Source organism: Ipomoea nil, unplaced genomic scaffold (assembly GCF_001879475.1).
Source record: "Ipomoea nil cultivar Tokyo-kokei standard unplaced genomic scaffold, Asagao_1.1 scaffold2662, whole genome shotgun sequence".
NCBI classification, from domain to species: Eukaryota; Viridiplantae; Streptophyta; class Magnoliopsida; order Solanales; family Convolvulaceae; genus Ipomoea; species Ipomoea nil.
Genome location: NW_017619090.1, coordinates 423,314 through 484,261, shown reverse-complemented (window position 1 = coordinate 484,261; position 60,948 = coordinate 423,314). Strand labels below are relative to the sequence as shown.

Genomic DNA, 60,948 nt, shown 5'->3' with positions numbered 1-60,948 from the left:
TAATAAATAGCCGACGTTGTATGTTTTTTTAATATACAGTTTATTTGTCCATTTATACCCAAAAACCTGCTCAAATTACTCACAACCACAACCACAACCAAAACCTACTCAATTTCTCACAACCACAACCAAAACCTGCTCAATTATTGCACCACAACCACATCAAAATATGTAGAATCTAATATTTATAATGAAACAAGTAATAAATCTCACAATTTGATACTAATTAATAATACAAGTTAACATTATCAAAACCTAATATCAATTTGTTCAATTTACATACTTAACCATACATCAACAAAGAAGTCGGCCCATACGTCTCTTACTTGATCAATTTCATGTTGAATGTAGCTCGATCCACGAACTCTCTCAACAATCTACAAAGTTGATAATTATTAAATAATTAGTAAGCTAGCATTTTTAAAATTAGAAAAAGAAAGGTATTATATTAAATTACATGTCTTATCCATTCCTGCACATGCTTCTTTGGAAAGAATTTCAAGCATGTATTTCATCACATAATATCCACATGCCGTACTTCCAACTTGTAGAGCACACTACATTTGAATTAAATTACATTTAAAATCTTATTTAATAAAAAACAATAAAAAAACATGTAGTTTTACAAATGTATAAAATACTTACCAAAACTTTTATCCATTTTGGTGAACGAGTTGATCCATTGCTTCTCAACAACTTTGCTGAATTGACACACCTAAAATTATAAGATATTAGTATACACAAATACTTTATGACATCATGCATACTTTATTAATTATTAATATTAATACTTATAAGTTCACATACTTTTCAACAATATCTTTGATGTCATCACGTGGCTGGCCTCCAATTGAATCAAACCAATAGATTTCATTAAGTTGAGGACAAATTGCCATCAACATCCAATGGTCACTACAAATCAATAATGTATTAGTTGTAAGTAAATATAATATATAATAAAAATGTATTATATATAAGTTATTTTATTTGAAACAATTAAAACTTACTTTAAAATATATGGCGCTAGATAGCATTGTTTTTGGCCATATTGCATGGTGACGTTGATATACCCTGTCCGCTCATCTATAGTATTCGAAACTGGTTGAATGAAATGTGGATCTAAGAAGCCATATGTGGTTTTTGATGCCAAATCAAATTTGTCATAAAGACCCCTATTCAAAAATACAATCAATCATATATATTAGTAATATAATAGATGAAATGAAAAATTAAAAATATTATATAAACCAATATAAGTAAAGAACTTAATTATTACCTTATAAAGAACTGCAATATGAAAACATCTAACATCTCCATCCTTAAGAAACGCATAATCTCCGACGGGTCAAGTTGTAAGGGATAGTCAACATCTCCCACAATACCACGCTCCATCTTTATCACAACATTATCATCAAGTTTGCGAACAATTTTATATACCTTTAGACATCGAGGACTCAAAGAAGTCGGACCAGCTATAGTGAGATCAACAGAAGGTCGTTGCACGCCGGAATCATAAGTCATTTGTACCTGTTCAATATAAGTAACAATTACTATTTTAAAAAAAAGTAAATTAAACACTATTTTAAAATACAAAAATTTTGAAAATACATACCTCATCAGCTTCGGTATACAACTCAACCAACTTCTTTGGCAAAATAATAAAGTTGTGCAGTGCATCTCTTAACAGTTGAACCTCATCGGTAGGGAAGGGTACCTTTGCACTTGACACGAGAATTTCAGTCACGGTGACCTTCACTTGATCCACATGTATTTGTATCCCGTGAACCCTTTCGGCCTAGTAAACTGTCCCACGTGCAACTTTACGTCTAATGGGATCTTCCAAATACAATTCACATCTTGCTCCTAACTGCATGAATTCATATTAAGAAATAGCTAAAATGTTTTTAATAAATAATAATAAGATTAGTTATAAATGATTACTTACGGCCGGTAAATCAACAAAAGGGTCTGGAGAACTTGCTTTTTCACTATGACCATGTGGTTGGACAACTACACGCATGTCTTCCTCATGCCTTGATGGTACATGTTGAGCCGCTGGAGTCTTCATACTACTAATTTCATCCCTCATCTCTTAAATGGCTGCTTGTAAGGATGTTTCATATTGCTCTCTTTGAATTGCTAACGCCCCAGCAACTACTATCTTAATCATATCTTTTACTTCTGGTGTAGACTGGCTTTGACGACGTTTTGCAGGACCAAAGTAGCTTTTTAAGCCATGTGCTCTACCCACGGCTCTAACACGTCCGCAATGCTCATTTGTACCTATGGCATTAGACAATATATCTTGTCTACCGGACTCAACAAACTCTCCTTGAGAAGCTTGCAATGATAGCAAATCCTAACATATAAAAACAATATTTAATAATGATTACTAGCTATCTTAATAATGTAGAAAATTTTAACATATTACTTACAATATTTTCCACGACCATTCTAGTCGCTTCGTTGTTGATATTTCCTGATTTGTTCATTCTTGCCCTCTTCCACTTTTCATGTCTAGCTGGCGGAGATGGAGGAGAAACTATTGACGATGGATCTGAACTTGCAGCTTCTTCTTGTTCATTCATCTTCTCATCCATCATAATCTTCTCCAATCTCTTATAGCCTCCTCGGGCTAAATGATGTGGATGAACATTCTTACTTTGTATCTCTTGATGTTTCTTTCTTGATTCCTACACAAAAAGAAAACATTAAGTAATAATATATCTTTAATATATTTGAGTTAATAAATAATTGATAGAAAAATAATAATATATACCTTAAACTCTGCAGGTTTACGAAGCTCCAAGTACTTTTTCCATGTATTTGGATCAACGAATGTGTATTTTTTACATGGAGTATTGTTTATTGGGTCTTCATTATTTAATATGAAGTCTCTGTTCAATCTACTTTTAAAATCTCTCCACCGTTCACCCGCATATTTCATCAAAGAATCCTTCAGATCCGCATCAGTGGGAATATCATAAACGCTCTGCAAGACAAGATTATTTATTAGAAACAAATTAAATACAATTAATTCAAAAGTTTTATAAATAAGTTGCATACCACGATATCATCCCACACCAACGCTTTACTCTCTTCTGGGACCACTTTCCAATTTTTATATGTGATAGGAACTTTGCTCCATGCAATCAGCGCAAAATAACTTTTGAATTGGGCGCTCCCTGCTCCAACAGCTTCGTGTTTACTATCAAATTAAACCATCAATTTCTTGTTTGTGTCACCACGCCTAGAAATTAATTTTGTCATAACGGAGGCACCCCTCTTCTTAGCTTTGGTATCAGTACCTTTAGCTTGAGTGGTACTATCAATAGGGGGTCATTTGATGAATCCATATGCCTGTTTAGCCAAGAAATTATTAGTGAATTGACAAAAGAATAATATATACATAAATATAACTGTAAATATTTAGATATAGTAAACACAAGAAGAAGTTAAAGCATTACAAATAATAATCAATTCTCCCATAGCCCTTCATGATGATCATCCTGTGATGCATGCACTTCATCTATCTCATTATCTATAATAACTGGTAATAAACTTGAAGAAAAAGGTGGTATTTCCTCAATCTCATAACTAACATCTTCATTCCCTTCACCAGTAATTTGTCTCTTTCCATGAAGAACAACAGACCATTTTTTATCACTAGGATCAGTAACATAAAATACTTGTTTTGTTTGATATGCCATTATGACTTGCTCATTTTTGTGACCTTCCCTTTTCAAATCGACAAGTGTAAACCATAACTCATCTGCTTTAACATCGTGTTTACTATCTACCCATTTACATCGGAACATCGGCACTCTGAACTGAACATAATCAACCTTCCATATTTCTTCAATCACACCATAATATGAAAATTCTGCAATGATCGGATTTTTATCTTTCGAACTACTGAAGTGCACTGAATTTGCAACCAAAGAAACTCCACTTTTTTGCATAGTGCTCTTTTCATCTTGTTTTTTTGTATAAAAAGAAAATCCATTTATATCATATCCAGTATAACATATAACTTGCATACAAGGACCATGAGCTAACCATCTTACTGTTTCAGAATAGTTAGTAGCACGCAGAACTTTATTTTTGAACCAACTAATAAAAGTACGATTATGTTTGCTCACAATCCACATGTCTGTCTTTCTTGGATTTTGCTCTTTAATCAATGCCTTGTGCTCATCTAAATATGGATCGACTTCACTTGTACTATGCAAGATGTACAAATGTGCTTGCTCAATATCTTCACGAGGCATACTAGCTACTTTGCATCCTCGAGTACCTTTCCCAGCACTTCTTCCTTCATGTCGATACTTAGAAAGACCAATAGCTTCTACCCCCGCCAAATATTCAGTACAAAATTCAGTTACCTCCTCAGCAATATAGCTTTCAACAATAGATGCTTCTGGTCGATACCGGTTCCTCACATAACCTTTTAAGACTTTCATGTACTGTTCAAATGGGTACATCAACCTCAAATAAGCAGGACCGCACTGTCTGATCTCTCGCACCAGATGTACAACCAAATGAACCATGACATCAAAAAATGACGGTGGAAAATACATCTCCAACTGACACAATGTAACAATAATGCCATTTTGCAATTCATCTAGTTTGTCTGGATCAATCACTTTTCCACAGATAGCATTGAAAAAGAAACAAAACCTTATAATAGTATTATGCAATTCATCTAGTTTGTCTTGATCTGCATGCCATGTTAAGTTTGCAATAGAACAAGAAAGACTAACCCGAAACCCCCCTTACCCTTAAGAACCCTCGGCAAGGATTAGGAGTCAAGACCTAGGGGTTTGACCCACTAAACCGACTAGGTCCAGACTTCTGGACATCCGAGGGGAACGTGCACGGAAACCATCACGAGAATTCCCCTGGAAGCCATAGAGGCGAAGGGGACTTCGACACGGGAAGAGAAGATCAAACGAAAATCTTAGAATCAAACAAAGCCAAGGAAAAGGGATCACCAGTTCGACTGCACGCCACAACCAAGCCCCAAACAGGCATAATCACTCGAAGCCAAGAGTCCTTAGCCCCTTTCCCTCCCCTTGCCAATCAAGTACCATTTCGTTAAAGAATCCGTCTTATCACTCCAAACCTCGCTCTTGATCCCTCATTACAGACAAACCCGTACAAGGTGGCAACCTTCCTTCCTGTATTACGACCTTGAGACATCGACCCTATCTGCCCCTCGACTTTGAAACCTAGCCCTTGCACTTCTTACACCCCTTTAAACCCAGACCAAGAAAACATAGATATATATATATGTATGTATATCTACCTCTAGAACTCGTGCTTAAGGATCAATGAACATTGTACGATGGGTCATCCTATGTATCCAAGTCCCTTTTATTGTGCACAAGGGCATGGGACTTGTCAGGACATGAATCTGTGCATTTTTGGGGTCTTTCCCAAAGGAATTGACTATTCCTAGTCACTTTCCCGCGGGTCCCCAACGGGTCCTTGACGGGACCTTGGCGGGTCCTTGGCAGGAGCTTGGCAGGCGGACGACCGCCCACCTCGCGCCCACTGGTACAATGTGCTGATTTCTTAACCCCTCATTTTATTGATTTGTGGCGCACTTGTGTGCCTTGATTGAGGAATGTGAGTCTTGGGTAAGGAACCATGGACCACCCAAACATAGTGTCCTACGTAAAAGACCTTGACGCACGAGACACCATCGGGAAATCACAATCAATTACATTGCACGAGTAATTGAAATCGGATCCTACGATACAACCGACTAGGGATGTTTGGCGTAAAGGATTGCGCAAACCAAGGAAGCGAGTTGGGAACTCGTACTAAGAACCCACGAAAACCTTAAAAGTCAAAATGCTAAGGAGGGACCGGGACTCCTCCAAACCATGGACATCGTTCGAGCAAATCAGAGGACTCCTTACAAGTTGTATGGAATCAAGAACTACGTAGCCCATGGTGCTAAGCAAAAGGGTGAAGAACACATTCGCGCCAAGACTTCAAGGGTCATTAAGGACCCACAAGGAAATGAGGTGACTCGTAAAGTCGCCGAGTCATCCCACAACGAGATTTGGTAACCGACTGCGCTTTAAAAGAAAAAGGGCACGCAAGGACACCTTCATCATTAAAAATAACACAAACAGGGCACAACAATGCCGAACCTCGGGTAAGACATGAAGTCTTGCTAAGAATTTCATCTACTAAAGAGGAGATGAAATTCAATAAGAAGAGAAATTCAACCCAAAGTCCATCGACTCCCAAGAGACTTTGGGAAGAATTTGGGAAGTGCGCCCTAAGAGATTGGCTTGGTTGACCCAACTCGGTCAAGACCTTGGGCGCATTAAAGAAGTAAGTGTTGAATCACCACGGGAAATTCCCTCAAGAAAGAAGAGAAGGATGAAACCTTAGCCTGGGAAGCAAGGTCTAACAAGGATCTTAAAGTCAAGCAAGCACCAACACCAAGGAAGGAGGATCATCAGCTCGTCGGCGCATCGTGTTCAAAGCATCTAACCAGATTATTCACTTGGGATCGAGAAACCTTAACCCATCCTAGCCGAATTCCTTTCCCTCCCTCGGAAAATCGGCCCCTTCCTTATTTCAAAACCCTTTCTACCCTTCAGACCTCATTCTCAATCCCATGTTTTAACGATTCCATACAAGTGGCAACCTCACAACCTAAGTTGCAACCTCGAAAACTTGATTCTAATTCCTGATTTCACCGTGTCCTCAAGTTTGAAACCCACTCTCTTAGCCCTGTAAACCTAATCGTTCCCAAAAACCCAACACACATAGGCGTGCAAGTATACAATTTCCCTGTGGAATACATTCTCTATAGGACCACGGTTCTTCTCTTGACTCGTTAACCCTGTAATGATTTCCAAGCTTCGGGGACAAAGCTTCTCGTAAGGGGGGGAGAGTGTAACACCCCGTGTTACGGCCTTCAATCCCGGATTAATTATTTAATTAATCCCGTTAATAATAATTAAATATGATTTAATTATGTTAGGTTTACCTTTAATTAATTAGTAAGGTCCACCATGAACCGTGGACCCTTGCCCGAATAAGAATCTTAAGCCTGTTAGGAATAAATGAAGTAGGCCTTTTACTATTCAGATTATGATTAGGATCCTCTTTAATTAATATGGTCCACTATGGACCATGGACCCTTATCCCTAAAACAAGCCCTAGCCCTATAAGGAATAGAATTAGTAAACCCATACCATTCAGGCCCTAACTAGGAGTCTTAAATATATAAATAGGGAACTTAGGAGGCACCTAGAATCCCCACCACAATAAATCTCTCACCACCCAAAGAGTTCCAAGAATCCCCTTAGGAGAAATCAAGAAATCAAGAAAGCTTAAAGAAAGATCCTTCATAGCCAAGGAATTAATTAAGGCTAAGAGGTAACCCATGTCTCAACAAAACCTATTTTCATAGTTATGATTCCCCCTTAGGGTTTCCCCATATTATTGTATATTGCGGATTCGTGATGATATTATTGATGATTGATGTGATGATCCCATGGGGGATCTTGGTAATCTTGATATTGGGAGATTCTCGATAGTTGTGGTGTTCTTGATGATTATATGGAGCTCTTGATGATTATATGATGTTCTTGATAGTTGTGTGTTGTTCTTGATGCTTACGTGTTATTCTTACCGAATCTTGCAATTAGAAGACGAACCGTATTCTTGTTGATATAAAAGTGACTAGAACCCTAGGTTGTATCGTATGATATTATTCTTGGTTTATCGGGTGGGGAAATTGCATGTTTGGGTGTTGATTATGTTTAGAAAAGCATGATAGGTTATGTGCCGTTCGTTTCTCGTATTTGATCCGTTAATTGTCTACGTGTTGTCGTTAATTGCGTTGTAAAGTGTCTAAGCATGGTTTCGGGTCCCACAATGGTTCCCGGGGCGAAATTGTGTGATAAGAGTCAGTGGGGGGTAGGTGGGGGGGTAGGGGACCCGCCACCTACCCACGGCCGGAAAACACATCTCCGGCAGCGGGCGGGCAGCTGCCCGCCAGCGACCCGCTGCCCGGAACAGTAATGCCCGGCGGGCAGCCGGCGGGTGGCCCCCCACCCACCGGCTACCCGCTGGAAAATTATCCCCCTCGGGATCTCGGCTTCCCCGTTTGATGTTTCCCCGTCCCCCGTGGTGTCCCAACGGACTCCGTTAATCGTGCCTTTGTCTAGTTTGATATTTCGGGTACCGTTCGTAGGTTTATGAGTCTATTATATTGCATGCTAGTTGAATTGGTATCCCGTTGAATTGACCTAGGTGGAAGAAGTATGAACCCCTTAGGACTATTCCTAGTATGTGATGGATCACGCATAGGTTTTGTTATACGTTTTCTCCCCCTTCCCAATGTGTTAATGTGGGTTGCATGTACTTGCTATGTGTTATGTGTGCATGTAACCCCGAGTTGGTTAAGATCAATCGGGCTATACGGGCAGTTGGGTGGGTGAGAACCATATCGGCTGTTAACCAGGCTGGTAGAGACCGGTCAGGTATATAAATATTATATAGGACTAAGTTCCACTATACGGGCAGTCGGATGGGCTGAGAACCATACCGGCTGTTAACCAGGCTGGTAGAGACCGGTCAGGTATATAAATATTATATAGGACAAAGGTCCACTATACGGGCAGTTGAATGGGCTGAGAACCATCCCAACTATTAACCAGGCTGGTAAAGACCGGTCAGGCATATAAATATTATGTAGGACAAAGGTCCATCAGTCGGTTGCGATCGGCTCCTCCGTAATGTGAGACGGGGCAGGGTGCTGCGGGGCCGTGTCAGAGCTCTATGCGCTGACCCTCATGTATGGAGGAGTTGTGTTTATGAGTATATTGGGGGATGTGACTAAGGGGTTTATGCTGGGGATTGTTTATGTTGGGTGGTGATTATTAATTGTGCTTATCTTTATCTGTCTTGCCTGTTGTGGATCATATATGCTGGTTATAACTGTTGCTTGTGTCTAGCCTTATCTGTCGAGTCATTCCCGGTTTTAAAAGCTAGAGTCTCGTAGGATATATCTTCATGCTTCGAAAGGACTTTTCGTATATCTATATATATATCTCTATATGTAATGTATTTCAACGCGTTGGAGTGGGTTACCAGCATCTCTCGCTGAACAGATATATTTGGCTTTCAGGCACAGAAGATTAAGTCACTGGAGTGCGCTAGAACTTAGAAGTAGATAGTTTCCCTTTTGGCCTGCGTGCCACGTTTACGTGTTTATGCTTTGAGGATATTAGTTAGTTAGCCTGTGCACTTGGGTTCTCTAGCCCAGGTGTGGCATAGCACCCCGAACGCTTGTATTTATATCTTGGGATTTAATAAGATTCTACCTTTATTATAAGTTTTAAATATCTTGAAAATCTGGGGTGTTACACAAAGTGTTGGAGTTTGGTACCTGAAAGAAGGAACTTTCGATCTCGTTAGATATTCGGATGCCGACTTTGCTGGATGCCGAATTGATTGTAAAAGCACCTCAGGAACCTGCCAGTTCCTAGGAGGAAGACTTGTGTCTTGGTTTAGTAAAAAGCAACATTCCATTGCTACCAGCACGGCTGAGGCCGAATATATAGCAGCTGGAAGTTGGTGTGCTCAAATTCTTTGGATGACTCATCAGTTAAAGGATTATGGCATAAATGCACGGGAAGTGAGCATCAAGTGTGACAACACTAGTGCAATTGCCATCATGCACAATCCTGTTCTACACTGACGAACTAAACACATTGATATTAAGTACCATTTTATTCGTGATCATGTTGAGAGAAAAGATATATCTCTTGATTATGTCAATACTGATGATCAACTTGCAGATATTTTCACAAAACCCTTGAGTGAAGCTTGATTCTCTTCTCCAAGACATGAAATCGGGATGATTGAAATGGCATAAGACTTGCGAATCAAATCTGCAAAGATTCTCACAATATTCTTACAAAATCTCCTCGATACTCTCATCATAAAGATTTGATCCATTCTCACACGCAAGATCTCTATAAAAAGAGAGAACATATTGTCACCAAATCCACACCAACTCATCTTTTGTAAGAAATCTAGTCTTTATCTTTGATTGTGCAGGTATGAGTACAGGGAGTGAATCGAAAACGACAATCACAGAAAAGAGGAATGATGAGACTGAAATCTTCCAAGATCCTCTAGTTGATGATGAGGCATTAAACAAATTTCTAGCATGTTCACAACATATCCAAAATCTCCTGTGTGACCAAACGGAGCAAGAATCACGTGAATCATTTCACTCTATTGGCAACTCCATAGGATATGCAAAGGAGGACAGCGTGCTGGAAAGAAGCGATAGCTTTGATTACTCACCATCAAGCTCTCCTCCAAAACTGCCCTCACCACTTAAGTCTACAGCAAGCAGCAAGAAGAAAATGACCTAAGAATTACTCTGGGTCACTATGATAAGCTGTGGATCTATCTATAATGAATAAAATATGATCAAGGCTGTCACGAAATTTGTTGATCACTTTCCACGAAACCTAGTGACGTCATCTATAATATTTTAAACAGATTTGCACGCAATCTCTACTTCTATAAATTGAAACCTCCTTCCATGAATTTTTACTCACACAATCAGTCCATTAGTAAGTAAAACTTTGCAGGTATGGATAAGGGCAAAGGAAGGATGGACAAGGCAGAGAGACAATCCATTCGGCGTGATCATCATCTTCAAGAAGCAAGCAAACTGACAAGTGCCACAATAACAAAATTAGTGGAAGATGGTGATAGGGTCCATGTAACGTTCACCATGCCAAACTCGGCCACCCTGAAAGAAAGAAAAAATCAGGACAAAGTTGTCAACGAATCTCTGGCCACGAAAGACAAATGTCTGGCACAGGCAACACAGCTGGCAAACGAAAGGAAGATGGTTATGAACAATGATAACATGCACTCATCTCACACACCCACCTTTCGTTGGAATCCAATTTCTGAGGCTTCACAAAAGAGTGAAAAGTCTTATGAAGATTACACTCTAGTTCACTCTCAGTCACCAACCAACTCAACTACGCCCACTCTCTCTGTAACACCCCGTGTTATGAACCCTAAGATCAATTAAATCATTTGACCAATTACCCAAAAGAAAGAATTAGATCACAATAATTAATTAGGAAGGCCCACTATAGTCCACGGGCCCTTATCCCTAAACCCAATCCTTAGTCCCAAAAGAAATAGAACTAGCAAGCCCATAATATTAGTTCCTAACTAGGACACCTAAATATATAAATAGGGGACTTAAGAGGCACCTAGAACCCTCCCCACAAGATTAACGCCCCACCACCCCAAAAAGAGCTCCAAGAATCCCCTTTGGAGAAATCAAGAAAGCAAGAAAGCTTAAAGAAAGACCCTTCATAGCCAAGGAATTAATTAAGGCTAAGAGGTAACCCATGTCTCAACAAAACCTATTTTCATAGTTATGATTTCCCCAGTAGGATTTCCCCGTATTATTGTGTATTGATGATTTGTGATGTTATTATTGATGATTGATGGGATAATTCCCTGGGTGATCTTGATATCGGGAGATTCTTGATAATTATGGTGTTCTTAACGATTATGTGGAGTTCTTCATGATTATATGTTGCTCTTGATAATTGTATGGCGTTCTTGATGCTTATGTGTTATTTGTATCGAATCTGGTAATTAGAAGACGAACCGTATTCTTGTTGATGTAAAAGTGATTAGAACCCTAGGTTGTATCGTATGATATTATTCTTGGTGTATCGGGTGGGGAAATCGCATGTTTGGGTGTCAATTATGTTTAGAAAAGCATGATAGGTTATGTGTCGTACGTTTCTCGTATTTGATCCGTTGATTGTCTACGTGTTGATCGTTAATTGCGTTGTAAAGTGTCTAAGCATGGTTTCGGGTTCCACAACGGTTCCCGGGGCGTTTTGTGTATAAAGAGTCAGTGGGGGTAGGTGGGGGGGTAGGGGACCCGCCACCTACCCGCGGTCAAAAGAGGGCAGTCCCGGCAGCGGGCAGCCGGCGGGCGGGCAGCTGCCCGTCGGCGACCCGCTGCCCGGAACAGTGTTACCGGCGGGTGGCCCCCCCACCCACCGGCTACCCGCTGGAAATTCCCATTCGGGACCCCGGCCTCCCCGTTTGATGTTTCCCCGATCCCCGTGGTGTCCCAACGGACTCCGTCTATCGTGCCTATGTCTAGTTGGATATTTCGGGTACCGTACGTAGGTTGTATGAGTCTTATATATTGCATGCTAGTTGAATTGGTATCCCGTTAACCTAGGTGGAAGAAGCATGAACCCCTTAGGATTATTCTTAGTATGTGAAGGATCACGCATAGGTTTTGTTATACGTTTTCTCCCCCTACCCAATGTGTTAATGTGGGTTGCATGTGCTTGCTATGTGTTATGTGTGCATGGTACCCCAATTCGGTTGCGATCGGATTGGTTATTCCTGAGCTGCGGTTCAGAAGCTGGCTGCGGTCAGATTTACACTCTTGGGCTGCGGTCTACCGTTTGGTTGCGATCAAATGTTTCCACATGAGCTGCGGTTCATACTTTCCTGGCTGCGGTCAGATGACATTCTCTTGGGTTGCGGTCCACTGTTTGGTTGCGATCAAACGTTATGATGAGCTGCGGTTCATCGGTCGGTTGCGATCGACCCCTCCGTGTTGCGATACGGGGCAGGGTGCTGCGGGGCCGTGTCAGAGCTATATGCGCTGACCCTCATGTATGGGCATGCGATTGGTACTGTGGCGCCAACAAAGTGTGTTATGTGTTGAGATATGGATGAGTTGTGATTATGAGTATCTTGGGGGTTGTGACTATGGGATTTATGTTGGGGATTGTTTACGTTGGGTTATGATTATTAATGGTGCTCAGCTTTATCTATCTTGCCTATTGTGGATTGTATAAGCTTGTTATAACTGTTGCTTGTGTCTAGCCTTATCTGTCGAGTCATCCCCGGATTTAAAAGCTAGAGTTCGTAGGATATATCTTCATGCTCAAAATGGTTTTCGTATATCTATATATATCTCTATATGTAATGTATTTCAACGCGTTGGAGTGGGTTACCAGCATCTCTCGCTGAACAGATATATTTGGCTTTCAGGCACAGAAGAATAAGTCACTGGAGCGCGCTAGAACTTGGAACGTAGAAGTAGATAGCTTCCCTCTCGGCCTGCGTGCCATGCTTATGCATTTACATTATTGAGGATATTAGTTAGTTAGCCTGTGCACCTGAGTTCTCTAGCTCAGGTGTGGCATAGCACCCCGTACTCTTGTATTATGTTTTGGGATTTAATGAGATTTCACCCTTATTTTATAAGTCTTAAATGTCTTGAAAATCTGGGGTGTTACACTCTCCCTAGAGGAACTGGACGAATATGCGAACAAGGCAAATTTGCCTGACGTGACTGATGAGTTGACTCGTATGGAGCTTCACGTGCCTTATCATTTTCTTTAAACAATGTTTGTTTTATCTGTATGGCTTGGAGTACCTCTGCACGATTCCTTTCAATGAAACTATCTATCTTTGTTGGCTTTACTAATTGCTCTTTTGACCTTGAATCTTTAATGTCAGACTATCTCTTTTGGGTCAAAAAGGGAATTATGTCATAAAGCATTATCTCTTAATCGTCTCAAAAATGACAATGAATAACCTTTGGATAAAACATTAATCCTCATCTAAAATTGATATAAAAGGAGGACATTGGTTTTGCTCAAATGCATCCCTCTCTTCACCAATGGCTCCTAAAGTTTCAATCACCAAGAAAGTATCAAGAAAAACCCGAGCTCATCCAGAAGAGGGTGAATAAGGAAATCATGATCCCGGCAATAATCCTATTAATCCTCTGAATATTTCATCCGACTCAGAAAGTTAGGATTTTAATGAACTCATCAAAAGAGATGCTGATGAAGATGCCAAATCTTTTGATCCCAATGAGGAACCCCCTCTAATTGTCAGAAAGGGCTTCTTGACACTGGAATCCTGGAACGATCTCACTATGGACAGAGATCTTAGGGACTTCTATCGAAGATATGATTGCAAAACTGAACTTGTGGGTTACATTGAAGGAGAATCTGATGAGGAAATTCATCCTGACGATGGACCATCTCGTCCAAAAATCCCTACATCAAAGAAAGTTCCTACGGTCACCAAGGGCGAAACCAGTAAAACGAAGAAAGGAAAGGGAAAGAAATGAAAGTTTCATTGTTTTGTGTTCAATAATCGTCCTTAAATTATGTATTTCTTTTCATCTATGTCTCGTGCTTTTAATTAATGAAGATTTTCTGGCATAGATCTCTGACTGTCTGATATTTGCATACCTTGGAATCATCTCACTGACCCTGAAATTATGATATTCTTGAAAATTTCCATTCAAAGTCTTCTACGACATTAATGGTCAGTTGAAGAAATACATGGTCATTAATTACAGCATTGAATGCTGTGGGTAGTTTCACATCGATATCTCTTCTCGATCTACCTATAAAAATTTTGATTCTCCATAAGCTTATCCTCATTAGGCTCTTTGTCTAGCAACACATTTTTTTTTTCAACTACTAATGGTGGATCTTGAAGTTGTTTATCACTTCTAGTAGTGATAACATTGATTTGTTCCCTAGGATTTTCAGAATATGCTGGAAGCTAGCCAATAGCTTTGTTGCTAGATGGTGAAGCTTGGGTTACAATTTGATTTTCAAGCATCTTGTTATGAGCAGCCACTTGATCAACTTTGGCATTCAAATTTTGATTATATAGCTTGAAACAAATCCTCCAAACTTCGCCCCTTAAGTGCATCAAATGTGGGTCTTGGTGGATGAGATTGATTTCCATGAAACCCAAATTGGCTAGGCCCTCCTTGATGGCCTTGATAACTTGCTTGACCATGATATCTTTGATTTGGTCTCCACTGTTGCTGAGTCCCTTGATACTTTCCCTTGTAACCCTGTTGACTTTGAAAACCGGGAGGTGACCCTCTAGCAACACTCGTAGTGTGACACCCCAAAAATCCACATTCAATCCATGGATTAATTGAGTAATTAATCCTATTTTATTTGAGGAATTAATTCCTAAAATCCTGATTTTTAATACTCAAGGACTAGAATTTGACTAGTCAACCTTAAAGTTGTGCTTGTACCTTGAGCTTTGAGGGGAGTTCCCTTGTTACTTACACTTTCTAAGGGTTAGTAAGGGTATTCTTGCCTTTTCACCAAGAGTTAGTATTGTAACCTAACCTAGAAGACTTCTTCATTTCATTCCCTACAATTCTTAGAAATTAGCTCTACCTTCTCTCTAGAAAAGAAGTGTAGCTTATTCTCCAAGCCAAGTTGAGACCCTTTTCAAGATTCCAAGGTTCAACCTTTCACCTATTTGGGCATCTACGAGGGTAAGATCTAAGTTCATCTTGTGTTTTTGGTTCCATCTTAGTTGTCTTTTTCTTAAAGGTAGGATCTTTATGATCTTTTGGTTGATCTTGAAGTGGGTTTGGAAAGTAAGCCTTGTGGAGAGCTTGTTGTGGTGTAAAGTGAAGTCTTTTGGTCTACAAGAGGTAACCCATGCGCTACAAAACCTATTTTTCTTACCTATATGTGATTTCTTGGACTCCACATGTGTTTTGCTATGAAATGTGAGGGTTTATGCATTTGTCTTGTGATATTGCATATCTAGAGCTTGTGTTTAGGGTTCCTTTGTGCCATTGCTTGGCATTTTCCATGATTCAAGTCATTTTGTTGTGTTGGGTGAGATTTGCCATGTTTTGGACTTGAATTTCTGTTTGGAGAAGAAAATCCCCGAAGGGATCTTTTTGCACAGGAGAATGTACCCGCGGGCGGAACGGCGGGGAGAGCCCTACCCGCCGCCCACCCGTCGGTACAAAGGCTTGTGGGTAGTGTACCCGCGGGCGGAACCACAGGTAGGGGCCTACCCGTGGGTCCACTCGCGGGGAACACTGTGGTGTTCGTTCGGGATTTGTTCCCCGTTATTTGTTTGACTCGGTATTTAGTATTTTGGCTTCCTGTTGTTCTTTTGTGGAACTATTTGAGTGTCTTCTTGATGTTTCGTATGTCTAGAACTATATGGTAGGTATCCATGTAGGACTTTGGTGCCTTGAATCGTGCTAAGTGTTCAACATTGGGTTTCGTTGGACCAAGAGGTGTCTTGTGTGTTCCTCGGAACTATCTTGAGTTTCCCCGTTGATAAGCATGCTAGTTTGTTGTCTTAATGCTAGCGTGTGTGTGGTTTGTACCTTCCGTTTGGTTGATGATAACTTGTGTTATTCATCGTTGTTGTTGTTGGGTTGTGACCCGTTCCTTGATTGAGTATGTTTCATACCTTCGTTGTGATCCGTCGTTTGACTCTCGTTGAGTTGTGGTGCGTGTGTGGCTTTACCTGGATTGCACGATTAGTGGTATGGGACACTAGTCACCAAGGTATTGCAGCGGTCCTCGTGGCGGCCGTGACGTGATTATGGAGTTGTGGCCTGAGTGATGGGTCCACGTTTTTGGGGGATAACATGTGTTATCCGGGCATGTGTTGCCGTGAACTAGTGGTCTTGTTGGTGGTCGTTGGTGGGGGACGATGGTCCCAGGGGAATAAGGTTGGACTAAGAAGTACAGGGGTCCTGGAGGTAATGGTTGGAAAGAAGATACAAGGTTGGGGGTAGCCAAAAGGTTGGAACAAGGCATAAGGAAGGCATACCAACTCGTGATGGGTGATGTTGCGAGGGCTTGTAAAGCCGGCGTTGTGTGTTCTTCTCTCGTGACGTGTGTAGTCACGGAGGCATGTGTTGCATTGGCATGTGTTGCCGTTAGGTGAGTCTTTATTCTTTGTGTGTGGTTAACCTTTGTGGTTTGGGATGTGTTCCCGTGTTATCTTTGAGAGTGATGAGTCCTGTGTTGACTGTTGATCTTGGTTTTGACTTATATATATGTATTCCGTTTCGAAAATGGTTTTTATGACTTATATCTATCTATATATGATACTTAACGGTATTGGTGGGTTATCAGCATTATTCGCTGATCGGGCGTCGTCCCATGTTTATCTTTGTATCTTTCAGGTGATGTTTAGACGAGCGCGATGTCTAGTGCCTGGTAGCTTAGTACCTTTATTCCTGTTTTGTGGCCTGTGTGCCCATGTAGTTGTAGACTGATGTTTTGGGATAGAGGTATACACTTGCAGATTGTTTGCCGTAGCGTTTACCGTGTTTGGTAGACGTGGCGTGACACCCCGTTCGGATTTCTTTTATCCAGTTTCGTTTTATCTTCCGTTGTGCTAGTTTTGTTGTTTAATCTGCATGTGTTAAGGCTTTTATATAGGTCTTGTTTGGGGGGGGGGGTGTTACACGTAGGATTAACAACCCCTAATGGGTTGCTCCAAGAAAAGCCAAGATGAGTATTGCCATGATTTTGATTTTGGAACCCTCCTTAATATTGCCTTGAAGATCTCCCAGAACCAATATGATCAACATGTTCCATAATCGTACCATGTGAACCCTGTGAGCTTTGTGAACCGGTCTCAAGAATATAGCAATCAACTAAAGCATGACCACCATCACATATCTCACAACAAATAGAAGAAGCATGAATGGGATAAGGTGGTACCAGTGATGGTGTAGAGGTAGAAACTGGCATGTGAGTAGGAATCGGATGGGTAGTGATTACCGGTGGTTGAGTCTGATTTTGAGTAAGCTTATGAACCATATGCACCACAGAATCCAACTTAGCAGCCAAAGCAGAACTTTGATCAATCTCATATAGAGCTGTCAAAACGGGCCAGCCCGGCCCATATGGGCTGGCCCGTCTCGGGTTCAACTGGAAACGGAAAACGGGCCAGCCCGACCCATATGGGCTGGCCCGTCTCGGGTTCAACTGGAAACGGGACGGGACGGTGTACCACCTTATCCCATTCATGCTTCTTCTATTTGTTGTGAGATATGTGGTGGTGGTCATGCTTTAGTTGATTGCTATATTCTTGAGACCGGTTCACAAAGCTCACAGGGCCAGTGATGGTGTAGAGGTAGAAACTGGCACATGAGTAGGAATCGGATGGGTAGTGATTACCGGTGGTTGAGTCTGATTTTGAGTAAGCTTATGAACCATGTGCACCACAGAATCTAACTTAGCAGCCAAAGCAGAACTTTGATCAATCTCATATAGAGTTGTCAAAACGGGCCAGCCCGGCCCGCCCGGCCCATATGGGCTGGCCCGTCTCGGGTTCAACTGGAAACGGAAAACGGGCCAGCCCGACCCATATGGGCTGGCCCGTCTCGGGTTCAACTGGAAACGGGACGGGACGGGCCGACCCGTTTTTCCACGGGTTGGGATTTTCCTAACCCAACCCATGTAGGACGGGCCAGCCCGTCAACCCGTTTTTTTTTTTTGTATTTACATTATTAAAATATTAAAATATTTATTATTGTATAGGTTAAGAATTGAACCCATAACCTCTAAGTTAGTAGTCAAGACTATTTCCAATCAACTACATTAACCACGATAAACAAATATGTATATTTATATATATAAAAATATGTATATACACATATAACATATACACATATAAAATTAGATTTTAGTTTTTAATATGTAATTATAATTTATTTAATTTATATTTAATACTAATATATTTTACATATTATATTTTTTATTTTGTAATTATAATACTATTAAATTATAAAGTTTATAAAATATATAATTTATTACTTTATGTAATTTATATAATAAATAAACTTTAAAATTAAAATTTATATAAAGATACAATTAATTGTATTAATTAATACTTGTAATAAATGTAATATAAATTAATTATCAATTATATATTTAATAATGCTTGTGAATGATGTAAATAGATATATAATTATATTAAAATGTTTAACATGTGTTCTTAGCATAGTTAGTTTCAATATTAATAATAGCTTGATAACTTAAGTAAAAGGTCAAGGGTTCAAGTCTTGTTAGCAACAATGTTTTTAAATATTAATAAAATACCCAATTATACAACACATTTGGGGGTGGGATGGGTGGTTATACGGGCCGGCCCGTGTAACCCACGGGCCAACTCGTATAACCCGTATCTCCCACGGGTTACACGGGCCGGGTTGGAAACGGGACGGGCTGGAAATCCTCCAACCCAGCCCGTGTAAAATACGGGTTAAACAGGCCCAACCCGACGGGTTGAGCCCGTTTTGACAGCTCTAATCTCATATATCCCAGCTCCTAGCTTATGATTAGACCTCTCATTGTACCAATAAGCACTATTGGAGCAAATCTTGTCAAGCAAATTTTTAGCATCCTCGGGCTCTAGTTCCATGAAAGCACCATTTGAAGAAGAATCCACAATGACCTTGGAGTTATCAGAAAGACCCTCATAAAAAGAAACAATCAAACCCCTAATAGACATATTATGATGAGGGCATTGTCTTTGTAGATCTTTGAATATCTTCCATGCTTCATACAAAGACTCAGAAGGCATTTGTCTAAACTGTTGGATTTGTTTCTTCAACCATGAAGCTTTTGATGGTGGATAGAACTCTCTCATGAACTCATGATGCATTTGATCCCAAGTTTGGAAATGATCGGGAGGATGAGAATCAAGCCACACTTGTGCATCATCCCTAAGTGAGAATGGGAACAACCTCAAACGGATGGCATCAACTGAAACTCCATTAGCCTTCAAAGTCTTGCAAACCCTTAGAAACCGCCTCATGTGACTCGTAGGATCTTCACTCTTTGAGCCTCCAAATTGATTATTAGAAATCAAGGAAATCATTGCCGACTTTATTTCAAAGTTGTTCGCCTCCACTCCTGGGCAGTAAACACTACTACACAGCAGGCTATTAACGTCGGCTAAATAGGACCTTTAAGGTCAGTTAAATACCGACGTTGTTCTGGGCGACGTTGTATATATTATATATAACATCGGCTATTTAAATAGCCGACATTTATACATATATTTTTAATTTAATTATTAAATATCTACAACGTCGGCTAATAGCAATTAGTCGACGTTGTAATGTTTTTAATTTTTATTTAAATAGTATACAACGTTGGCTAATACCAATTAGCCGACGTTGTAGGTATTTTATTTTTTTTCAAAAAATTATATACAACATTGGCTAATACTAATTGGCCGACGTTGTAAGGTTTTAATTTTTTTTGTAAACATATTACAACGTCGGTTAATACTAATTACCCGACGTTGTAAAGTGTTTATTTTATTTTTAATATATATAAAACGTCGGCTAATAATAAATAGCCGACGTTGTATGTTTTTTTTAATATACAGTTTAAATTATTTTTTCATTTATACCCAAAAAAAAAACCTGCTCAAATTACTCACAACCACAACCACAACCAAAACCTGCTCAATTTCTCACAACCACAACCAAAACCTGCTCAATTATTGCACCACAACCACAGCAAAATATGTAGAATCTAATATTTATAATGAAACAAGTAATAAAAGTAATAAATCTCACAATTTGATACTAATTAATAATACAAGTTAACAATATCAAAACCTAATATCAATTTGTTCAATTTACGTACTTAACCATACATCAACAAAGAAGTTGGTCCATACGTCTCTTACTTGATCAATTTCTTGTTGAGTGTAGCTTGATCCACGAACTCACACAACAATCTACAAAGTTGATAATTATTAAATAATTAGTAAGCTAGCATTTTTAAAATTAGAAAGAGAAAGGTATTATATTAAATTACATGTCTTATCCATTCCCTCGCATGCTTCTTTGGAAAGAATTTCAAGCATGTATTTCATCACGTAATATCCACATACCGTACTTCCAACTTGTAGAGCACACTACATTTGAATTAAATTACATTTAAAATTTTATTTAATAAAAAAAATAAAATACATGTAGTTTTACAAATGTATAAAATGCTTACCAAAACTTTAATCCATTTTGGTGAACGAGTTGATCCATTGCTTCTCAACAACTTTGCTGAATTGACACACCTAAAATTATAAGAGATTAGTATACATAAATACTTTATGACATCATGCATACTTTACTAATTATTAATATGAGAAAATTACACTTTTGGTCCTATGACTATAGTGAGGGTGATAATTTCAGTTCGTGACTTTTAAAACTAACAAATTTAGTCCTTTAAACATGCTTTTTTTCACACATTTAGTCCTTCCGGCCAATTTGCCGGTAGATTTTGGCCGGAAAAAAACATTCATTTGTTTATTAATTTTTTAGGAGGTAAAATGGTCACTTCTGTCTGAGATTTTGGCCAACCAAATTCAAAGCCGCCGCCGCCACTGTCCAGGGGCGCCCAACACCCACCAAAGCCGCAATGCAAATCAGCTTTCCAGAGTCCCATCCTAAGCTTCTCCATAGCCATATATCTTCCCCACACTACCCAAATCTTGAGACTAAAAGCTAACACTGTGAACTAAACAAAATATACGACAAAGAAATGATCTTTAATGGCTAAATCTTTAAATTAATCCCTCCCCAGACACAAATCTGTGTCGAAATATATATTTTTCTTCACTAAAGAAATGTAGGTAGTGTGGGGGTGTATTACAGATCTATGGAAGCTCTTCTCGGGGAGTGAATAGTGGAAAGAGAGTGTTTTTGCCGGGTAATTTAAAGAATTCTAATGCATTTGTTTATTTCTGGGAATTTATGCATGTACATATATTGCAAGCTAAGTATCAGCGCCGCTTCAATTTTGTCGATGTAATTAAGGTTTTTTTTATTTTATTTGCAGGTGGTTGCCGGCGGCCTCATCGTGACGGTGATGATAATTAAGGTGGGAAAAATAAGCCACCGTTTATCCCCCAACAGAAGTGACCATTTTACCCCCCAAAAAAATTAATAAACAAATAAATGTATTTTTTCGGCCAAAATCTACCGGCAAATTGGCCGGAAGGACTAAATGTGTGAAAAAAAGCATGCTTAAAGGACTAAATTTGTTAGTTTTAAAAGTCACGAACTGAAATTACCACCATCACTATAGTCATAGGACTAAAAGTGTAATTTTCTCTTATTAATATTATTATTTATAAGTTCACATACTTTTCAACAATATCTTTGATGTCATCACGTGGCTGGCCTCCAATTGAATCAAACCAATAGATTTCATTAAGTTGAGGACAAATTGCCATCAACATCCAATGGTCACTACAAATCAATAATGTATTAGTTGTAAGTAAATATAATATATAATAGAAGTGTATTATATATAAGTTATTTTATTTGAAACAATTAAAACTTACTTTAAAATATATGGCGCTAGATAGCATTGTTTCTGTCCATATTGCATGGTGACGTTGATATACCGTTAGGAATATATTGTAAATTTTGATGAGCCGAATGTATTTTTGAAAAATCAAGTAGTCCCCAATTTTATTCTATTTGAGTCAGTTTGAGTCTACAGAGTATGGTGCACCCATATCATGCAACCCATGTACAAGTCTGGAAGATCATAATTTATTTGAAGAAGTTAAGCGGGATTATAGCTTAACACAATTATGATGCGGATAAGTCCCCAAGAACCATGCTAGAGGAGTTTGATGATACGCGTGTAAGTTATGCTAAATGATCCTAAGTTCAAATCTCAAGTGAAGCATTTTTATCTTGCTTGGGAGACTAGCTCCACCGTATGGGAGACTAGCCAAACCGTATTGGAGACAATCTAACCTTATGGAGACTAGCTAAAGTGTATTGGAGACCAACCAACATAGGAGACTAGCCTGGAGACTAACTTGGATACTAGATAGCAAGGAGACTAGCTAAAATGGTGACTAACTAGAATAGAGACTAGCTAAAATGGAGACTAGCTGGGAGAGTAACCTACTTGGAGACTAACCAAGGTGAATGCACAAGTTTCACAAGAGCCATGCACCAGATGAAGAAACACACCTAGCATGGTGGACCAAGCATAAAATCAAACAGAGCATCTCACCATGAACAACAATGAAGCTTTTACAGAAGGTTCCAGTATATTATTTTACAAGGATCTTGAAGGAGAAAATATCTGATATATTTTCATCTGAACATCAACTTTTTACGGTGGAACCGGAGACGCTCGAAGGAGGCTGATTCACGGAGAAATTGTTTCATACTCAAGCAAGAATCAGCACATAAATTATTTGATCAACTTGACATGTCAGAGCATTTATGAAGGACAAGAAATATCAAGCTTGCTGAGTCGAACTTATTCAAATTTTGGAGGCTACAAAATTCAAGACACGGCAACGGGCAAAATATTCAAATCATCTGACAAAAGGAGAAAAGACTTCTACCTAATATTTTAGATCAAGTTGACAATATTATTTGATCAACTACATTTCAAAATGGACGATTGAGATCGAAAGTTGATCAGCGGGCAAATATCTTTCATTGGCTATAAATTGTCCAAGCAGACTTGAAGCAATGAACGACTTGAACAACGGCTAAGACATACAAGCAAGAGATACAAGCTATATTTCTAAATTAGCCGAAAAGGGGGAAACAGAGCTTCATAGAATTACATTCAAGTCTGAGTGAGAGGGAAATTTTATCTCTTTGTAATATTCTCTACTGAGTGTAGAAAGAGGGCGGAGTAATTAGAGAGAGTGAAAAACTCTGGTGGAGTGTATCATTGTGCGTAGCACTCGGAGTAAAGGGCAGAGTAACAAGAGGAGCTTGTGAAAACCCTGTGAGAGTGTAGCTTTGTGCGTAGTTCTCGTGGTGTAGGAGTACAGCTTGGTGCGAAGTACTCGGGAAGGCGGAGTAACAAGAGGAGCTTGCGAAAAACCTTGGAGGAGTGTAGCTTTGTGCGAAGTACTCGGAGAAGTGTCGGTGGACTCTTATTCACTATTGTATCTGGGTGATCGAAGAATAGTTAATTTCCTCCTTGAAGTGAAAGGAGAAGAGTGGAAGAGGAAGATTATACTACCTCTGAACCACTATAAATCTCTCTCTCTATTTACTTACTGCTCATATATTTTGTGCATGCTTATTATAACTGCGAACTAACCCGATTACGATTTATCGCATATCTTTATCTGTCTGGGTTTAATAGTTCCCACGTTTGCATGCAAGCCAAACTTTACGTACATCATCCTTGAACCATATCAAGTGTTTCTAACGTATTGCATGTTTAGAATCTCTCTTTGAACACCACACAATTAAGCATAACACTTTACCGTTATATATTCCGCTGTGCACTCTAAGTTGTTTATTTTGTTGATGCTTGTTACTTAGAGTTGAAATTACCAAAGTGTTATTTGCATTGTGTGTTTTGCGAAGAAAGTTGAAAAGTTAGAGAAGTCTATTCACCCCCCTCTAGACTTCTCGCCACCCTTTCGGGACCATCAAGTGGTATCAGAGCGGTTGTCTATTTGAGTCAATTTGGACTGCTTGATAAGATCTCAAAATCTTCAAGATGAAGAGAGATATGGTTCTCGCTCAAAATCTGCTTTTCTCACTTAACAAATTTGATGATTGGAAAATTCGAATGCAGGTGCACTTATCTGCTCTAAATGATGAAATGTGGGAAGTCATCACAAATGGTCCTATCAAGATCATGGAAGTTAACACCGCCGCCGCACTAAATCCAGATGCTCCAAAATATATTCCAAAGCCAAGAATGTAGTAGACAAGTGATGATAGAGGGAGAAATAATTTGGACAACATTGCCAAAGATATTTTGTTCAAAGCGGTCGATGACACCATATTCCCAAAGATTCGAAAGTGCACCACAGCAAAAGAAATATGGGATACACTTATCAGTATCGGTGAAGGCGACAAACAAGAAAAGGATAACAAACTAACCATTGCCATGAAGAGGTTCGAAAATTTCAAAATGCTACCGAACGAAAGCATCACCGACATGGAAGCTCGATTGATCAAAATCATTGGAGAAATCACGGATCTGGGAAAGACCATTACCCAGAAAGAAATATCGCTCAAAGTGTTACGCGGACTACCTACAAGTTGGGATATGAAGGTGACCGCAATGCGTGATCATAGAGATCTAAGGACATTATCTACAGATAAACTCTTTAGTGATCTTAAGGCGTACGAGTTCGAAATGAAGACACGAGTCGAAGAAGAACGTGATGAACGAACATCCGCACTAATGGCCGAACAACCATCCTCATCAAAGTCAGTAGTAAATAATGATTTTTTATCTGACGAAGAATTTTGTTTATTTGTTAGGAAATTCAAGAAGTTCATGCGAAAGAACAAGGGATCACCACAAGGAAATTCTTTTCGAGAGAAAAGAAGATCAAGAAGGGAACCGGTTGAAGATAACACAAATGTGTGTTACAATTGTAGAAAGCCTGGACATTTTATGGCCGAGTGTCCACACCCTAAGGCGGACAAAAATTCGAACACTTCTAATTCTCCACAGGTGGAATACAAATCCAAAGAGAAGAAGTTCAAAAAGGGAAAACGGAAGGCACTAATAAGCGATCCGCTAGAAGCAAGTGAATCCGAAGAATCATCTAGTGACGAGAGTGACTCATCATAAGAAGATACGGCGCTACTATGTTTAGTAAGCAAGACATCCGAACATGAGGAATGCTATATGGCGCGTGAAATCGACGAAGAGGTATCTTCTAGTTCTTTTAGCTCTTTTAGTTCCGTTGACACTTCCTTTGAGACTCAAGAATCATTTCAAAGTCTCATAGAAGATTGTCAAAAGGTCATGGCCACTCATACTCAAATCAAAGAGCGCACTAATACGTTAATCCTTGGAAAGGAAGAAATGGCACAAAAATTGCAAAATGCTCTAAATGAAATGAGTAACTTGAAAGCCGAAAATGTTCGACTTCAAGAAGAGTGCAAAGCTAGAGAGGTTCGAGAACATAACCTTCGGGAAGTAATCGCATCATTTACAAATTCATCCAAAATAATGGATAAAATGGTAAGCATGCAAAAACCCGCTGGAGATGAAGCCGGACTAGGCTACGATCCATCATGTTCTCAAACCCCTGTGAAACTGACTAATTCTACTACTACTTTAATTAATAAAGTTCCGGTGGTAAAATTTGTAAAAAGTCAGTACAGCACAATGAGACAAGGAGTTGGTAATCAAATAAATGCCCAGAAAAATGTTGCAAAGCCGAATCCAAAAATTAATATCTCGGATAGGCAACAAAATTTTAAAAGGCAAAAATTTGTATCTCAAAAGAGAGCCAACGAGTCTAGTGCAATAAAACCTCATAGGAATATGGGAAGAATTCCGAGAATTGGGGCTGGGAGATTATATCCCTCAGAAAAAGATTGGTTGCTTGAAGACAAACCATGGACCAAGTCCAGATTTGCTCTTTTACATAGGATCAAGCAACTATCTGCTTCCCAACCCGCACCAAAGCATTATTCGCAAGTGCGTTATGATTATAGAGTCTTTAATGGTTACAAATCACCTACTCTTGGATCAGTGGGATCTAGGTGGATTTGGATGCCAAAAATTACTAACACAAAAGGACCCAAACAAGTATGGGTACCTAAAAGTAATTAATCTTTTTTGCAGGAAGTTTGGTATTTTGATAGCGGATGCTCTCAACATATGACCAGCAATAAAGCTAGTCTAGTTGAGTTCAAAAGTATCGAAGGACCAAAAGTAGTTTTCGGTGGAAACGATCGATATGGAATGACAAAAGGAACCGGCGCAATTGTGAAAAATGGTCTACGAATTGATGACGTATCCTATGTCGAAGGATTAAAATTCAACTTGTTTAGTACAATTCAATTTTGCGACAAAGGATATCTCGTAGAATTTTACAAAGGCAAATGTCAAGTCAAGGACGAATCTATGAACGAAGTCGTACTCGCCGGATCAAGAAAGAAAAATATGTATGTTGTAGATTGGAGTACAACGAAAGATTCTATGTGCTTGATGGCAAACAATTCGAATGAAGCTAGTTGGGAATGGCACAGAAGGCTAAATCACTTGAATTTCAAAACCATCAACAAGCTTGCCAAAAATAAGTTAGTCGAAGGACTACCCAATATTGTGTTCAAGAAGGATCAAATTTGTGATGCATGCCAGAGAGGAAAACAAATCAAAGCATCATTCAAAGCTAAAGCTCAAGAGTCAACATCAAGACCCTTAAGTCTACTGCACATGGATTTATTTGGTCCAGTAGACCCAGTAAGTATAAGTGGTAAGAAATATACTTTGGCTGTTGTTGATGATTTTTCCAGGTACACATGGACAATATTCATCAAGAAAAATGATGAAGTCTTATCAAAGTTGTCAGAGCTATTGAAGCTACTACAAGTCGAAAAGGACATGAAGATTGCAACAATACGAACCGATCGAGGAACAGAGTTCGTGAACAGAGTGATTCAATCGTATTGCAATTCACAAGGAATTTTACATCAATTATCTGCCGCACGAACGCCGCAACAAAATGGCGTAGCTGAAAGAAGAAATCGAACACTCAAGGAAGCCGCACGAGTCATTATATCAACCGCCGGACTACCAAAGAGATTTTGGGCAGAAGCAATCAACACAGTGTGCTATACTCAAAATCGCAGTCTAATCCACAAGTCCTATAACAAAACACCATATGAATTATGGAAAGGGAGAAAACCCAATCTCACATATTTTCATACATTTGGTTGTAAATGTTTTGTACTTGTTAATGGAAAGTCTCATTTAAAGACTTTTGACGAGCGAGCGGACGAAGGAACATTATTAGGATATTCATCTACTAGCAAGGCGTATAGAATTCTCAACAAATCAACCATGGTGGTAGAAGAATCAATTCACGTTGTGTTCGACGAAAATGGCAATGACAATGAAGGTAATCGTGATTTAAATAATTCTAACGATTCATTCGAAGACAATGTGTTGCAAGAGGTAGAAGAATCAAGTGATATGGGTACTCACCAAATTAAGGCAATATCCAATGTGATACCCGAAATATCACGCACACCTACAACCGAAATTGCAACCGGAATTCAAGCGGAAGAAATTCCAGTAGATGAACCCGAAGAAGTACCCGTCAACAATTCGCAACAAATGGAATCACATCAAGTGGTATTTCAACAAGAAGGAAACTCTGAGAATCCAAAAAGTTTCCAACCGAATCGAAAATGGCTAAGAAGTCACACACATGACTTAGTCATTGGAAATCCAAGAGATGGAGTAAGAACACGATCATTTACAAGGAACGAACAAGTGACAAGGGATGCAATGTTCTCATGCTTTCTATCACAACTAGAGCCAAAAGAAATTGATGAAGCTTTAGCCGATCAAGTTAGATAGATGCCATGCAAGAGGAATTAGATCAATTTAAGCGCAACGACGTATGGAAACTTGTTCCAAGACCAACGCACCAAAATGTAATTGACACTAAATGGGTATTTAGGAACAAAGCAAACGAAGACGGCTTCATTGTTAGGAATAAAGCAAGATTAGTTGCGAAGGGATTGATTTTGATGAGACATTCGCCCCCGTCGCACGGCTCGAAGCAATCCGGATATTCCTAGCATATGCAGCGCACAAGAATTTCATTGTTTAACAAATGGACGTAAAGAGCGCATTTCTTAATGGCTTACTTGAAGAAGAAGTTTACGTCGAACAACCACCCGGTTTTGAGGTAAAAGACGTTGGTGATCAAGTCTACAAATTAAAGAAGGCATTGTATGGGTTAAAACAAGCTCCGCGAGCTTGGTACGACACCTTGTCGATGTTCTTAATTAGTTGTGGATTCACCAAAGGTCTAGTCGATAAAACCCTCTTTAGAATTCAAGAAAATAATCACATTTTATTGGTACAAATTTATGTTGATGATATTATCTTTGGAGGTACTGATAAATCTTTATGTGAGAAATTTTATAAGCTCATGCAGAACAGGTTCGAGATGAGTATGATGGGAGAATTAAATTACTTTTTGGGACTGCAAGTCAAGCAACTTGAAGAAGGAATTTTCATAAATCAAGCCAAGTACACAAGAGATCTTATCAAGAAATTTGGCATAATGGAAAATCCTCAGTCAAAGTTCCCATGAGCACATATCAAAAATTGGATAAAGATGATGAAGGAAAAGATGTCAATCAAACGATGTATCGAGGGATGATTGGATCGTTGCTATACTTGACCGCAAGCAGACCGGACATATCCTACTCGGTTGGCGTATGCGCGAGATTCCAATCCAAGCCCAAAGAAAGTCATCTGATTGCAACCAAGAAGATAATTCGATATCTCAAAGGAACAATCAATGTGGGATTATGGTATCCCAAAGAAGGAGATTTTACACTAACTGGTTATTCAGATGCAGATTTTGCAGGTTGTAAAATAGACCGAAAAAGTACCTCAGGGACATGCCAGTTCTTAGGGGGAAGATTAGTCTCTTGGTTCAGCAAAAAGCAAAACTCCATAGCTACGAGCACTGCCGAAGCCGAATATATTGCAGCTGGGAGTTGTTGTGCACAAATCTTGTGGATGAAGCAACAATTATTGGACTATGGGATTAAGTGCGAAAATGTTAGCATTTTATGCGATAACACTAGTGCAATCGCCATAACCCAAAATCCGATGCTTCACTCTCGAACCAAGCATATCGACGTTCGACACCATTTTATCCGAGACCACGTTGAAAGGAAAGATTTGAAAATCGATCACGTTCCCACGGAGAATCAAATTGCCGACATTCTCACAAAGTCGTTGTGTGAATCTCGTTTTGCAACTCTAAGGCATGAAATGGGAATGATCGAAATGAGCTAAGCAATTTCTAATCTCTTTATTTTTGTTAATATCTTCGCACTGTGCATGTTGCATGTAATTTATGTGACCTACGGACCTTAATTTAATTTTATATGTACGTATGATATGTGTTTGGTTATATACATGATTTCATAAAATTTATGTTTGTCTAAATGTGTTAAAATTTTATCTTACGAAATTTACGTACATGTGTTTGTAATTTATTAATGTGATATATGTATCAATTTATTTTGTCACGTTTTAGCATAGTTAATTTGTGTAATTTATTTGCTAAATGTGTTTAATTAAATTAATTTGAGCTTAGTATACAATTAAGGGGGAAGAAATATCAGTTGGGAATAAAGCATATGTTTAGGGGGAATTTAGAAATTTGCATGTCAATTGGGTTTATATATAAAGAAATATATTCTGATGATTGCTTGCCCAATTTGTTGTATCAAATGTCAAAAAGGTTAGGCCCAATTTTGTATGAAAGTCAAATGTTTTAAATGTTTTGGGAACTTGAAGCCCTTTTTAGAATATTAGGTATCTATCTGTCCAATTTATTTTTATCAGATTTCTTTTCAGAAAATTTATCAGCTTTATTGAAATATGAAATCGAGATGATAATATTTATCTGGAATATATTTATTGCTCTAACAGATTATTTTCCAGATTTTTTTATCTGATTTGCTCCAGGTTGGCGGATATTTGAAGCACAATTTTTGGCGCCATGTACTCACAAATGGAGTATATAAATCTGAGATGGCAAATTTAAATCATGTGTAAGGTCGAATTTATCCTCAAGGAGGTCAATACTCTCTCTCCATCCACTAGAGGGCAAAGAAGTAATTTCACTAAGGATTTCCCTCAATTCTAACGGGTAGAAGAGAGAAACCCAAAAAGTGAAACCACTTCTTCTTCTCCAACTCTCGCCGGCCGGAAAATCGAAGGAAGAAGAGTCCACATCTTCTAATGTTTCTACACCCATCCTAAATCTTCTACATAAAACTCTTCTACACACAAAAACCCATCACCTAAACCCAAAATCTCACCCAAATATCCTCTAAATCCAAATACCCACACCCCTCACCCTTTTTCGGACATCACCGCCGAAATAGCCCAAAATTCATCAAAAATTTCCAAAACTCAATGGAGGTTGATCAAGTGGAGATGGAGATAATCACTACCGGAGGAACAAGGAAGTCTAGCCGTGTGCTTAGTGGAATGATACTCGACGTCACCGATTTCAACAAACAAGTGGAGGACAAAACTATTGGGGTAAAAATTATCAACTCTCTTGAATCTTGCGGGTTGCTAAATTTTTGCACCTTTAGATATGTTGGTTTCTAGAGAGATGAGGTGATCGAGTTATATATGAATGCTAGAGTTGAAAATGGTTCAATTATTTCTATGGTCAAAGGAGTTGATGTAGAAATAAAAATCGATGATTTTCGGAGAATTTTCAATCTTGTTGAAACAAATTTGCGGGTAGAAAATCATGTGTTTGATGTTAATGCCACTTGGGCCGAGGTACTTGATGCAAACGCACCGCTAGCTCTTAGGATAAACGGCAATAAAAAGGATTTGAAGAAGGACTACGGACTCTTGTTGGATATTATACACAAGTGTGTTGAGTCTAGGTACCATTGCCGTGACAAATAGTCGGGAGATAAATTGTTGATAATGGATATTATTTTGAACAATGTTTGTGTTGATTGGGGTGCATTTGTATTTGGGAGATTGTGTGAATCCTTAAAGAAAGCAAAACCTTTGGTAGATGGTTGGTTTCAACAGGAAATCGGTTATTGTTTTGCAATTGGTGAAATTTTGAGGACAAAGAATGTGACTTTATCCAAAGCCAAACACATCACAAATCATAACTACCTCTTTCGGCCACCAAACTCAACCGAACCCAAAAATCCCACCCTACCCACAATACCCAAACCTACCCGAAAAAGGAAACTCTCAAACCCCTCCCTCGCCCTAAAACAATTTATTCGAGAGCCTAGCAATGAAGGATCAAACACCCCTGCCGTTCGATCCAATGAAGAACAATCAAGCCACCTAATAACCACAAGACCCTTACCCTTTCCAAACCCGAATCCCCTTATCCTAGAAAGTTACGGGATAGTTGAAGGAGCAAATAGAATGGAAGTTGATGCAATTGAGTGTGACCAAGTTGAAGTTGGGAGTGTTGAGAACATACCAACAATTGGGGCGGACAGTGTGCTTTTGGAGGAATTTGAACGTGCACTTGATTGGAGAGCTTGGAGGTTGGGAGAATACTTTTGAAAGAGAATAACTAGTCCTGAGTTGGCTAGGCACACATGATCTTGCCCGAGCCACCCGCTTGTCGGTTATTAATTCTTGTTTCTTGACTAAGCTTGCAAAGAAGAAGAGGACCGAGAAAAGTATCATGGTTGAAGCCGCATCCGAAGTGCCAATTGGTGAATTTGATCCTAATGAAATTCGCCGAGCAACTATTATTTCTTTGGAGGATAGTCGAAGAGGACCCGGAGAGGGATCTTTGGCACGGATTGATGATGTAGGACTTCCGGAGTTGGACCCGTATCCTGCCACTGTTGGGGATGAGAATTTAAGTTATGAATCTTGCTTTCCCCATCCCGCAACGGAGATTACGGGGTCTATTCATGATGATGTGAGTGCACCGAGTCAACAAATCTCTTTGAATTTGGATGAAGCACGAAACTTGCCTACCTTGCCAACTACTTGTGAGTTCTATGATCAAGACCACCCGAGAAACCGTACTACATTGTTTCTTTGCTACAATAATGAGGAGGACGAACCCACTCTAGCCAAAACAATGCTCACTACACCTCAAGATGATTTTGCTCATTCATTGCCGAATCCAACACCCCCAATGCAAGCCGAAAAAGTTTTCAATGTTCAATCCTTATGGGAGGAGATTGTTGGGGATGTCAAGGTAATTTTACAAGAGTCCATAGGAGGATTAAACACCAAGATGGATGCAATGGACAACAAGCTCGATGGCTATCACAAAGATATGGTGGACCGTGTTGTGCAATTGTTCAATAGGCAAGGTCTATTGAAAAATGAGATTGATACGGCAAAAGAGGAGTTGAAGAATGAGGTGATAAAATTGTTTGTTGAAATGGGAAAGCTTGGGTCCGAAACAACCTCAAGGCTCAAGCTATTGGAGCAACAAATGAAAGGACTTCTACAACAAACCCACATCAATATGGATCTTCTTGAAGGAGTTCGTGACAAGCAAAATTCTTCCTCGGAGTGCTTTCAAAAGTTCATTAATGCTGCCTAAAAAGGGGAAGGATTGGCAAGTCATTTTGTACCTCAAGCCTATGCATATGCACAGCCGAGAGCTCCAAGAGGACCATTAGTGGAACTTTTTCGACCGACAACAACACCAAGAGGTCGAAGTAGACAAGGCCATGTGAGCATGCTAGATTATCTTAGAGGTACTTGCCCTAGCTCAAGCTCAACCCCTCATGATGTGTTGCCACCCACGCCAAATGCACCAATGCCGAAGCCTATTGCTACAAGGATGCAAAAATTGCAAGAGCTTCAAACCGAATTCGGACATCGGAGTGAACAAATGAGCGATGGTCGTACGTTCGATGAGTGCATCTTTTGGCACGAAGCAGGTGTGTTGAAAGGAGACAACATAAGAGAAGCTTACGGTAACTACGTAACCGGACAAGTAGCAGCACATTTTCAACACAAGGGCCTCGAGAAGGACTTCAATAAATTGAGAGCTCACATCAATGCTAAATTAAGAGAGAGGTAAAAATTTGATTGACAAATTTGTTTTTGGTGTATAATTTATTTTAGCTAGCACATTATCTTTTGATACTATATCTATGCTAAGCTAAAATGGGTTGAAAATGCATGACAAATTTTGGTACCATACTTATCTAGTGTGTCTTAGTTACTTTATTTATTTGTGTTTAGTTACAAATTTTAGAATTAATGTAACACGTATAAAATGAGAATATAAAATTTAGGGGGAAAGAAAAATTCAAGCTAAAAAGAAAAATGAACACCCCACGATCAAAGTCTCAAATATACGTTTAGGTTGTCCAATTTTTAAAATCTCTAAGTCTCAATTTTTGTTAAACCCGTCAATTGGCTAGTCGAAATAAAAGCAATTAAAAGAAATTATTTTTCAAAAATTGACAAAGCCAAAATGACTTGGGTGTAAGTTTCGGCATCATCAAAAAGGGGGAAATTGTTAGGAATATATTGTAAATTTTGATGAGCCGAATGTATTTTTGAAAAATCAAGTAGCCCCCAATTTTATTCTATTTGAGTCAGTTTGAGTCTACAGAGTATGGTGCACCCATATCATGCAACCCATGTACAAGTCTGTAAGATCATAATTTATTTGAAGAAGTTAAGCGGGATTATAGCTTAACACAATTATGATGCGGATAAATCACCAAGAACTATGTTAGAGGAGTTGGATGATATACTTGTGAGCTATGCTAAATGATCCTAAGTTTGAATTTCAAGTGAAGCATTTTTATCTTGCTTGGGAGACTAGCTAATGCCGTATGGGAGACTGCTAAAGTGTATTGGAGACTAGCCTACTCCACCGTATGGGAGACTAGCCAAACCGTATTGGAGACTATCTAAAGTGGAGACTAGCTGGGAGTAGGGGTGGGAATGGGAGACTAGCCAAACCGTATTGGAGACTATCTAAAGTGGAGACTAACTAGAATGGAGACTAGCTGGGAATAGGCCAGGCAAACCGTATTGGAGACTATCTAAAGTGGAGACTAACTAGAATGGAGACTAGCTGGGAATAGGCCAGGCTCCTACACAGGGGCCTATGGCCTGGCTTGGCCAAAAGGCCAGGCTTAGGCCTATTTTATAGCCTATTTAGTTAAATAGGCTCAGGCCTATATGTGAAGGCCTGACCTACGAGCGTGCAGGCCTGGCCTGTTATAATATATATAAAATATATATTTAATTATTTTATATTATATTTTGTAATAATTGTAATAAATATAACACAGTATATATATAAGTATAAATAAGTCATTTGATAAGTGATAACCCTAGGACTGGGGCTTTTCGTGTCTTCCATACTTCATTCAAATCGCTGAGTCGACTACAAATCTACAATAAACAACAAGATGCGGTGACTTCGGCGAGGCGAGGCTACGAGCGGCGAGGCGGTGAGCGACTGAGCGGAGAGCACAACTAGCGAGTCGCGACTGCTTTTCTGTTATCTGCTTGGCGGCGACCGGCCAGGCGGCGAGGCGGTTAGTGTAGTTTTTTTAATATACGTTTATACTTGCCTGAAGAAGTATTGCCTGCGAGGCTGCGAATATGTTTATGCGAATGCTCTTAGAGGTTAGAGCAGATTTATGGCTGCCTGAGTGATCAGATGGGCTTTTGAAAGCAGTAATAATTTTGTATTGTTTTTATATATATAAAAGTAGTAATGATTTTGTGTTTAATTTGTTTATAAATCTGCTCTGTGTATGAACTTACGGAGTACGAAGTATTGTTCATAAATCTGCTCTGTGTGTTTAATTTTGTGTTTTTTTTTTTGAAAGGGAGTATTATTTACCAATTATCAGTAATTCTGTTCTGTACTTCTGTTTAGTATTATTTAACTGATTATTTCTGCACTTCTATTTAGTAATAAACTGATTAGTAATACAAACTGTTTAGTGTAGTCTTCTTATTTTCTTAATATAGTATATACACTGGGTGAACTTACTGGCTGCCTGAGTGTGTTTATGCTTATTATGCGAATGAACTTACTGACTGGCTGAGTGTTGTTTAATTTACATATTAGTATACTGTAGTCTGTATACATATTACTGTTTACTGCCTGAGTGTTAATATACATATAAATTTTTAATTTTGTGTTGTTTATATATATATATATATATATATATATATATATATATATATATATATATACATATACATATATATATATATATATACATATATATATATATATATATATATATACATATATATATATATATATATATATATATATATATTAGAAGCAGTAATGTGCAAGTAAAATTATAAAATTTTGTATTGTGCAAGTAATAATTTTTTATGATGGGGAAGTAATAATCCAGATTTAGTACTGGGGAAGGTTTATTGATGGGGAAGCTATTATTTGTGGTGGGGATTTGTGGTGGGGATTGGTTTCGTAACAAGTATGAGCCAAAGAATCTACTTATTACTTTAATATTTTATATTACTACTTGTTACTCTAATATTTTGATTTATGAATTATGAACACTTGTAATGGACTTCATTGTTTATTCTCAATTTTTTTCATTGTGTAGGGAGATTCTGGACAAGAAGAGATTATGTTGAAGCCATGACTTATTTCATTTTATGTTTTAATACTATTGTTGTTATTATATTTAATGTTTCATGTTTGTATTGAGGACTTATGATTTGAAGTTATCAAACTTAGTACGATTTTTGTATTATGAACTCCTAATTAAACTTCCGTTGTTAGACATTTTATTATAAAGTATGAACTTGGTTTTGTCATTTATGATTATTGGTTAATTTTAATTTAATAATATGATTATTTTTTACACCTATATATATTAAAAGGCTTTAAATAGGCTTTGAGCCTATTTAAATAGGCTCAAAGCCTATTTATAACCTACTTTGGAGCTTTTTTAAAAGCCTATTTAGTAAATAGGCTTATAAAAAGGCTTCAGGCCAGGCTAGGCCAACTGCAGGCTCAGGCTTGAGCCTAAAAAAAAGCCTACATCTAGGCTCAGGCCTAGGCTCAGGCCTTAGCTTTTCCTAACAGGCCCAGGCCTAAATTTTAAAAGCCTGGCTCGGCCTGGCCTATTTCCACCCCTAGCTGGGAGACTAGCTTGGAGACTAGCTTGGGAGACTAACCAAGTTGGAGACTAACCAAGGTGAATGCACAAGTTTCACAAGAGCCATGCACCAGATGAAGAAACACACCTGGCATGGTGGACCAAGCATAAAATCGAAACAGAGCATCTCACCATGAACAACACTGAAGCTTTTACAGAAGGTTCCATTATATTATTTTACAAGGATCTTGAAGGAGAAAATATCTTATATATTTTCATCAGAACATCAACTTTTTACGGTGGAACCGGAGACGCTCGAAGGAGGCTGATTCACGGAGAAATTGTTTCATACTCAAGCAAGAATCAGCACATAAATTATTTGATCAACTTGACATGTCAGAGCATTTATGAAGGACAAGAAATATCAAACTTGCCGCGCCGAACTTATTCAAATTTTGGAGGCTACAAAATTCAAGACACGGCAACAGGCAAAATATTCAAATCATCTGAAAAAAGGAGAAAAGACTTCTATCTAATATTTCAGATCAAGTTGACAATATTATTTGATCAACTACAATTCAAAATGGACGATTGAGATCGAAAGTTGATCAACGGGCAAATATCTTTCATTGGCTATAAATTGTCCAAGTAGACTTGAAGCAATGAACGACTTGAACAACGGCTAAGACATACAAGCAAGAGATACAAGCTATATTTCTAAATTAGCCGAAAAGGGGGAAACAGAGCTTCATAGAATTACATTCAAGTCTGAGTGAGAGGGAAATTTTATCTCTTTGTAATATTCTCTACTGAGTGTAGAAAGAGGGCGGAGTAACTAGAGAGAGTGAAAAACCCTGGTGGAGTATAGCTTTGTGCGTAGCACACGGAGTAAAGGGCAGAGTAACAAGAGGAGCTTGTGAAAACCCTGTGAGAGCGTAGCTTTGTGCATAGTTCTCGTGGTGTAGGAGTACAGCTTGGTGCGAAGTACTCAGGAAGGCGGAGTAACAAGAGGAGCTTGCGAAAAACCTTGGAGGAGTGTAGCTTTGTGCGAAGCACTCGGAGAAGTGTCGGTGGACACTTATTCACTATTGTATCTGGGTGATCGAAGAATAGTGAATTTCCTCCTTGAAGTGAAAGGAGAAGAGTGGACTAGGAGGATTACACCACCTCTGAACCACTATAAATCTCTCTCTCTATTTATTTACTGCTCATATATTTTGTGCATGCTTATTATAACTGCGAACTAACCTGATTACGATTTATCGCATATCTTTATCTGTCTGGGTTTAATAGTTCCCACGTTTGCATGCAAGCCAAACTTTACGTACATCATCCTTGAACCATATCAAGTGTTTCGAACGTGTTGCATGTTTAGAATCTCTCTTTGAACACCGCACAATTAAGCATAACACTTTACCGTTATATATTCCGATGTGCACTCTAAGTTGTTTATTTTGTTGATGCTTGTTACTTAGAGTTGAAATTACCAAAGTGTTATTTGCCTTGTGTGTTTTGCGAAGAAAGTTGAAAAGTTAGAGAAGTCTATTCACCCCCCCCCCCCTCTAGACTTCTCGCCACCCTTTCAGGACCAACATATACCCTGTCCGTTCATCTATAGTATTCGAAACTGGTTGAATGAAATGTGGATCTAAGAAGCCATATGTGATCTTTGATGCCAATTCAAATTTGTCATAAAGACCCCTATTCAAAAATACAATCAATCATATATATTAGTAATATAATAGATGAAATGAAAAATATTATATAAACAAATATATGTAAAGAACTTAATTATTACCTTATAAAGAACTGCAATATGGAAACATCTAACGTCTTCATCCTTAAGAAACGCATAATCTCCAACGGGTCAAATTATAAGGGATAGTCAACATCGCCCACAATACCACGCCCCATCTTTATCACCACATTTTCATCCAGTCTGCGAACAATTTTATATAGCTTTAGACATCAAGGACTCAAAGATGTCGGATCAGCTATAGTGAGATCAACAGAAGGTCGTTGCACACCAGAATCATAAGTCATTTTTAACTGTTCAATATAAGTAACAATTACTATTTTTAAAAAGTAAATTAAACACTATTTTAAAATCCAAAAATTTTGAAAATACATACCTCATCAGCTTGGGTATACAACTTAACCAACTTCTTTGGCCAAATAATAAAGTTGTGCAGTGCATCCCTTAACAGTTGAACCTCATCGGTAGAGAAGGGTACCTTTGCACTTGACACGAGAATTTCATTCACGCTGACCTTCACTTGATCCACATGTATTTGTATCCCGTGAACCTTTTCGGCCTTGTAAACTGTCCCACGTGTAACTTTACGTCTAATGGGATCTTCCAAATACAATTCACATTCAGGTACTAACTGCATGAATTCATATTACAAAAGAGCTAAAATGTTTTTAATAAATAATAATAAGATTAGCTATAAATGATTACTTACGGCCGGTAAATCAGCAAAAGGGTCTGGAGAACTTGCTTTTTCACTATGACAATGTGGTTGGACAGCTACACACATGTCTTCTTCCTGCCTTGATAGTACAGGTTGAGCCGCTGGAGTCTTCATACTACTAATTTCATTCCTCATCTCTTGAATGGTTGCTTGCATGGATATTTCAAATTGCTCTCTTTGAATTGCTAACGCCTCAAAAACTGCTACCTTAATCATATCTTTTACTTCTGGTGTAGGCATCTTGCTTTGACGACGTTTTGCATAACCAAAGTAGCTTCTTAAGCCATGTGCTCTACCCACGGCTCTAACATGTCCGCAATGCTCATCTGTACCTATGGCATTAGACAATATATCTTTTCTACCGGACTCAACAAATTCTCCTTGAGAAGCTTGCAATGATAGCAAATCCTAACATATAAAAACAATATTTAATAATGATTACTATCTATCTTAATAATGTAGAAAATTATAACATATTACTTACAATCTTTTCCACGACCATTCTAGTCGCTTCATTGTTAATATTTCCTGATTTGTCCAGTCTTGCCCTCTTCCACTTTTCATGTCTAGCTAGAGGAGATGGAGGAGAAACTATTGATGATGGATCTGAACTTGCAGCTTCTTCTTGTTCTTTCATCTTCTCATCCATCATAATCTTCTCCAATCTCTTATAGCCTCCTCGGGCTAAATGATGTGGATGGACATTCTTACTCTGTATCTCTTGATGTTTCTTTCTTGATTCCTACACAAAAAGAAAACATTAAGTAATAATATATCTTTAATATATTTGAGTTAATAAATAATTGATAGAAAAATAATAATATATACCTCAAACTCTACAATTTTACGAAGCTCCATGTACTTTTTCAATGCATTTTGATCAACGAATGTGTATTTTTTACATGGAGTATTGTTTATTGAGTCTTCATTATTGAATATAAAGTCTCTGTTCAATCTACTTTTCAAGTCTCTCCACGGTTCACCCGCATATTTGATCAAAGACTCCTTCAGATTCGGATCAGTGGGAATATCATAAACGGTCTGCAAAACAAGATTATTTATTAGAAACAAATTAAATACAATTAATTCAAAAGTTTTATAAATAAGTTGCATACCACGATATCATCCCACACCAACGCTTTACTCTCTTCTGGGATTACTTTCCAATTTTTATATGTGATAGGAACTTTGCTTCGTGCAATCAGCGCAACATAACTTTTGAACCTGCTCCAACAGTATCGTGTTTACTATCAAATTGAACCACCATCTTCTTGTTTGTGTCACTACGCCCAGAAATTAATTTTGTCATAATGGTGGCACCCCTCTTCTTAGCTTTGGTATTAATACCGTTAGCTTGGGTGGTACTATCAATAGGGAGGTCATTTGATGAATCCATATGTCTGTTTAGCAAAGAAATTATTGGTGAATAACAAAAGAATAATATACATAAATATAACTGTAAATATTTAGATATAGTAAACACAAGAAGAAGCTAAAGCATTACAAATAATAATAATCAATTCTCCCATAGCCCTTCATGATGATCATCTCGTGATGCATGCACTTCATCTATCTCATTATCTATAATAACTGACAATAAACTTGAAGAAAAGGGTGGTATTTCCTCAATCTCATAACTAACATCTTCATTCCCTTCACCAGAAATTTGTCTCTTTCCATGAAGAACAACAAACCACTTTTTATCACTAGGATCAGTAACATAAAATACTTGTTTTGCTTGAGATGCCATTATACGCTTAAATCTTGGAAGAATTGGGAGATACCACATAACTTTAGCTGGTGGCCCTTTCGAACTTGCCTTACCAACAACATGCTCTCTTATTTTGTACCGAAATGCCCCACAAATTGGACATGCATTCAATTCTTTGTAATCATTCCTAAACAATTTGCAATCGTTAGGACAAGCATGTATCTTTTCATACTCCATACCCATGGGACACATAATCTTCTTGGCATCATATGTACTCTTCGGGAGTCCATTATCTTCTGGAAGCATATCGTTTATTAAATCAAGTAAAGCAGTAAAGCTCTTGTCGCTCCATCCATTCCTAGCTTTTAAGTTGAATAATTTCAAAATAGCAGATAAGCGAGTATATTTACTACACCGTGGCCATAAAGACTGTTTTGAATAATTTAATAAGTCATCCAACTCATTTGATCGATTTGTGAACTCTTCTCCAACATCACGGAACATTTCGTCCAACCTATCTTCAGACTCATCAGCTTTATTTGCTTCGTTGTCAACATACATGTTAGATGTACTAGTCTCTCTTCCTCCTTCACCATGCCATATCCATTTTGTATAATTTAGATTAACTCCATCACAAATTAGATGATCATATATGTCCTTTGAACTTAATAGTTTTAGATTACAACACTTCTTACAAGGACACCAAAACATCGCATCATTATTTGGAAGATGACGTTTTGCAAACTCTATAAATTCTCTAACTCCGGTTTCATATTCCGTACTCAACCGAGAAGCATTCATCCAACTTTTATCCATCACAAGTCAATCTAGGATAATATTAATTCCAATTAAACTTTTGTTAACATTGATTCAACAAATATCTAAAATAATTGTTGTGGTGAGCATAGACTAGTTATTAGTAGTATTAATTTTTCAGTACACTAAGTAACAAGCAAGTCGTGAAGCCTAATGTAAAAGTCTAGCTCTAAAATGCAAATATATTTTACTTAAATTCGAAATAAATCAATAATAATTTCAAATATAATACAAATAAATCAATAATATATACAAATAAACACTAAAATGCAAATATATTTACTAAAATTCGAAATAAATCAATAATACTTACAAATATATACAAATAAACCCTAAAATGCAAATATATTTACTAAAATTCAAAGTAAATTAATAATAATTACAAATATAATACAAATAAACCCTAAAATGAAAATATATTTACATAAATTCAAAATTAATGAATAATAATTTCAAATATATACAAATAAAACCTAAAATGCAAATATATTTACTAAAATTCGAAATAAATTAATAACAATTTCAAATATATACAAATAAATCCTAAAATGCAAATATATTTACTAAAATTCAAAATAAATTAATAATAATTTCAAATATATACAAATAAACCCTAAAAAACAAATATATTTACTAAATTTCAAAATAAATTAATAATAATTACAAATATAATACAAATAAACCCTAAAATGCAAATATATTTACTAAAATTTGAAATAAATCAATAATAATTAAAAATATAATAAAAAAACCTAAAATATAATTATATTTACTAAAATTAGAATTAATTAATAATAATTAAAAAAATACCACTGACGGCGGTGCGGCAGTGCAGCGGACGGCGAGGAGGCTGGGCAGCGCGTCTATGTGTGGCGGAGCGACGGCGGCGGCAGTGCGATGCAGTGATGGCTTGGGCAGCGGTGTGGGGGTGGGAGATGGCGGACGCCGAGGCTACGGCGGAGGTGGAGAAACGACGACCGGCTGTCGCGGCTGGGCAGCGGTGTGGCGTTGGCGATGGCAAAGAGAGGAGGGCGGTGGCAATGGGAAGAGAGGAGGGTTGTGGTGATGGCGGAGTGGTGAAGAATGACTGAAATTCAAATCCCAGATCTGTTTTAATAACTCTATAATGTCGGCTAATACCAATATACCCATACTTGTTAAACTACAAAAATACCATGGGCATACACAGATTTTTTACTATACCAAAAAAAACATAAAGATGTTACCTAATTTGTGGGTATTTATAAGCAAGTTAAGGGACATCTAAAAGCTAGAGTGCCAAGTGACTTTTCTAGACACAAATTTTGAATTTGATAATTTTAATTAAATGTAGTCAGCACAACAAATAATTTATTTTGGCTGTCCAAAAGTATTAGAATTAGCATATACTAAACTATTACACTAAATATAATGTAATATTAATAAGTGTAGGCTATGTGTATTGTTTAAGGTTTCCAAGATAATATATTTCGTTAATAAATGCAGGCCATGTGTGTTTCTTTCATAGTGGACCAGGGTCACCTTCCATGGTGGATCCTAGTCCAAAACGTCATCGATTTATATCAAATGTCAATTAGTACATCATGTTTAATAACATTATCATAGACTATATGTTCATAATATTTTTTCTATATATATGTCCACAAATCAAATCTTAGTGTCCATAAACACAAACCTAAATATACATAATATGCGTTTTCATTCATCTATAGTAGGTTCATAATATTCATTCTATATGTTCATAAAAATAAAGCTTAATGTACATAGACAGTATATTATGAACGCACCATGGATAGTAATATTCATTGTGTACTATACTCATAATATTTGTTTTATATGTCCATAAACATAAACATTAATGTTCATAAACACTAAATTAAATATACATCATATGTATTTACATTCACTCCATACTAGGTTCATAGTGTTCATAAAAACAAAGTTTTATACATGAGCCACATTTGGTCCTTGACTATTAACATTTTCTAATTAAGTGCATGACTATGAAATTTGTATCACAATTTGTCTTGTCGTCCAATTTCCTAGCTAACTATTGTTTATTTTTATCACGTTTGAGTTTTTTAATGATTTTATTATTTTTGTATTTATATTTTTTCATATACTATCAAACTAAAAATAAGACAAAATACCTTGTGCTAAGATGGCATGTAGTGACTCTTCCATATGGGGTGTCATGAGATCGAACCTCAGTGGAGGCGGTGACTCGAAATGAATAGATATTGCAATGTAATAGAGACAGTAACATTCGAAAGAAAAAGACAAAATACTAAAGTCTAATGACTTTATATACCTATAGATTTATTTAAAAATAAAAAAATAAAATATATCAATATGGATGTCATTATTTAAAAATAAAATATATCAATATGGATGTTATTAAAAAGATCTTAATTAAAGCTTTTTATTGATATATTTTTTATACATTAATTTTATTTTTACAAAAAGAAACAGAAGAAAAAAACTCAAGCTAAAATTAACATAAAATTACCATATGAATGAAAAATATAATTAATTTTAATTTTAAATGACATTTTTATCCAAATGATTGATATTACAGAAATGCCCCTAAGTTTTTATGATTTTGTGTGCTGCCCGCCTGTGTGCACTGTCGTTCATGGTCGTGTGCACGCCGACAAAAATATTGTGGATTCACACATGCATACTATATTGGATGTGTGCATTGTCGTCCACAGATGTGTGCACACCCGCATTTAGGTGTGTGCATGGTACATGTCCACATGTTTGTATTTTAAAGGTGTTTGCATGTGAATGTTATATATACATACATACATACATATATATATATATGTATGTATGTATGTATATACATATATATATATATATAGTGAAAGGTTCCCATGCATTTGTTGCTTCTCGTGCGGATGTGCGGTTGATTAATGTGCGTGAGATTTGTACTCAATGTGCGTGAGTGTTGTGTTTAATGTGCCTGAGATTTGTACTTAATGTGCGTGAATGTGTAAAATGCAGCAGAAAATATTGATGTCAGCTTCCTCCCCATCCCAGTAGCCATATGCCCCCTCCCTGATGATGATGATGCGGATGCAAGCTATGGTGGTAAAAAATTGTGGGAATAATACAACAAAAATCCATACTTAGCTGCTGTGCAAATTTTACTGTGCGTGCGTCATTTATATAAACATTCAACTGCACTGAAGGTAGCTCATAATCCAGAATCCATGGCGAAATTGAAGGAAGAAGTAACAAGAAGCTTGGGCGTTAATGTGCGTGAGTTTCTGTTCTGCTTCCTTCTGAGCTCGTAATTCTGAAATACGCACGCACATTAAGCACAAATCTCACGCACATTAAACACAATACTCAGGCACATTAAGTACAAAACTCACGCATATTAACATGACGCACATCAAGTACAAATCCCAGGCACATTGAGTACAAATCTCACGCACATTAAGTATAAACCTCACGCACATTAATCCACCGCACATCCGCACGGGAAACAACAAATGCACCTGATCCCTTCCATATATATATATATATATATTCAAATACAAATCCCCCTTAAAATATAAACTGTGTGCATGTAAGTATGTTAATGTGTGCACGAGCTTTGATGGATGGTTGTAATTTTTCCTCTTACACATTGTGTGCATGTAAGTATGTTAGTGTGTGCACGAGCTAATCTCAGAAATTGTTGGCAGTGCCCCCTATGTATATGTAAGTATGTTTATGTGTGCACGTGCTCAAATTTGTATTTTAAGGGGGTTTGTATTTGAATGCAACCCTCTATATATATATATATATATATATATATATATATATATATATATATATATATATATATATATATATATATATGAAAATCTTAGGGTTTATATATAATAGGGCTATGGGACTACGAGCCCATTGAATTAGCAATACTACTCTACCTAAGAAAAAAAATAATGAGAGTCGTATTATATTGTGTTTGGAACGAGGAGAGTAAATAAGCTCACAAGAAGGATCAGATTTCATAACTATATTGAGCCATCTACACTCTCCAGGCCAAGGCCTGGCCGTGGGGGACGAGCATGCCCCGTCATGCTACTAGTAGGGCCGGTGAAAGTGTGGGGTGTACACGGTGTGGAGGGGGAGGCCGGGGGCGTGAAAGAGGTGTTAATGGGATATGAAAAGTAAACTGAGTTCCAGTGTAATATGAATAAATTTCAAGTATAAATTACTAAAAACATTATAAGATTAATAGTTGAGAAAGTGCACAGAAGTTGCAGACTTTTGAGCCCATTACCCCTACCCAATTTATATATCTTTTCATTAAGGAAAAGAGTCAAATAGGCTGTTGAACTTTGTAGGATAAAAAAATTAGACCCCTGAACATTTAAACTTTGCAATTAAACCACCAAACTCATTAAAATAAATCAAATAGATCTAATTTACTAGTAACCAACAGGTTATAGGTAAACCTACATTGTTGACCACTGTATTGCCTTTGATTGCCCTCCAATTCCATCGCCGACCAGAAATTGTCACAATCTCTGGAGAAAGCGACCAGGTTTTGGTCGCCATCTCCAAAGAGCTGACCAAAATTGGTTGCCATCTCGGAGAGGCAACCGGACTTTGCTTGAGATAGCGACTAAATCTGGTGACCATCTCCAAACAAGGCGACTAAGTTCTGGTCGCTATTTCTAGAAAAGAAGGCGACCAGATTTTGTAATGGATATATTACGAACGGGTCTGGAGAGAACTAACCCGAGGAACCTAATGCTAACTCGAGGGGCCCAAGGCCGACCTTGAGGGGCCCTAGGTCGACCCGAGGGTTCCAATGCCGACCTCGATGGGCCCTAGGTCAATCTCGAGGGATCCTATGCCGACCCCGTATGCGGCCTCAAGGGCCTAAGGCCGGCCACGAGCAACTCGAGCTCGACCTAGGGGGTCGGCGAGGCTCATGAGCTCGCCCGAGCCAGCCAAGGCCCAGTCAAAGGAGACCGTAACCTCCTACCCATTTCGCATGGGGCAATTATGGAGGAGTTTTAGTATAAATAATACTATTCATCTTGTCTTATCATCATCTTCTTGTCTTCATATTACATATTTTGTACTCTCATAACTCATTAATTCAAGACTTTGTCTCTCTGAGCTATACACTTTGTCATTATCATTTTCTTTTAATTATTGAATAAAATAATTCGAATTACCTGGATTAATTTAATCCATCAGTAACAATAATAGTATTTGGCATAATTATAATATTAATACCATAATAGTTTGATTTTGATTCATATAGGCAGGGGGTAAATAGGTAGGTGTTATGTGAAATAGAAGTTCGTAGGTAATGAAATGACATGTAAATGCATCAAAGTTACTATCTATGTATTGCAAATTTGTGAACTGATTAATCATATTATTAGTTTGTTGGGATTATGTACCTCAAGCTCAATCGGGGGTTGGGCTCTCTTTTTCTTTAGAATGCAAGAACTGTTGCTCTCATTTTCTCGAAAAAAAACCTTTAGTAAACCCCACTCTTATTTCAGGATTAATAGTCGAGAAAGTGCATAAAAGTTGCACACTTTTAAACCTATATTCGTTACTACTTAAATGTGTGCACTGAGTAAACCCCACTCCTATTTCTAGATTAACAGGCCGTTTGTTTAGAAAAGGAGAATTAGGAGGGTGGGGGGGGGGGATAAATAGTAATTCCGTAGGAAAAGAAAAGAATAAAGTGGAATTTAAAGGAATACACAATATGGAGTTTAATATAGTTTTTATGGACATAGGCTTACCTTCTTAGCTAGCAAATCAAACCAAACTCCTCCTTGCTCGTCCTAGCAAGTCACCAACCACTTGATCTTCTATAAACCCTCAAAACCATCATAATCAAATAGTAGTATAAAGATTAAGAGAAAGTAAAGATATTTCGAATAGAAAAGATGTAGAAATGCTTGATCTTACCACTCCTAAGCTTTATGAAGTAGAAAGATGGAATCTTGGTTTGTTTTCTTGAGTAGGAAATGGAAGATATTTTTGGTATGAAGAGATGAGGGAAATGGCGTGAATGGCTAGGGTAAAGAGGGAAGAGAATGTGTAAGTCTAGTATATGTTATATTGTAAGGATAAGGGTAGTATGTATATGTATTGATATGTATATAATAATTAATAAGGGTTGTAAGACTTAGGTAGTGGGCTTTATTATACGAGTGGGTTTTGTATAGACATAATAATATATACATGGGTTTGGGCTAAACGAATTAAATAGATTTGTACAACGAAGATATATATTAAAGCCCATATTAAGAGTATTAGAAGGATCCAATTATATTTATATGTATATATAAGACTTAGAAATATTTGGGCTCAAATGGATTACTAGGCTAGGATTTTTTAAATAGAAGAACTGAATCAAGAGTAAGTAGTAGGCTAGAATTATTAGAAATAGAAAGATTGGGATTTACAATAAAGAATTAATCTGATCTTCTACTTAGGAAAATATTCGTAAGAGTTGTTTTTGGAATTAGGATAAATTTTGGGGTGTCACAATATAAATAAATAAATAAATAAATAAATAAATAAATATATATATATATATATATATATATGTTATCAAAATATTAATTGTAATTAAAAAAATTCAATGACTAATGTTTAATTGAATTATGCTAATATTTGTGTAATTATTAGCTAGCTTAATTACTATAATAATAATTAGTTAATTATATTAATATTTGTGTAATTAATTCCTTAATTACCATGCATAATAATTACTAGTTTTTTACGCGCATTGAGCGATTGGGATAATGCCCAATGCATTTTTTTTTAAATAAGTACTTTAAAGTATATTAAGGCAGGATTATATTACTAGGACTATGTGGTCTAATGGTACCCGGGTTGGACTTCCATTTGGAAGGTTGTAAGTTCGAGCTTTAGTGGAGACGTTATTAGTTCTTTGTGTTTTAGTAGGTTGAGAAAGTATATGAACAGATACTACAATGTAATAGAGCTAGTAGCATTCAAAAAAAAAAAGGCAGGATTATATTTGAATTTACCTATTTAAATAGGTAATAGTTGTAAATCACGGTGACTCATGGTTCAGCAGACCGGGCCAAATGCTGATACGCACAAGGAATCTGCCCACTTTGGACATAATTCCCTCACTGCCGCTGCCGAGGTTCAAACCTTGGTCTCTTCTCCCAAATACTACCCACTAAACCATTGAGCTAAGCCCGTGCGGGTTAAATAGGTAATTCTAAGTTTACAAATGCAAGATAATATAGTCAAGATTGATTATAATTGTCAATAAAATAATTGTATAGGTATGGTTGAAATCAAATACGGGATATAAGGGAAAACAAATAAAAATTAGGGCATAAAATATTAAATATATACTAATATTGTTTGAGCAGATTCCGACATTAGGATTTGTGGTTAAGTTCTATTAAGACTTTAATATTAGAATTAGATTAATGGGGTAGTTATAATTCTATATTAGACTTTAATATTAGAATTAGACTAACGGTGAATTAACGGAAAAGTTAAATCGATAATCATATAATTAAGGATAAATTATAAAATCTTAAAAGAAAAAAACTAAAACCTGAACAATATGAACCATTCATTTGATTTAATAATTTGGCAGTCATTTTTTCTACCCAATGTTAATAATTACATAAATTCGCTGGTCAAATCCGCTAGTATAATCCGCTAACGCTAACCGCTAACTGCTGATTGTCAAACAAGGACATTGCGAGGTAGTTCTCACTTCAATTTGTTGTGTGATTTGAATACTCTCTTTGTCACAAAATCTCTCAAGTAGTTAATATGATTCGCTTTATTAATTATATTTTTTTAAAATTTTTTCATGGTATTAATAAAATACTTGGTAAATAAATATATAGCATTATTTTGTATTATAACTTTGATATTTAATTAGAAAAATAGTGCACAAAAAAGATAATAGATAATGTAGTGAATATAATCAATTGATGAATTTGAATGTAAAAATTTTTACATTTGAGAAAAATAAAGACAATATAACTAATGAAAATATTTCTTTTAATTAATTTATTGATAATTAATAATTTTTTTTCACTGAATAAAGACATTGTAAGGATAATGTAGCGAATATAATCAATTAATAAATTTGAATATAAAGAATTTTTATATTGAAGAAAAATAAAGACAATATAACTAATACAATTATTTCTCTTATTTAATTGATTGATAATGAATAATTTTTTTTTTTGAATAAAGGCATTATGGACACATAATTCTAAATTAATGAAATGCATATGTATTATTTTTCGTTGTAACTACTAAATTATTATTTATATACTTTAATAAGAGTAAAATAGAGTACTAATTATGCCAACTTTGATTGGGATGAGGTTCAATTCGAACCTAAGACCTTTTTTTATTGAAATCAATGAGTAAGTTAACGGTGAACTAACGGCAATTCTTAAAATTTTAACGGAATTAGTAATGGTGTGTGGGTATTTTAGGAAATTTTAGTGTAAAATTTAAATCTGATCAATCTTTTAATCAATCTGAGCCATACATTTGATTAAAATCTGTGACCGTCATTTTTTCTACCCATTATAAGCCTAACTCTCTTGGGCTCTTATTAGTATAGTAGATAGTAGATTAGGTAATTATATTAATACTGCAATTATACTTTTATACCTTAAATATATGATGATTTTATTGGGAACGGGTCCACCATAACCCGGGTATAGAAACTCAGAACAAGGGTAGGAAAATAGTAGTTTTATTACCCAGGGCGGTAGGCCGAAAATAGTACATACAAAATCTGAGGTACGGCAAATAGTACGTACAAAACCCGATGTACGGCCTAAAGGATGTGGGGTGCAACCCCCGCGCAAGCCTGCTGTGGTGGCACACTGGCCACGTTGGGCACTTGCACGCCACCCGGCTCGCGCCTAACCGTCGCTGGCGATATCCTCGACCGAACCACCTTCTGACCATCCTTGGCCCACTTTCTGCCTTCCTTCACCTCGGCCCAATTACCAAAGTCCACCAGACTTTGAGCCCATATCCAATATCCCCATCAGTATAAAAATATATATAGAGATTACTATAAAATTACTATAGTAATTACATGGAAGAATATGAATGATAATTTGGGACTTTACTAAAACCTTGTTGAAAAATATAGTTACAAAAAATTAAATCGGTTGAAACCAGAAAAAAAATAATAAAAGAAAAATATAAAAAAGACAAAAATGCCTTTACTAAAAATAGAAAAAGTTATGAGAAGGACTAAAAGTGCCAAAAAAAAAATAATAATCTGGATTGTTAAATGGAAAAAACGATAGTCTGGAACTAAATTTGAAATTGCCACCAAAGATAATGAACATCTGGTGAAATTAATTCAAATAAATATACTTTCTATTTTTCATTTTTCAAAACAATAGATAATTTTTTCCCGATTTGTAAGCGGATCCTATATGTTTTAATAATATTATTTTAAACAAAAATTTAAATTCAAAAATGACAAATTAAAGTAACAATAACAATAATGACAAAAAAACATCACTCTATTAATTTAGAAAATGTTAATCATACTAAATAATTTTTACCAAACCATTAGCTTAATTACTTTCTATTTATTGCAAATTTGTGAACTGATTAATCACATTAGAAGTTTGTTGGGATTATGTACCTCAAACTCAATTGTGGGTGAGGGCTCTCTTTTTCTTTAGAATGCAACAACTGTAACTCTCATTTTCTAAAAAAAGCCTTTAGTAATCCCCACTCCTATTTCAGGATTAATAGTCGAGAAAGTGGATAAAAATTGCACACTTCTAAGCCTATATCCGTTACTACTCAAATGTGTGCACTGTGTAAACCTCACTCCTATTTCAAGATTAATAGTTGAGAAAGTGCACAGAAGTTGCACATTTCAAAACCCATCACCCCCTACCCAACTTTTTGTTTTTATTAAACAGTTTTAGAATCTAATATCTGTCTGTCCGCCTGCAATGTAAATAATGTTAAAAATAATATCATTTGGAGGTTTAATGTATCTATGTCTGTCTGTCTTTATGTGCATCTGTACAAGGTACACCAGACCTTAAACATACAACCTATATATACCAATTAACAACACCACCTGTCTGTAGACTAACACCAACAAACAAAGCTAAAAAAAAAAAAAAAAAAAAAAAAAAAAAAAAACCCACAAATTTGGTCAGTAAATTACTAATTCCACACCTTGTGGAACCCATAACATAAGCTGCTGGTGGGCAAATCGCTGACCTCTACAACGTAGATACACTCAAACACACATGCACAGAGACGAACGTAGATACAGTCGAACATACATACACAACGAGTATAAACTATAAACACACAGAGACAGAGAATATCAACAGACAAACACAACCACACATACATACTTCGTTGGGTGGAAATGAAGAGAAATCTATATGAATTACCGAATTTCTAAACAAAATAAAATGGGTTAATCAACCACAAATGATCGGCATTGAAGAAAAACAATGGAAGAAGAAGAATAAGAAGAAGAAAGAGAATTTCGTTATATTGTAGACCGCGGTGCACGTGCACCGCGGTAAAAAATGGCGCCGTTTCTTTAAGTAAAGAAACGGTCCGTCATTACCGTTAATGGAGCACGCATGTTTGGTGTATTAAACACCAACTAAAACTATAGTGTATCTAAACTCACACTGCCTCACGTATTATTTTTATATTATCAAGTGAAACTGCAATTCAAATGAAATGAAACTGTAGTTGTGTTGAAATGAAACTGCAGTGTATACAAAATGAAACTGAATAAAAATTTCACATATTTGATTGTATATTACCCAACGAAACTGCAGTTATATCAAAATAATATTGTAATTGTTTTGAAATGAAACTGCGGTATATATAAAATGAAACTGAATAACATTTCACATATTTGAGTGTCTATTGTGCAATGAAACTGTAGTTATATCAAAATGATCATGTAATTGTGTTTTAATGAAATTATAGTGTATATAAAATAAAATTAAATAACATTTTCACATATTTGAGTGTATAAATATCAAATAGAACTGTAATTATATCAAAATGAAACTGTAGTTGTGTTGAACTGATACTGCAGTGTATACAAAATGAAACTGAATAATAGAGTTACTTTTTGCGGGACGGGGCGAAACAGGTGTCATTTCTTTCATTAAGCAAAACAACATCATTTTGAAGCGCGGTGCATAATTGATTATGCACCGTGGTGCACGATATAATTTGCCGAATTACCTTCGATCGATTAAGGAGAAGAGATTCGTAGTAGTAATTTCGGGCCTGCGCTCCGTTGTGTTATATAACGTGGAAATTCGGTGGCAAGTATAATATATCAACAATATTCCCAGAATAGTAAATTTTGATTTTGGTTGCCAAAATAAGTAATTGTTTCGAAAGATAAAACTTGAGAATGTTGGGACAACCCTAGTCATTTTTTTTCTTTTTATGGGTGTAAACTACGAGATGAGGCACAGGAGTTGGCCCAAAGAAAATTAGAGGGAAAATTATATTGTGGACAATTATGCATACTGTGGACTGCGGTCCACAATATATTGTGGTTCAGGCATCAAATATGCGGCAAATTATGATGTGAGTATGTGACTACCATGCACATGGTGTGCACGAATCTATATCTATAATTTCTATACTGTAGATCCATAATTTCTAGACTCTCGGGATTCCAATTGTTGAACCATGTTTTCACAAATCAGTGCAGTATAGAAATTATGGATCTACTGCATTTAAATTATGGATCGATCCTACGGTTTTAGAAATTATGAATCTAAAGTATAAATTTTAGTTCACCGAGAGTCTAGAAATTATGAATCTACAGTATAGAAATTATGGATCTACAGTATAGAAATTATAGATGTAAATTCGTATGCACCATGCAAGGTGGGCACATGCTCACAGCATAACGATTGTCAAATATGCACTGCAGTTTTATTTCAACACAACTACAGTATCATTTTGATATAACTATAGTTTCGTTGAACAATATACACTCAAATAAATGAAATTGTTATCGGAGAGAGTTCATTTGCCACTTGAACGACCATATTGCTTACTTGGGTTAACTCTTAGTCAAATTGGTTAGACAGCTTAGTAATAATAAGACTTTCCATGATAACTGTCTATTGGTATTCTTGATTTGACAGGTTTGTTTACCTCCTTGAGCACACTTTTTAATAACGACTACAAGCTATCAAAGATTTCGAGAATGATAATAATATTTTGAAATTAAGATATTGTATTTTTATTATCAATTGACTTTGTGGTAATTAGTATTTATTGTTTAAGTATTTATTACTCATTGAGTGTATGGATCACGGTCCGAAAACGACGTCGTTTCACGTATTTTTTTTTAACATGACTCATTGCAATGTACATTTTTATAACTCATAAACTAACGACATCGCTTTAGCCAATAACACCTCTACTAAGGTTTGAACTCACAAGCTCCTATATGGGAGTCCAACCCAAGTGCCATTAGACCAGAAAGTCTTAGCGTTAAATAATGTTAACGCTTTTAAATATTAACATATATAATAAATTATAAATAACAACATACTTAATAATGAAATAAAAATAAAATACTGATGTTTTCAATGACTTCACATTGAGATAAACATACACAATTTTATTTACATTAGAAGGTTTGAGCATTTATATCTCTAACATATTGAAATTAAACCATCACAATGCAAAAAATCAAATCAATCAATTTAATGAAAAAAAAAAAAAAAAAAAGCTCACCAATATTACTTGAATATTAACATATATAATAAATTTTAAATATTAACATACTTAATAATAATAAAATAAAAACAATATACTGATGTTTTATTCATTATTTATTTATTTATATTCAGTATTTAATTACATATATTAAAAAATAAGATGGCTCTTTCTAATGTAAAACGATGTTGATGCGGCTCGTAGTTGGTGAAAATTATGATTTATTTGCATCCTTCAGCATCAACACATATGTAACAGCACCGCTGGACTCACCATCGACTCCGTGTGTGTGTGTGTGCGCGCGCGCAGAGAAAGATGAGGAACAAACGAATAATAAAAAAAGAAGTCCGATGAAGAGATTAGGAAGATGTTGATTAGGAAATCAGTGTGAACGTATATGCTTATATATTAGGAGTAGGAGTTAGAATGGTAAGTAGATTTAGAAAGATAATGATGATCATTGGGAAATGTATATATATATATATATATATATATATATATATATATATATATATATATATATAGAGGCGAGTTCAGGTGCGACAGTGTCTTACGGTACGGCGATTTCTTACGGTGCGGCAACACCAATAGTTCAACAAATATGCACCATCAATGTTAGGAAAATACACCACAAAAAACAGAGTAAACAGAGCCCACACCACAAAAAACAGAGTAAACAGAACCCTGCATCACCAAACACACACCATTAGGTGTGAGTAAAAACACCATACACTGTTCAGAAATACACCATTGGGGGTGGTGAGTTATATGGTGTATTTTTTGAGTCTGTTGTGTATTCTGTGATGTTTTATTGCATTTCATTATGGTGTGTTTTTGTTACACTGTTGGTGTATATTGTTAACACTGTGGGTGTATTCTGGAATTCTGCCGCACCGCCGCACGGGAAGATCCCGCCGCATTTGAACTTTATTATATATATATATATATATATATATATATATATAATTTAATATTTAATATAATAATTAATAATAATGATGTAATAGAAGTAAAATTATATTAGGAGGTAATGATTTAATATAAAACTGTACCAATAAATGTCAACACAATAAATGCATTCATATTGCTAGTCTCATTTTCATTCACACTTGGGCGGGAAAATATAAAGTAATTTGAATCCAATTACTTTTGGCTACATAATTCAACCGACCATAAGTTAAAAGAAAAAAAGAAAAAAAAAAAGAAGAAGTAATATACGAATAAAACTTTACAAATGAAATTCTTAAAATACACTTCATTTGAACAAAGTATAAAGTATAAAAAATTACAAATCTAAGTTACATGAGATCATAAACTATACAAAACTGTTTCTAGTTTAAGATTAAAGGCTATGATTTTTTACATGAAAATTGTTTCCACTTTACACTGACTAAGGTTTTGTTTTTACTTATCACTGTCTAAAGAGTTCTTTCCCTAATATCATTATTATCAAACTCCATTCTATAATAGTTTTTAAAGTTTCCCTATGAGATATTTAAAAACTGTTTTTGTTTCCCTATAATGAATGATTCTGTTTCTGATTGATAACTAACTGAGAAGGATTACAATAATAATAAATAACTAACCTATACAATAGGCTATTGACTAGGTAATATTGACAAGGTAATTATGTGCATACTTAATATATCTAATACACTCCCTCAAGCACAAGGTCGGAGGGAGACAACATTGAGCTTGTCCCGTAGAGCCCCAAAACGCGGTGCTGACAATGGCTTAGTAAATATGTCCGCCAGCTGATCCTTTGTGGATACAAAATTGACTTGAAATTCCCTAGAAGCAACTTTGTCCCGGACAAAGTGGAAGTCGATCTCGACATGTTTGGTCCTTGCATGGAACACAGGATTGGCACACAGATAACTGGCCCCAAGATTATCGTACCAGAGTGTGGGCGGATAACCCGAATCAAGACCAAGTCCACGCAATAGTGACACAACCCATGTAACCTCAGTCGAAACATCTGCTAATCCTTTGTACTCTACCTCTTTGGAGGACCGGGCTACGGTGCGCTGCTTACGGGAAACCCATGAGACCAGATTGCTCCCAAGAAACACGGCATACCCACTAGTCGACTTCTGATCAACAGGACATCCTGCCCAATCGGAGTCTAAAAAAGCATGAATATCCGAGGAGTGTGAAGCTAATAAATGGAGACAGTAGTTGAGCGTCCCTTTAACGTACCGCAGGACCCGCTTTAGGAGACCGCAATGTTTTACTGTAGGAGCGTGCATAAACTAACATAGACGGTTGACCGAAAAAGCAAGATCAGGGCGAGTGATAGTCAGATACTGTAGCGCACCCGCCAGTCGGCGATACTGTGTTGGATTATCGAAGACTTCGTCGTCGGGGGTGACGACTTTGTAATAGACGCCGGAGTTGCTAGAGGCTTGCAATCAGTCATACCCGTCCGTTCCAACACATCGCCCATATAGCGACGCTGAGACAGAATCAGACTCCCATCACTGAATAAAGTTTCAATGTCGAGAAAGAAGCTCGGTGTGCCAAGATCCCTGATTTTGAATGTGGATGCAAGTCGTTGCATTAATGCATCAACTAAAGCAGGATCATTTCCCATCATAATAATATCGTCGACGTAGACCAACAAGAACACCCTGGCGGAGTCAACTGAGTAGTGGAACAGGGACACATCTGTCTTTGATGCAGTAAAACCTGTAGCAAGTAGAAAATTGTGTAGTCGTTTGAACTAGGCCCGGGGGGCTTGTTTCAAACCGTATAGAGAGCGCTAAAGGTGAATACATGATCCGGATGCCCCGGGGATTTCCGCATGTAGGCGATTTTAGACAAACGCCCATTTAGGAAGGCGTTGTGCACGTCAAGTTGTCGTAAGGTCCAGCTGCGTGACACTGCAAGAGAGAAAAGTGAACGAACCGTTGTCGGTTTGACAACAAGACCAAAGGTGTCGAAGAAGTCCTCCCTAGCTACCTGGTTGAACCCGTTTGCCACTAAACGCGCCTTATAGCGCACGATGGACACGTCTGCCTTCCGCTTGGTGCGGTAAATCCACTTGCACTCGATGATGTTCATGCGTAGCTTCACTGGAACAAGTTACCAGGTGTTGTTGTGCAGTAAGGCATTGAACTCTAGGTCCATGGCATCACGCCATTGTGGATGGCCCACGGCCTAAGTGTAACAGGTAGGGTCTGCAGTATCGTCAGATGCGGTGAGGGCATGGAATTGCTCCCCAGTGCCTCGTGTAACACCCCCCAAAAAAACAAGACCTAAAAACAAGTCTTAACACATGCAGATTAACAACAAAACTAGCACAGCGGAAGATAAATGGAAACTGGATAAAAGAAATCCAAACAGGGGTGTTATGCCACGTATACCATACTAGGTAACGCTAAGGCGACAATCTGCAAGTGTATCACACTAACCCAAAACATCAGTCTAAAACAATCTAAAACCATTGGCGCGCAGGCCACAAAAACACAGTCTAAAGATACAGGTGCTAAGCTACCAGGCTCTAGACATCGCGCTCAACTACTCAACACCTGAAAGATACAAAGATAGACATCGGGGCGACGCCCGGTCAGCGAATAATGCTGGTAACCCACCAATACCGTTAAGTATCATAATTAGGTATATATATAAGATATAAAAACCATTTTTGAAACGGAATACATATATATAAGTCAAAAGCCAAGATCAAAAGACAACACAAGACTCACCACTCACAAGGATAACACCGGGAACACATCCCAACCACAAAGGTTAACCACACACAAGGATAAAGACTCACCCAACGGCAACAACGATGAATAACACAAGTTATCATCAACCAAACGGAAGGTACGAACAACACCCAAGCTAGCATTAAGACAACGAACTAGCATGCTTAACAACGGGGAAACTCAAGATAGTTCCGAGGAACACACAAGACACCTCTTGGTTCAACGAAACACAGTGTTGAACACTTAGCACGATTCAAGACACCAAAGGTCCTACATGGATACCTACCATATAGCTCTAGACCTACGAAACATCAAGAAGACACTCAAATAGTTCCACAAAAGAACAACGGGAAGCCAAAAGATCAAATACCGAGACAAACAAATCACGGGGAACAAATCCCGAACCAAACGCCATCATGTACCCCGCGGGTGGACCCACGGGTAGTGCCCCACCCGTGGTCCCGCCCGCGGGAACACCATCCCACGAGGCCTGTACCTGCGGGTAGGCCGGCGGGTGGTGCCCCGCCCGCCGTTCCGCCCGCGGGAACATCCCTGTTCCACAACAAATCCCTTCGGGGATTTTCTCCTCCAAACACAAATTCAAGTCCAAAACATGCCAAATCTCACCAAACACAACAAAATGACTTGAACCAAGGAACATACCAAGCAATGGCACAAAGGAATCCTAAACACAAGCTCTAGATATGCAATATCACAAGATAAATGCATAAACCCTCACATTTCATAGCAAAACACAAGTAGAATCCAAGAAATCACATATAGGTAAGCAAAATAGGTTTTGTAGAGCATGGGTTACCTCTTGAAGACCAAAAGACTTCTCTTACACCACAACAAGCGCTCCACTAAGCTCACTAGCCAAACTCACTTCAAGATCAAACCAAAAGATCAAAAAGATCCCACCTTTAAGAAAAAGAAAACTAAGATGGAACCAAAAAGACTAGACAAGCTTAGATCTTACCCTTCTAGATGCCCAAATAGATGAAAGATTGAATCTTGGAAGCAAAACTTGGAATCTTGACAAAGGTCTCACTTGGCTTCAAGAACAAGCTACTCTTCTTTTCTAGAGAGAAGGTAGAGATATTTTTCTAGGAATTGTAAGGAATGAAATGAAGAAGTCTTCTAGGTTTAGATTACAACACTAGTTCTTGGTGAAAAGACAAAGATACCCTTACTAACTCTTAGAAAGTGTAAGGAACAAGGGAACTCCTCTCAAAGCACAAGGTACAACACAACTTAAAGATTGACTAGTCAAATACTAGTCCTTGAGTATTAAAAATCATGATTTTAGGAATCAATTCCTCAAGAGAAATAGAATTAATTACTCAATTAATTCATGGATTGGAGTGTGGATTTTTGGGGTGTCACACCTCGAGTCATGTGCCAAAGACACATAACGTGAACCCGCTCTTAGGGTTCACGTGAACCACGTCGTCTGAGTGGCTGGCCATCCGTTATAGCCAACAGAGCATCGCCCTCATAAACTTGAACAGGCAGAGGATTAGCCGAGTGACTGACTGCTGGTACCACCAGGCTTGAACCTCATGGTGCACTGGGGGTCAGTGTTAGTGCTAAGCCCTGTAAAGAAGAAGCTGTAGCAAAAGGGAAAGTAGTTTCATCAAATCTCACATGGCGACAGATGAAGGTTTTTCCAGTGTTAAGATTTAAGCAACGATACCCCCTATAAGACATAGCATACCCCAAAAATACACAAGGGACGGACCGGAATTCAATTTTGTGTTCGTTGTAGGGACGTAGATACGGGAAACAGAGACATCCAAATACTCGAAGGAACGTGTATGTAGGTTGTGTTTTATATAGCCTGAAATAGGGAGAGTCGAAATGTAAGACCGAAGATGGTAGTCTGTTTAGAAGATATGTGGCTGTTTCGAAGGCGGAATGGAGACAGCGTTACCGGAAACTGCAAGGGAAGCCGCCATCGTTCGGAATTCAGGTCGAAGTCCCCGAAAGACATACAAGTTCTATTCATCTAGCGACATCGGGCGGCCGACGAGCGTGAGGTCTTCGACGAGAAGTTGTGCCCGTCCAAGGTATTCGGCCGGTGTCATGTCGCCTTGCCAGAGAGCCTGGAATAGCCCGAGAAGGTTGAGGCACTGGACTCGTGTGGAGGAGCCGAGGGCTGTCTCGACAGGAGACTAGACGGACCGGGCGGTGGAGCTGCCAACCGCGAGGTACATAACTACCTCGGAAAACGACAATATCAGTAAGGAAAGGATAGATTGATCCTGCTAAATCCAGATGGCGTAGGCGGGATTTAGAGCGGTGGAGGTGACCTCGCCGGACGTGCTGCCGCCGCCGCCGCCGGTGGAGTCGATCACCGCCGGTGGGCATGGCGTCGTTCCATCTACGTAACCCCGAAGGCCTTGGCCTCGGATAAATGGTACGAGTTGGGTACGCTAGAAGAGGTAGTTTCGTGTCGTCAATTTGATCGGAACGAAGTGGTGGGCGGATGAAAGATGGTTGGGAGAGGTGGCCGGAGCCAGTGCGGCAGTCGTGCTCACGGTGCGTTCTGAGGAGTTCGCTGCCATCGATAATTAGGAAAAGGAAATAGGTACCTAACGCTAATCTGATACCAAATGAATGATTCTATTTTTGATTGATAACTAACTGAGAAGGATTACAATAATAATAAATAGCTAACCTATACAATAGGCTATTGACTAGGTAATATTGACAAGGTAATTATCTGCATACTTAATATATCTAAGACCTATGAGATATTTAAAAACTATTTTAAGTTTCCCTGTTAGATATTTATTATCTTATAATTTATAGTCTAAGAGTTTTTTACCTAATAGGAGCCATGATCGAAACTACGGTGGCGAACCTAGGTTGTTTGCTATGGATGCTAATCTCTCTCTCTCTCTCTCTCTCTCTCTCTCTCTATATATATATATATATATATATATATATATATATATATATATATAT

General features: G+C 37.4%; 3 long non-coding RNA genes across 3 annotated transcripts; all 3 read right to left on the bottom strand.

Annotated features, from left to right (window-relative positions):
- Positions 1-657: 657 nt before the first annotated feature.
- Positions 658-1,132, bottom strand: LOC109154934. The gene is made up of 3 exons (XR_002049818.1): positions 1,008-1,132; positions 808-912; positions 658-715 (listed from the first exon to the last, which is right to left on the bottom strand). It is a non-coding gene; the product is annotated as an uncharacterized LOC109154934 (long non-coding RNA).
- Positions 1,133-2,320: 1,188 nt separating this feature from the next.
- Positions 2,321-20,796, bottom strand: LOC109154933. The gene is made up of 3 exons (XR_002049817.1): positions 20,718-20,796; positions 3,948-3,951; positions 2,321-2,331 (listed from the first exon to the last, which is right to left on the bottom strand). It is a non-coding gene; the product is annotated as an uncharacterized LOC109154933 (long non-coding RNA).
- Positions 20,797-20,915: 119 nt separating this feature from the next.
- Positions 20,916-22,283, bottom strand: LOC109154935. The gene is made up of 3 exons (XR_002049819.1): positions 22,249-22,283; positions 22,049-22,153; positions 20,916-20,973 (listed from the first exon to the last, which is right to left on the bottom strand). It is a non-coding gene; the product is annotated as an uncharacterized LOC109154935 (long non-coding RNA).
- Positions 22,284-60,948: the final 38,665 nt, after the last annotated feature.